Source organism: Arachis hypogaea, chromosome 17 (genome assembly GCF_003086295.3).
Source record: "Arachis hypogaea cultivar Tifrunner chromosome 17, arahy.Tifrunner.gnm2.J5K5, whole genome shotgun sequence".
Classification (NCBI taxonomy): Eukaryota; Viridiplantae; Streptophyta; class Magnoliopsida; order Fabales; family Fabaceae; genus Arachis; species Arachis hypogaea.
Genome location: NC_092052.1, coordinates 131,485,339 through 131,557,230, shown reverse-complemented (window position 1 = coordinate 131,557,230; position 71,892 = coordinate 131,485,339). Strand labels below are relative to the sequence as shown.

General features: G+C 36.8%; 6 protein-coding genes and 1 long non-coding RNA gene across 7 annotated transcripts; 4 read left to right on the top strand and 3 right to left on the bottom strand.

The window, feature by feature from the left end:
• Positions 1-7,378: 7,378 nt before the first annotated feature.
• Positions 7,379-8,120, bottom strand: LOC140181074 (uncharacterized). The gene is made up of 2 exons (XR_011875708.1): positions 7,977-8,120; positions 7,379-7,895 (listed from the first exon to the last, which is right to left on the bottom strand). It is a non-coding gene; the product is annotated as an uncharacterized lncRNA (long non-coding RNA).
• On the top strand, positions 7,563-10,288 carry LOC112767100 (E3 ubiquitin-protein ligase WAV3). Its single transcript, XM_025812978.3, has 2 exons — positions 7,563-7,922; positions 8,017-10,288. Exons 1-2 carry the CDS (start codon positions 7,563-7,565, stop codon positions 9,931-9,933), a joined length of 2,277 nt encoding a protein of 758 aa, XP_025668763.1. The 3' UTR covers positions 9,934-10,288.
• Positions 10,289-26,085: 15,797 nt separating this feature from the next.
• On the bottom strand, positions 26,086-29,459 carry LOC112764488 (glutamyl-tRNA reductase 1, chloroplastic). The gene is made up of 3 exons (XM_025810125.2): positions 28,926-29,459; positions 27,663-27,904; positions 26,086-27,586 (listed from the first exon to the last, which is right to left on the bottom strand). Exons 1-3 carry the CDS (start codon positions 29,188-29,190, stop codon positions 26,456-26,458), a joined length of 1,638 nt encoding a protein of 545 aa, XP_025665910.1. The 5' UTR covers positions 29,191-29,459; the 3' UTR covers positions 26,086-26,455.
• A 967-nt stretch (positions 29,460-30,426) lies between these two features.
• LOC112763979 (uncharacterized) lies at positions 30,427-32,184 on the top strand. The gene is made up of 2 exons (XM_025809507.1): positions 30,427-31,217; positions 31,299-32,184. The coding sequence occupies exons 1-2, from the start codon at positions 30,427-30,429 to the stop codon at positions 32,182-32,184; spliced, it is 1,677 nt and encodes a 558-aa protein (XP_025665292.1).
• A 2,274-nt stretch (positions 32,185-34,458) lies between these two features.
• Positions 34,459-35,469, top strand: LOC140180776 (uncharacterized). Its single transcript, XM_072222070.1, has 2 exons — positions 34,459-34,716; positions 34,996-35,469. The coding sequence occupies exons 1-2, from the start codon at positions 34,459-34,461 to the stop codon at positions 35,467-35,469; spliced, it is 732 nt and encodes a 243-aa protein (XP_072078171.1).
• Positions 35,470-51,327: 15,858 nt separating this feature from the next.
• LOC112765975 (phosphoenolpyruvate carboxykinase (ATP) 1) lies at positions 51,328-57,498 on the top strand. Its single transcript, XM_025811834.3, has 12 exons — positions 51,328-51,804; positions 52,071-52,243; positions 52,664-52,817; positions 52,927-53,011; positions 54,934-55,034; positions 55,165-55,463; positions 55,574-55,747; positions 55,824-55,889; positions 56,207-56,385; positions 56,598-56,767; positions 56,851-57,019; positions 57,107-57,498. Exons 1-12 carry the CDS (start codon positions 51,518-51,520, stop codon positions 57,248-57,250), a joined length of 2,001 nt encoding a protein of 666 aa, XP_025667619.1. The 5' UTR covers positions 51,328-51,517; the 3' UTR covers positions 57,251-57,498.
• Positions 57,499-59,110: 1,612 nt separating this feature from the next.
• On the bottom strand, positions 59,111-61,586 carry LOC112765976 (ubiquitin-fold modifier-conjugating enzyme 1). Its single transcript, XM_025811836.2, has 3 exons — positions 61,008-61,586; positions 60,860-60,921; positions 59,111-59,468 (listed from the first exon to the last, which is right to left on the bottom strand). Exons 1-3 carry the CDS (start codon positions 61,338-61,340, stop codon positions 59,339-59,341), a joined length of 525 nt encoding a protein of 174 aa, XP_025667621.1. The 5' UTR covers positions 61,341-61,586; the 3' UTR covers positions 59,111-59,338.
• Positions 61,587-71,892: the final 10,306 nt, after the last annotated feature.

Sequence of the window (71,892 nt, the reverse complement as noted above, 5' to 3'; positions counted from 1 at the left end):
CACCTTATTCCCCTTCTTCACCATTAAACAGCTTTCCCCTTCCGCCATACCTCCGACGACTAGGCCCAACACAACCAATGTCTGCTTTCTCAACTTCAAGCATATTTTTTTAATTGACATTCATTCCCTTTGGACATCACTTATTTTTATTACTATCTCCGCAATAAAAGAGAAATCAGTCATCCTTCTTAATCTCTTAATCAAAGCTTAATCAAACTATTTCGCATTCCATTTGTCAGTTTTTCATTTGATAGTTAGCTATTATTAACCATCAAAACTGTTCCGTCCTGGTTAGCCGAGGTATATGACCCTTCGGGCAGTTGTAATTCCTGAACCGAGTCAAACGTCGTCCGGGAGTGGCGTCACAAATACACCTTGGTACTTTGAAACACGGCGGCGAGAGCACCTGTAAAAGGGACTCCGACGCTCAAGTAAGTACATGAGTAATGAAATACGAGAGTAATAAAAATAGAGTGGATTCTGTGACCTGGTGTTTATGAATTACTCGGCTTGGTTTTATAGGCAAGTGGTGTGTTAGTTGTAGTTCGTTTGTTCCGATATTCTTGGTGAGTGCCGTTGCTGGCATCTTTGACTTGTGTAGAGCCGTGATTAAGTTTAGAAGGGAGACTGTACCATTAAGTCCAGATTCGTAGGTCGGTTATGATGATGGTAGGGTTGCCGAGTTTGTTGGGGGTACACGTCAAAAAACCATGGCCACCAGAGACGTGATCTATCTATAATTCTATATATATTAAAAGAGTTATATTGGGTAACCAATGATTTTTTTGAACAACATGAATAACTACTAATCAAATAAAAACACATTACACTTTTAAATTATTCACCTGAATCTTAATATTAGAATAACTATCCGCACACCTAATAAAATAAATATCTAATACATCTATTGTTCATATTTTTTAATATTTTTATTGTCTATCTATATTTTTTCATATTAAAAACATAAATTGTATCATGATATAATATTAATTTATATTAATATACGTGAAAAAGCAAAAATAACTCTATGATTAAGGAATAATAGCACTATTACTATAGTGTTTACGTGTGAATTTAATTTTGACTATCGAGCCACATGTCAATGATTGACACTGAATCATACCTTCTACTCTTATTACGATATATTTATATAAGCATCTCTTATTTGAGATTTGGAAAGGGAGAAATTAAAGAAAGTGATGATGAAGGGAGTATTAAACTAAAGAAGTTGGTGTTTTGGATACCAATGCCATGATATCCGAATATTTTATATATGTTACCTGCTCTATACTTAGTCAAAAAGTTATATGCTGTTTGGTCATGTTACTCTACCATTTAATAATAGCTAGTTATTCTCGTTAAGTTTTTTTTTTTTTCTTTTTTCTTTTTTTTTTTTTTGGAAAGAAAGTTGTTCTAATAGTTAAAACCACGGAATTGCCACTAATTATTGATTTATTGTGTATATATATAACGTTTTGAAGCCTGCTGACAACATATATGATGCATTGAAGTTATTTAAATATAAAGATGATCATTCAAAGTTATTATATAATAATTTAGTTATATATATATTAAATTATTGAATAGTTTTTTTTTTTTATCGTTTTTATATGAATACAGTGAATAATAATCACCTTTATATAATCATATATAACTCAAATAATAATTGGAGATAAAATATTTTATTTGCATTTATAAACACACACGTAATAGAGTACACTCGAAAAAGAACATTTTCGAAGAATATTATTTCGTCCTAGCATGTTCTAAAATACCCGTAATTGTTTCACATCGATATTTCAATAATCTTAATTGTTGATTTTAATTCATATATATTATAATTAAAATTATTAAAATATCGATGTTTCGAATACATTTAAAAAATTTTATATATAATGTATTGGAACTCTTGGATCGCTATCAAACTGTTGCGTATGCACATAGGAAAGATATTCATTATTTTTTTCAAGTACAAATATTGTATAATTACGCTATATATATATATTCTTAGTTAGCAAGATCGTCTTTTAAAATAGTCAGAGTTCTTCCTTTCTAACTATACATGCTTTAAACCGTATTAATTAAAGAATAAAATGCTTTAATATTGTAAGTAGTAGTAGTATCTATAGTTTATCAAAAGTAGGAGTAGAATTCACTCCTGTATATTCTTCTTCTCTATATATAAATCTCCTCCTTCTCTTGCTAGCATTATAGTAGTTAAAATTTAAATGAGTTTAATAGTGAAATTAATTCTTAAAAAATAAGTTATTTTTTAAATGTATTCATAAAAAATATTATTAATTAAATTAATATTTTAAAGATTATAATTTTTTTATAATTTTATTAATAATTTTTTATCAATAATTAATAATATATATTGTATTGTACCCCTAAGATCTCGGACGAAATCGAGTTATATTTCGGACGTAACGGCTCCATCTCAACAGAACGCTTCCCACAATCTCGGACCTAGATCGCTCACCAAAATTTCGAAAGAAACTGACTGTTGAGATACAAACCAAGTTATAAAACAAGATTGTGGCATCAATGAAAGCAGATAAGAAAAATACTTCTTCTCGAAAACAATCTCGGAATTATATCCGCAATCATATATATTCTTTACTTAGTTTATTTTTCTACTGACTTGGACGTCGGAGCCCTTTTTACAGGTACCACACTCGGGTCCAAGTTCAAGAGGATATCATTTAACCGGCCAAAGCTATCAGGCATACAAAATCGATGGAGAACCAACGTATAGCTCGGATAGAGTATCTTTACAAGAACATATATAATTTCTAATATATTTAATTAGATGTTGTTTATGAAATTTTATGAATTTATTTTATTTTTTAATTATATAAATCTTAATCCTAATATAACCTAATGAATAAATTGATATATTTTTATAAATGTGTTTGTTCAATATTTAATTGAACATACTAAATATCATATCATGTATGTTATTAATTAATATTTTATATAATCAATTATTAATAAAAATTATTAATAGAATGATAAAAAATAAAAATAACTTATCTTTAAAAAATTAATTTAATTATTAACACTTTAAAAATGTTAATAGATAATAAATTATTTTTTATTTTTAATATTAAATTAACAATAATATTTTTTTAGAATATAAATTATTGAAGTGTTAATTTTAAATATGATACCATTTAATTTAAAATAAAAAATTAGACTTTCCTACTTTTAAAAATTTTAGAAATTAGACTATTCGATTTCTAAATTCCGACCATCTAATTTCTATTTAAAAAAATTTAAAGTACAAAAATCACATCCCCCATTTATATAACTTCTATAATTTTAAAAATACTAAAATTACGATGTTTTAATATATTACTTATCTCACTTCCATGAACAAAAAAAATTAGCCACAATAAATCGCAAACTGGCAAATTCGTCACATACATTGAAAAACACATAACTACCTCGGTACTCACAATCATGTACTGATGTGCATGCATTAATTTTGTTGACCACATAATGCGTTTAAGTGCCCCTCGTGGGCCCTTGACGATATGCATATCTTTCATTTGAAATAAATGGCACACTGCTTTTGCTGGCTACACCATCAGCTACTACATGCTATGCTACTCCCATTTCCCTCTAAGCAAGCAAATAATCCTAGTAGTAATTAAATATAAGAGACGTAATATTAATTATTATTACTACTACTATCTTGTATGAAGAACTTTTCATTAAAAGAAAGTTCTCACACATTTAATAATAAGTTATTGTCATTATCAACTGTGCCACTATTTTTTTTTTTCCTTCATGATGAACTGTGTACTTGGTGGCACTAGAATAATTAGTAGAGTAGAAACTCATCAAGTTCTTTTAAGGAATAATAGATCTTAACTAACAATCTTAATTATTTTGTTGGAATAAATTGTCCTCGTTCCCTTCTAGGTTTTAAATTAAGCTGTTCTTTTATCATAGGGGGATCGAGTGATGTCTCCCCAAACAAAGGCAATAAGGCAAAAAATTGGTTTAAACACAAGCTAAACCCAGGTAGCCTTGAGACCATCCTTAAAGAAGAGAAGCAAATTTTTAAAGAGAGCATAAAGTGAAATTTTTATCCTACACGAAATCTTTTGTCTAGAAGAAATCGAATTACCGGTGAAATCCATTTATTTTTAATCCAAAGTGACTTTAGTTAGCTGCCTAACTTAGCTAGCTATATAGATAAAGAAAAACTGAAAAGCGTCGGCAATAATAAATTAAAAATAATGATTAGGTTAAAAGATGAATATTACAGCTGAGAATCTTAGATTGGTTTTTCTTGATTATCTTATTAGGTTCGCTGATTCAGGAAAGAAGCAAATTTGTGACACTTTGCAATATAACATTATCATCTAGAGTAGAGGGTTTGGTTAGAATACAATTCTTCTAGCTTTAATGGTTAAATTAGGGAAGACATTTCTTTTTTAACTAATAACTACCCAATAAAAAAATTGAACACAAAATTGACTAAATGTAGACTAAAAAAGTTTTTTCTTTTTTTAAAGAAACAAATTGTATGATCGTGAAATAAACTTAGTGAAAATTAAGAGCTTTTAATAAGTCTTTCAAACAAGGTGAAAATAATTTAAAAAATGGAGAATCATTTGTTCTTGATTTTCTTGTATTGTTTTTCTATATATCTTAGTAATATACACTCTTCTTTATTTATATACAAAAAAGAAAAGAAAAAAAAATTTGTTATGGTGTTTAAAATTTTGTGTCTAATTGTTAAAAATAATTAAATCATTAATATTTTATTAAAAATATAAAATTTAAAATTTACTATAAAAAATAAATTAAAATAAAGTTAAACATTAAATAAAAAATATAGTAGAATTGGCAAAAAAAGAAAAATATTAAAAAATTTTTAAAATTAATTATTTTTAATAATTAGTTAATTATTAATATTTAAAAATATAAAATAAAATATATTATTAAATTATTAGACTAAAAAATTAAATTAATAATTAAATAATAATAAAAAATAATAAATTATGATAGTTTATTATTTCTCAACAAAAATTATAAGTGAGAAAGTGAGAATGATAAGGCATAAAATATTACTAAATGGATATGGCATAGCATGCATACTGAATAGTGCATACTATATTCCCGGGGTGAGTTGACAATTGAGAGATTTGACAAACGCAGTTTTTATGAGTGGCGAGCGATGTTTTCTCCCTATGCTATGCAATGCACAATGCAATGCACGAGCTAAGCTTAAAGCTTTGTGAGTATGACCTCTCTGAAAACGTCAGCATCCTTTAGATGCCCAAACGCCGTTCGTGTCGAAATTATTGACTCTTTGATGACACTACACTGCCAGTCAAATCTCTCTCTCTCTCTAAATATATATAAGTTACTATGTCCTTTTGGGAAGGTACCAACCCCCCTCTGTGACTCCCTCTCTGCCTCGTTTTGCTGGTTTTAAGAAACCCACTCCTAGTGGTTGAATTTGGTGGCCTTGCACTTATCCAAGAACTTTCTCCATCCACCTTTTTTATTCGATTCTTTCTCCAACTCTAGTCTCTACTCTAGCTACATGTAACAATTGTTTATTTTACTAACTATTGTACGCTCATACAAGTGGTTAAAATAATACACTTTTTGAATTTTGAAGAAAGAAAAGTGGAAAAACAAAGAGGACCCCTCTTGTTATGGCTTTGGGTGAATAATCAAATTCATTCATTATTAATAGTATTAGACTTGGCTAACTAGGCCAAGCAGGTGGGGGCATAAAGCATGTTAATGTGATGCTGTTTATGCCATAAGGGTAATAATGGCTTTAAATTAATAGTTTAAACTTTATGGAGAAGGATAGTGGATGTATAATGAGGTTTTATTACCAAAGGATAATAAGAGTGTGTTTGGTTGGGTCTCCAAACTACTGACAGACCAAGAAGGGACGGGTCATGTGAATGTGTGATCAGTGAGTCTTTTGTATAAATTCTGAATCTTTTTATGGCAATTGATGTATTAACCTTTCTGTACTCCAATCTGCGCCAATTAATACAACGGCCCAAGACAGTGAGACATGCATGGAACAGTGTACTACACTACTACTCTACTTCCTAAACCTGTCCCTGCCCTCACACACTGACATCTAGGTTTTTACTGTGTCCACTCCCCTCTTTTTACTGCAGTGAAAATTACTACACTGTAATCCGAGGTTCAAGCTCAGGGTAAAATTTTTGGGGTTGTACATGTATATACTCAATAGGCATGTAAACTTGTGAAGTCGCAGTCTGTAGTAAAAATTTGGAATTTGTTAGAAGAGTGGGTCTCCCTAGTGGTCCATTTCTCTCAGTCTGTTGCACACAGGCTCCACAGTTTTTTGTGTGTTACTGTCACTCTCAGCCTCACGGATGGGATATTCATCACGATGGTGATCACTGATCAGGATGTGACTAATCAGACGGCCATTCTAAGCGTTCAGCTTCAGCCGTGGGATTTCAAGTACACACATAACATTCACTATATACCATCAAATTCACTGCGAACAAGTTGATTTGAGTCCATGTAAATTAAATGATTCTAATCTATTATAAACTTAAAAACTAAAATGATTCATTCATGTATTTACAGGAACCAAAATAAGTATGAGGCCAATGTCGCATTAGTTCAATACTATTATTTTGGATCAAATTTGGAAGGTGAGAAGTGAAAGCTAAGGCACGTGTACCCTGTGGATGCGTCACAAGGTGATGTGCATGGATGGGAGCAGTAGATGGATAGATAGGCAGGCGTTATATATATTTTATCTTCTGTTTGGTTATGATCAACTTGTGGCCTCACAACAGGTCGGTGATGAACGATGATCAGTGTTTGGTGAGACAGAATACAATGGCAAAAAAATAAATAAATTTAATAGGTAGTTGGGTTTGACCGGTTAATTCAAGATAACCAACCAACAAGTGGCGGTTAAGGTGGGTGAAACATGTGTATTAGGGTATTAATCCTGGTAATTCTTTGATGAACTCAGTTTAATTAATAATTAGGCCTGTGTATTATATAATACTATACTATATAAATTATTTAAAGGACGAGGGGCCTTCCCTTTTTGTACAAGTTAAAAGGGGGGAGAGAGAAAGGGGGTAAGACAGATCTCTCTCAAGGCGTTTAATTGCAGAGATCTTTTTGCGTTTCTCAATATAAGAGAGAGAGAGAGAGAGAGAGAGAGAGAGGAACAGAATAGCCTAGGCTGGACAATTGAGTGTATATCTTTATCATTTTTATCTTATTAGTGCGGGTTTGAGTTTGTCTCTTTGTTTTATTTTCCGTTTGATCCCATGCTCTACTCACTGAATTCGTTTGTCTTCTGTGCCACCTCCAGATCCATTAAAACAAAACAAACAAAACTATTCCTTTCTTTTCCTTCTCCTTCTCATTCCAGCAAAAGCAATACTATTATATAGTAATAATAAAAAGCGATAGAAAGGGATAGAAGCTAAGGAAGAAGGCACCTGCTATTCTCATTGTGGATTAGTTCTGTCTTTTCTTTTTTTTCTCCTCATCTCACACCTTTTGGTCTTTGAAAAATGGGAACTGGTTGGAGAAGAGCCTTTTGCACACGCGACCCAGAATCCACCCTATCCGATAACAAGCATCGTAGAAGCTCAAGCCCAAGCCCAAGCCCGAGAAGCTGTGGCAGACTCGGTTTCCTCAGCAATCCTTCCACTCCAAGGTTGCATCAACAGCAATCTCAATCCGTTTCAAGCCCAAGCCTGCGTTGCCGTACAATCGCCGAAGCAGCTGCATCAAATGAGAGCCCCAGAGTTGCAAGCAAATTAAGCACGCCAAGAGCAAACAAGTCCCCCAAGACGCTTGCAGCTTCAAATCCATCTTCACCTCGTTCCCCTCTCAAATTGTCCCTATTCAAGAACAGCTTCAAATTCAGGGTGTGTACTGTGTACAATGCAAAGTTAAAAATTCAAAACTCAAAATTATTGTACCGTTTGGTTCTTAATTCTGGCTGTTTTTCACGTTTAACAGAGTAGCTGCGGAATATGCTTGAACAGCGTGAAGACGGGACAAGGCACTGCGATATACACTGCAGAATGTGCCCACGCTTTCCACTTTCCTTGCATAGCTTCACATGTTCGCAAGCAAGGTAGCCTTGTGTGCCCAGTTTGCAACGCTACGTGGAAAGACGTGCCACTTCTTGCTGCGCACAAGAACCTCCCTTCAGAGTCTCAGAATGCCAGCGACATGAAGAATCCCACAGAAAATAACAATTCCTCAGTTTTCAACACAAACCCTGTGGAGCCACCTCAGCAACAGAAGCATTCAGAGTCGATTAGGTTCTACGACGATGATGAACCTCTCCTTTCTCCGACCTCCGGCGGCAGGATTATTCCGATTCCTGAAGCTGATGAAAAAGCGGAAGACGAAGACGACGAAGACGATGCCGGTGAATTTCAAGGATTCTTCGTTAATCCAAAATCTTCTGCTTCCTCAGTCAAATCCTACTCTGACGAGTTTCAAAATATTGAGGCAGATTCCAGGACCGTTCAGGTGAAGCTCATGCCGGAGTGTGCCGTCATTTCCGTCTCAAGAACTCACGAGACCTACGCTTTGGTGCTCAAAGTGAAGGCTCCGCCACCACCGCCGCTTACTCCGGTGCGGAACATGTCGCAACAGCGAGCACCGATAGATCTTGTGACGGTTCTTGACGTTGGAGGAACCATGACCGGCGCGAAGCTGCTCATGCTGAAGAGAGCGATGCGTTTGGTTATCTCATCACTCGGCCCCGCAGATAGGCTCTCGATCGTGGCCTTCTCCGCGTCGCCCAAACGGCTCTTACCGTTGCGGAGAATGACACCTCAGGGACAGCGCATGGCTCGCCGCATCCTCGACCGCCTTGTCGCTGGCCAAGGCGGAAACGGCAACGCCGGCGAGGCACTCCGCAAAGCGACGAAAGTCTTGGAAGATCGGAGAGAGAGAAATCCTGTAGCGAGCGTGATGCTCCTGTCGGACGGCCAAGACGAGAGAGTCCAAGCAAGCAACAAATCCAATCAACGAAAACCATCAAGCCACGTGTCATCGACTCGGTTCGCACACATCGAGATCCCGGTTCACTCATCCGGTTTCGGCACAAAAAGCGGTTACAGCAACGAACCTTCAGAGGACGCGTTCGCGAAGCGCGTGGGCGGCTTATTAAGCGTGGTGGTTCAAGATCTTAGAGTCCAGCTCGGCGTGCAGTGCGACTCCGCTGAAATCAGTGCTATATACTCTTGCGGCGGAAGGCCAACGCTTCTGAGCTGCGGCGCCGTGAGGCTCGGCGATCTTTACGCGGAGGAAGAGAGGGAGCTCCTTGTTGAGCTTCGAGTTCCCGTTCCCGCTTTCACCACTCGCCACGTCATCACCGTACGGTGCCTATACAAGGACCCTGCCAGCCAAGAGATTGTGTACGGTCGGGAGCAGGGACTCGTGGTGCCACCACCGCAGAGCACGCGTTGTTCTTCCGGCGCAAGAGTCGAGAAGCTGAGGAACTTGTTCATCACGACGCGCGCCGTAGCTGAGTCTAGAAGACTGGTGGATCACGGTAACGATTTCACCAGCGCGCACCATTTGCTTGCTTCGGCTCGCGCGCTTATTTTGCAATCTGGTTCGGGTTCGGAATATGTTCGAGGTTTGGAGGCTGAGCTGGCAGAGATTCATTGGCTGAAGCATCAGAAGGTTCAGATGGAGCAGGTTCAGGTCCAGCAGCAGCATATGATAGCGATGCAGTCGCGGCGGAGAGGGGGAGATCATAGGGATAAGGAAACGAGTTTTGTGGATGAGAACGGCGAGCCGCTTACGCCGACATCGGCTTGGCAAGCCGCCGAGAAGCTGGCTAAGATGGCCATGATCAAGAAGTCATTGAATAGAGTCAGCGACTTGCACGGCTTTGAAAATGCTAGGTTTTAGTTTTTTCTTTTTCTTTTTTAATTTTTATTTGTAATTTTAATTATATATTAAAAAAAAGGGGGAAATTAGAACATTTGGTGATGGCTCTTTCTGATATAGAAGATGGCTACAGAGGGGAAAGGGAGTTATATAATTAGGGGTATGCCCCATTGTATAATTTGAGATATTGATTGGTTAGTTAGTTGTTTGTTGTTTTGTGCTTTTTTAATTTTTGGTTTTTAGAATGTTCAATCATTTGCTTTTGAGTATTCAGAGCTCAGGAGATGATGTGTAGTACTTTACTTCTTGAATTCCATCATGTATACACACACACTTTTGTGATGATAAAAACAAACAAGACACTACTCGAAACTTATATGTGACGGTGCTTCTATGGAAGGCATGGAAAAGTTGTATATGCTGTTATGCTATGTTTGTAGAATTACTTTTCTTTTTTCGTTCTTTTTTCGGTTATTGGCTTTTTGGATATGATAGATGTTGGGATAGTTTGAGATTCTGGTTGTCGTTTGGATGAAGTGGGTTTGTGCTGCTAATTATTAGGGAACGGACTCTCAAAGGGGCTAAAATAATCTTTATGGGTGAAAAACATGGTAGAGGACACAACTTTAATGATGAAGAAATGATTACATCTCATATGGCAATGTGAAGCTTTTTTCGCCATACGTTAATCATACTCAGATGAAAAAAGAAGGGACCAAAAGTATTAATATTCAATCATAAGTGAAAGAGATATACTACGCATTAGACACCCAAAAAAGAAAAGATATATACTATGCATTGCGCAATGCTACATGGGAAATCTCACTTCCCAGCAAAAACATTAATAGGTGGAAACTACAAACAAGAAAATTATTAAAACAGCTTTTTTGTAAAATATTAGTTGAAACATAATTAGATGATTTTACATATTTTAGAAAATTGTCCGATATAATACTAATTCACATTTTAACTATTATCTTTGTCTAAAAATTATTCTAATGTGTATTTCATACTATGAATATAATTATGGCGAGTGTTAAGAGGCTAATATTTTTAGTAAAAAAAATAGAGTTAATTATTATTGGTTCACATATAAAACAAATACAAAAAAAATTAGTCATCTAACATTTTTCTATAATTATATATTGAAAAGCAGAAGACACTTTCCATATACCCAAGTAAACCAACTCTCTAATTTCATTACATTAACTATTGTATTTTGTTGTCATCTACCTCAAACTATAAATAGCAGCAAAGTTATACAAATCATAAGCTTTTTTTTTTTTTTTTGGTCTTGAATCATAAGCTCTTTATATACACACAATGCTCTGCTGGTGCTAACAGCACTGCCAATCGGCAACATAAGATGGTGTTGATCATTAATGGGGAGAGGGCCATTTTCGTTAATCACAAGAATAGGATGATGTTAATCACAGAAATGTTTGTATGTGGAGCCCAAATAAGTGCCTGAATTTTCCAATCCATCACTATCTCATTCATGTTTTATTGGCCCTCTTACTTTGCTTCGCTCTTTGTAGTCTTACTAGGAGGCCCACATTTACTCATTTAGCTACCTCTTATTTAACTTTGTGAAATACTTCTTTCTCTCGCAACGAGAGCATATATCTCTAGATAGCTAGAGCAACTACTTCGACAAAAAGCTGGTTCATTTTCGGTAGTGGAGCTTTCGCAAAGAAAAACAGGGAAGGGAGTTCATAATAACACTAACCAAAACAATCACAAGTGTCCGAGATTAGTTCTCAGCTTTTCTTAGTCTCTCTCCCTGAAAGATACGGACAACAAAAAAATTAAGCTAAAGCCATATTTTCTCCCTTCCAATTATAGCTCATGTGATTTGATGGAGAAAACACGTAGTATTTAATGTTGAGAAAGAGAAAATAATTAAAAAAGAAAACAAAATTGTTTGGACAATGATTTTTCAAATAATTAAAAAGTTAATACTTTTTTGGATGGTCATTGGTTTCGCTCAAACTGTCTTTTGACCTCTTTAAAAGTTAAAAATTATTTTATATATGAAAAAAATATTAGTATTTTTGCTTAATATTGATGTTTGTGGTGCTTGACAGAAATGTGGACGTACCAAAAACATTGGCACAACATGCAGGGTACGCGTTATTTTTTCAGAAAATTGAGACAGCTTTATCAGAGATTTCAAGCAGAGATTTGCCACGTGTTGTCTCCCGATACAACACGCAGGGTGCGTGTTACTTTAGCAAGGATTCCACACAGATTTTCGAGGCAACTTTATCAGAGATTCTTTACGTGGCTGCTCTGGTACAACACGCAGGGTGCGTGTTACTTTAGCAGGAATTTCGTACAGATTTTCAAAGCAACTTTATCAAAAATTTTCAGTAGAGAATCGCCACATGGCAGCTCCAGGACAATAAGCAAGTTGCGTGCTACCTTTAGTAGAGATTTTTCACAAGTTCTCAAGGTGCCTTGATCAGTGACACCAAGCACGGAAACGCCACGTATCGTCACCCTGCAGCACGCAGGGTTTGTGTTGACCAGTCTAGCCACGTGTCTTCACTGCAGCAGCATGCAGAGTGCGTGTTGACCAGTGTCTCCATGTAGGAAACAAGCCTTGCTCTGAAAAAAGGCATCAATAATATTTAATGTTTGCTTCATCGTTTGCTACTTTGTTCCGAGTGTATAAAAGGAGAAGGGTGGGGCTTCATCTTCATTTCATTTCATGCATAGCTCGTCTGCAGCAACATTTCATTTCATTCACTATGTGGAGAATGAAGATGTAAGTTTTGTATATCTGAGCATATCGGCCATTTCCGGAGAACAACAAATGGTTATATCTTTTTATGGTGGATCGGTAAATTATTGGGCCGAACTGGATTTGAACCAGCGTAGACATATTGCCAACGAATTTACAGTCCGTCCCCATTAACCACTCGGGCATCGACCCAGGAAGAATCAATTTGATTCTTTTTAGATGATCCATGATCAACTTCCTTTCGTAGTACCCTACCCCCAGGGGAAGTCGAATCCCCGTTGCCTCCTTGAAAGAGAGATGTCCTGGACCACTAGACGATGGGGGCCCACTTTCCCGACCGCCGTTATGCTATGTTCTTAGTATAAACAGTTTTTTTTTTTAATTGTCAATAGATTGGAATGATATGATTCGCTCAGAAGGATCCCCCCCCCTTTTTTCAAAACTCCATACCATATATTTGGGGAGTTCATCATCACGATTTCTAAATCGTTCATTCCAATCGCCAATCTATAATTCCAAAAAAAGTAGGATCTTTCGGGGAGTGGTTGGTTTGCTAGAAAAGGCGTAGCGTGGGTTAAAACTTCATTTCTTTTATTCATTTTATAAAAATAAATAGATGTAATTGAGAGTAAATTAGTTTTAGTTGAGAGTGAAATTAAAACACTTAAAATGATACGTGATTATACATTTGCAGAAGATTATGTTATCAATTATTTGGAAGGGCAATTTACTTATTTAAATAAAATGGCAGAATCCTTTACCTAAATGTGCAAAATGAATTGTTGTTACCTGCATGTGCAAAAACCCATTTCTATGTAATCCGTGGCAACCCACCACGGTTTCCAAACGTGCATAAACCGTGGCAGGTCCCAGCGGTTTAGGGGCAAAAACTATTGAGTGTAAACCGTGGTAAGTCACCACAGTTTACGAAGGAGGCATGGCATGCATAAACCGTGGTAAGTCACCACGGTTTATGAGGAAAATGTGCTGGTCATAAACCCTTGTGGGTTACAACGGTTTATGTAGGATAAATAATGGCCAGAAAACCTTGTAGGTTCCCACGGTTTACAATGACGGGTACTCTATATATATGTGGGTGATTCAAGATCCATAAGAGATCATTTTCACAATGGCTAGTGAGGAAGAGAGTTTTCTTGCCTTAGTGCATTGCTCTGGGAAAATAAAAAAAAGCCAAAGCCATGGTGTGAAGTTTACCGACAGAGAACCACTGAGTATTTTTATCCGTTCGTCGATGAGTTTGTCAGATTTGAAGAACAGCATCTTGGAGAAGCTTGGCGTGTTGGGTAGCAAGTGGGTGAAGAAACTATTCTACAAGATTTCCATGGCGGTTGTCTCGACCGGTGTTCATTTTGAAACCTTTGCGGTTAAGGCTGATGAAGATATTAGGGTTTTGTTCTACTTTGTAAGGAGTTTTCCGGAGATCAGAATCCATGAGTTGTTCGCGAAGTTGGAGGTTGGTGTCGATAGTTCTGGGGCATCCGCTCCAGTTCCTAGCCCAACTGTCGCGGGTGGTGCATCTAGTTCGATGCCTGCGGTCAGACCGTATCTTCCACCGGTTCAATCACCTTCGTTTGCGGCTGATTTAGACCGAACGGAGGTTGTTGGTTTTGTACCTTTGGAGAATGCAGCAATCATTGAGCCTCCCCACGTTGTGGGCACCGGTGGTGGCCTGGTACCTTATATCGAAGACTTTGGTGGACCTGATCAAGTAGAGAATGCAATGCGTGACGATGAGTCTGACCAGGAGCCTGTTGATATTGTAGGTGACAGCGACGATGACACAGGTGGCAATCCACATGCGCAGCATCGGCCTTCAAGTTCTGGTTCTCATCAGTACCCTCCACACTTCTCCACACTAAACTTGGATGCTCTTGGTCAACAGGAAGACGGTGGTAACACAGTGAGGGGATCTTCTACAGAATTTTAGATTGGGCAATCATTCCAGAGTAAAGATGAAGCTGTGCTGAGTGTCAAGGACTATAGCATCCGGCGAGGTGTTGAGTACAGAGTCATCGAATCAGATCATTTGAAGTATCATGGAAAATGCAAGGAATTCGGCAAGGGTTGTAGTTGGTTGATTCGTGTAGCGCTTCGTGCACGAAAGGGCACTTGGGAGGTTAGGAGGTACAACGGGCCACACACATGCCTCGCAACTTCTATTTCAAGTGATCACCGTCAGCTGGATTACCACGTTATCTGTTCGAGGATTCTTCCTATGGTTAGGGCAGATGCTGCGGTTACGATAAAGGTACTTCAACAAGCGACAGAAGCCGATTATGGTTTCAGGCCTAGTTACAGGAAGGTTTGGATGGCTAAGCAGAAGGCAGTGGCACAAATATATGGAGATTGGGAGGAGTCTTACGCGGAGTTGCCACGTTGGATGCTAGGGGTCCAGGTGACAATGCCGGGAACAATCACGGTGCTGAAGACGTCTCCTGTTCGGATTGGTGGTGGGGTTGATGAGTCGACGGTGTACTTTCACCGGCTTTTCTAGACATTTCCACCCTGTATCGAGGCATTCCGGCATTGCAAGCCTCTCGTCAGTATTGATGGTACCCACTTGTATGGGAAGTATAGAGGGACGCTGCTGTTGGCGATATCTCAGGACGGGAACTCGAACATCCTCCCGATAGCATTTGCCCGTGTGGAGGGCGAAAATGCAGAGTCGTGGTCATTCTTCTTGTCCAATCTCCGAGAGCATGTGACTCCTCAGGAGGGTATCCTTGTTATCTCTGACAGGCATAATGGGATCAAGGCAGCGCTTGAGGCACCTGAGACTGGGTGGCTGCCTCCTCGGGCTTTCCGGGCCTACTGTATTCGGCATGTGGCTGCGAATTTCGCCCTAACGTTCAAAGGTAAGGACTCAAGGAGGATGTTGGTGAATGCTGCGTACGCAAAGACTGAGGCTGAGTTTTACTACTGGTTTGATATCATGCGGACTGAGAATCCAGCAATGTGTGACTGGGCCAACCGGATGGAGTATGACAAATGGACCCAACATGAGGATGCTGGTCGACGGTTCGGGCACATGACCACAAACATCAGTGAATGTGTGAACTCCGTGCTAAAGGGGACTCGCAACCTGCCGGTCACATCGTTGGTTAAGTCAACCTACGGGAGGCTTACTCAGCTATTTGTGCTACGGGGACAGACAGCAGAGGCACAACTCAGATCTGGGCATGAATTCTGTCAGGCATTGGTCAAGGCTATTGATCGGAACCTAAGAGACTCTAGGTGCTTCATTGTGACATTATACGACAGGCATCAGTCCGAGTACACCGTCGCGGAGACAACACCAACCGGGAGCTTCTCGCTGGGTAGCTATAGAGTTTCCCTTAAAGATCACCGATGCGACTGTGGCCACTTTCAGGCGCTGCATTATCCTTGTTGCCACGCCATTGCGTGTTGCGCCTACTCCCGGCTTAACTGGGCGTCATATGTTCACGAGGTGTATCGTATGAGTGAGGTGTTCAACGTTTACAAGCAGGAGTTTCTCCCACCTATCCCTGAAGGACTATGGCCTCCATATGCTGGGCCTACCATCATTCCTGACCCCAATATGCGGCTTGCAAAGGAAGGTCGTCCAAAGGCCACCAGGATCCGTGGAAGTATGGATCAGTCTCAGTCGAACCAGCCGAAGCGTTGTGGGCTATGCCGTCAGCCTGGGCATACGCGGAGGAACTGTCACCAGCAAAGACAAAGTGGTGGAGGGGATGCGTAGATCTCATGTCGTGTAAAATTCCGTCTATGCTGTTTTAGTTGTTTCAGGGTCTAGATAATCTTAGTAACGTATGGTTGGTTAAGTCTGTGACTGTCAACATGTTTCTTTAATGCAAAAATTTCTGATGAATAAATTCCTGCTATTTTACCTGTTTGATTAAACCACTTTGGTATCGTTCATATTGTGCATTATAACATAAACCGTAGAACTACATATAAAAAAAGCTGAAACCGGTTAAACTGCTTGGTCAAAAGAAAAATAACATTTAACGTAAGTCTGAAAGCCATAAGTACATACTAGCATGCTAAATACATGAACTAACAAAGGTCCTACCGGACGGGAACATATAACAAAACTAATCAGAATCCTCAATGGTGTCACTGTCATCATCGTCGAACTGGCCAAGCAGGTGACCTCCGGTGCCACACAAAGGAGGACGCCTCACCCGCCTCGGTCTGTGATCTGCCGCTGGTGCTGAGGGCTGTGCGAGAACCGCGCTGAAAGCAGAGGCAGGTGTCCCTCCTAACACAAACCATGGGTCAGACGGAGATACTGTAGGCTCGTTGAGGTCAACTGGCAACTGAGCCTGAACATCGTCACTCGGTGGCTGCTGATCAGCAAACTGGGCATGCTCCTCAGGCATCTGTGGCCTATAATGGGTATCATCATCATCCCTAAGCATGTCTGCTATGTCCCTGTAGAACTCGGACTCAGTAACAGGATCATCAATGTCCATCCCGACAGCCGCGGTAGTAAACTCAGCGAAAGCATGTGGGGTCACGTTCCCAAACAGCTGAGAGCTAGTACCCACGTCGAACGTCGGCTGATCCATAGCTGATGCTGATCCAACTACCTCCTCAACGGGCACGTGATGAGTGCCGTCACCCTGCTCGGATGGTCCTCCGTCACGCGCACCTCGACGGTTAGGCCGCGCAGGTGGCCGTCTGCCTCTACGTCGAGGAACACGGTAGTCCACTGGATCCCCAGGCTCAGCTGCAGGAACGTCCTCCTCCAAACGGTCGGCAAACTCCCTCCACTCGCGATCGGTGGTCCGGGTCCCTATACGGCGACGCCGATCGACTCGTCTGTTATCTGGTCTGTCATAAACGTGCTCTCTAGGAGGTGCCTGGGACGACCCTCTGTGACGCGCCTCCTCAGTCAAGACAATCGGCCTCGGATCCTGAAATGCTACATCTGGGGATAGGAACCTGTGCGCCACATGGCACCACCACTCCAGGTACTCTGCTGATGGTCCGGGGTCGAGGACTCGATCGACCCATATGACTGACTGAAGCCTGTTCTCCCAATGCTGGTGCCACTCCTGATAATACGTGGGAAACCACCGGTCCCCACCCCTACCATCCTTCGCATGTAGCCAATCTATGTTCAGAGCTGGCTGTGGGAGATGCTGAACACCGCCGAACTGGGGTAGAACCCTATCGACCTGGTGCCACTCGATCGCAGCAAAATATATCAGGCTAGTGACGGCCGTCCATAGCCTTCGGTGCTCGTCAGCTAGTATCTCCGGATGAATAACAGCAGCAACATCAACAGAAGAATAAGGCTCCCACACAAACTGTATCGAAACAGTAAGAGTTTCATGAGACAATGACATTTAAGAAAAACTAGTTCTAGTATCAGCAATAAATAAATGACTCACATCGTGGACACGCAGTCGATTCAGTGCAACGCGTGCGGAAACTAATCTCTGTGCCCCTGCATCGTTCCTCGGCACAAACTCAGCCCACCTACAATTTTAATTGAAATGATGTCAAAACAAAGAATAACAGATGCTGTTTTTACAATTTATGAACGGAAAATACTAAACCCTACCTGGAAGCAAGAGGAAACCCGAACCGGTCAAAACCAGTGGGCCTGAGAGTGGGAAACCTCCAGAAAATCCAAGACTGTAGTAGCTGTAGCGGCCCAGCCAAGTTAACGACGTTCCTGTTTGTACCACGACAAAGACACCTATACAACCAGGCCAGTGCAGCCGAGCCCCAGCTATATCTGCCCAAGTCGTCCAATGATGCCAAATAAGGCAACCAGCGAAGGTGGACCCGGTTTGCGTTCTTGTCCGCAAACAGCTGAGACGACAACAGCATCAGGATATAAGCACATGCGTATACACGCACGGTCTCATCAGTAGCATCTGCAGGGAGAACCCGGAACCTCTCGTGGAACCATGTGTAGCACACTATCATCTGCTTGACTTTACTCTGTGGAGGTAACTCCCCGAACAACTCCTGGAACCACACCCATGCTGGTCTACCGTGTTCCATCAGATTCTCAAACTCAGTCAAGCACCCACTAACGGGCGCACCATCAATCGGCAAACCCAGCTGATACGCGACATCCTGTAAAGTAATGGTGCACTCACCAAACGGCATGTGGAACGTGTGCGTCTCCGGACGCCACCGCTCAATAAATGCGCTAAGGAGAGACTCATCAACCCAGAACCACTGACTATTTAGCCTAGCCAGATGATACAAGCCCGCAGTCTCCAGATACAGTATAATCCGGTCATGTAAGGGCATATTTTGTTGCCTCCTAACGGCGCTAATAACCCTACTAGGCTGCAAAACGTGGGTAACAAAATCCCTTAACATACAACCATTACAAACAACACCAAACATAATTTTGGTAAAAATTAGTAGAATGGTCACATTAAATTCATTGATTCTCTTATTGTGTAATAAACAATGAAGCTACGAATACTATGCACTCATGATAACAATATAAATAAAGAAAAAAAATATTTCTCAATAAAATATTAACATTTATAATAAAATATTTTACAAAAATACTATTAACCAGAATAACAAAATAAATAAGCATAATAAAATATGCATTACTATCAATACCGATAATAATATTAACATTTACGTAGACAATATTAATAAACGCCTCACATTTTGATTGACAGTAACCATAATAATATCAACATTTATATAAATAACATTAATCAGAATAACAATACAAATAAACATAATAAAATATTTTTACTAACAATATTCCTAATAATATCAATTGTTATATTAGTATGAATCTTAATAACAATAATAATAACAATAATAGTAACTAACCTCTTCGTCGATATATCCTGCCACGTGAGCAACGCCATTTAGTCGGTACAAGCGATCCTCACCCTCCATTGACTCCACCACCCACTCCTCCTTCACACCTCCAAAGTTTTCCCAAATCCTCTCAACACAACAACACCTTTCTTTTTTTTGTGCTGTCCCAAATGATCCGTCCCAGCCTTCAGCGGATTACTTATATAGCTACACACATAAACCGCGGTGGGTTATCAGGTTTTATGTGCAATCCACTTTCCTCATAAACCGTGGTGACTTACCACGGTTTATGCATGCCATGCCTCCTTCGTAAACCGTGGTGACTTACCACGGTTTACACTCAATAGTTTTTGCCCCTAAACCGTTGGGACCTGCCACGGTTTATGCACATTTAGAAACCGTGGTGGGTTGCCACGGATTACATAGAAATGAATTTTTGCACATACAGGTAACAACAATCAGTTTTGCACATTTAGGTAAAGGATTCTGCTATTCTATTTATTTAAGTAAACTGCCCTATTTGGGATATCCTAACTATGTAAATTTTTTATTTTCAATTAATTTATTAGTTTTTGTTTGATTAATATTAGTTTTGTAGTTTGTTACTGTCTATTTGGTTATAATTGTACTATTATTTCTGTTAACATGAATAAATAATATAATTAATAATATTTTTTATTTTTTGAAAATAATTTTATTCTATTTTATTTTACTATTTTTCTGTTGTTAGTATTTATAATTTTTTATAATATTATTCTCTTTTATTTTTTGTTATAATATGATATTTTATATTTATGTTAATTATTAAAATTAATAAATAATAAACATATCATATTTCTGTTAATTATTAAGTTAATAAATAATACACATATTTTTTTATTTTTCTGTTATAATATTGTTATGTTATTTTAATTTTAATTATTAAATTGAAAAAAACAAAAATATTTATACATAAAAATTCAAATTTTATGTAATTATTATTTATTTTATTTTCTGTTTCAATATTATTATTTCATACTAATTCGTATTTATTAAAATTAATAATCAATAAAATTATAAAAATATACTTTGTTATTGCATAATATATAATTATATTTTATTTTGTGTTTTAACATTATTTTTACTTTATTTTATCTTATAATTACTAAGATGATGTAATTACTGAAATTAATAAAAAATATAAATATGAATAAATTAAAATTCAAATTTTTTATAATTATTAATTATTTTATTTTCTGTTGCAATAAGTTATTAATTTATTCTTTTTGGTATTTACTAAATTAATCAGTAAAATAAAAATAAATATAATTATTCTTTTCTGGTATTTCGATTGAACTGTACCAGGTTGATAGGAATCTTCTATCCCATAAGTTTGATCCATCGAAGATGTGGCATCTGATAGTTGATCAGGCCTTACCAACAACGAGATTCTACCATATCTCGGGAGTTGGAGAGATCAGAGGGCATTCCACATTGCTATCTGCTCTTGTGGAAATGTGGAGGTTGAAGACTCATTCCTTCGTATTGCCAACCGGTAAGGTTACAGTAACACTCGAGGATGTGTTGCACATACTTGGCCTACTGATTGATGGAGAGATTGTGACCGGTTAGACCGATAGCAGTCAGGACTTCTTGGTCAACTAGAACCTGGGGATTTTCAGCAACGAACTTGTTATGAGTAGTTCATTTAAAAGTTACATAAAGCTAGCCTGGATTTGCCATATCAAAGACACACAGCCATTAGACACTTGGGAGTCTGTTCAGTGATACGTGAGGTGTCACATCTTCTGTCTGCTGGGTACCACCCTTTTCGCAGATAAGCCGACGACATATGCCCAAACGAAGGATCTACCATTACTCCAAAGTTTTGAGCAGATTGGTACATACAGTTGGGGGTTCGCAACTCTCGTGCATCTTTATAGGTCACTGTGTCATGCATCACTGTATGATTGCAAGGAAATGGATGGCTCGCTTGATTTGTTGTTTGTTTGGGCTTGGGAGTGAATGTCGTTTCTTGCACCCATTCTAAGACAGCAGCTTGCACCAGCTGATATACCAGTTGTACGTAGATAATAGTACATAATTTATTAGAATTTGACTCATATTTTATTTATGTTTAACTGACAATACGTAATTTAAACTCTGTTATAATGTTGTGTATTGCAGGTGGAGTCATCATCCACGAATCAGAGCGTAAATGTCGAGGAGCACGGCGTATATTAGGCATGGCATAGACTATATGGATGAGGTTAATATCGGTATTAATTTATAAGAATAAATTATGGTATTAATAATCTAATGACCCATGCAATATTTTGCAGTTTGTCTAATGATCATACATCGGCATCATCATACCTGCCAAACTACATGCACACTTTGATGTGTGTGACTCGGTAGGTCTGTTGCTTTCATTCGAGTGTGTCGAATGGCATCCTACGGACCGAGTGGTTTGCCAATACGGGTATGCATAGCCTTTCCTTTCTCTGCACAAGCTATTCCAGTCAACCAGCATTGCTACACTCTTCGGGGAGTATAGTGCCATGACTAGAGCACAATACATGACGAATGGACACAGCAATGGGAGAACCACCGCAACAATCGATTGCGAGAGAGGCATCTACAACCAATCGCCAACTTTAGCCCGTCCGCCGATTATCGGCGTTGGTTCCTTGGAAGTCGATCCACCTGAAAATTTTCACAGTCGCACTCCACCACGCAAGATCAACTATTAACACTCTTTCACTAGACATTTTGCGCACCTCAAACACCTCGTTTCTTCTATCAAACCGGTGAACAACGATGTTTCCTGCAGGCTGCATATTTGCCTTTATCCGTTGAGTGGCAAACTCAAAGTAAGTAAATCCAGCATGCTTGCGCTAGTGAGCCTTAGTACTCTTCAACATAAATAGCTCGTTCAATCGATAATATTTTGCTCAGACGAGCGCCAAGACAGGAAGATTTCGGTCACCCTTTAACAATGAATTAATGCACTCGGCACGGTTTGTCATCATGTGACCCCATCGATGTCCCTCGTCAAATTTCAATACCCACTGGAGACGTTCGATGTTATTGCACCAACGAGCATATACCTCACCTCGTTCTTGCAACCTCTTGTAGTTGACATTGTACCACTCCACTGTCCTTGAATACCCAATGTTGACTACAAGCTTTTTCAAATACGGGATCTTGAATTCCCTTAAGAAATTACTACCAATGTGCTGAATACAAAAACATCCACCATGCTCTTGGAGGTTTTCAATCACCTTCGTTACGATTTACTGCTGTCTAGATAGACTCATGACGATCGGAGATTATACCTATGCCGTCTCTTCTTATAACATGCCTTCTTAAATTACTGAGAAAAAAATGCCATGCATTAGCGGTCTCATCCTCCACGATGGTAAAAACAATCGGTACAATATTTTGATTCCTATCTTACGCAACTGCAACCAAAAAGAAACCTTTATATTTTTCGTATAGGTAGGTGCCGTCAACCTAAACCAGCGACTTGCAATATTTGAAAGCTTTTATGCATGGATTGAAACTCCATAATACCCAATGAAGTATCGTAACACCGTTCACCTCTTCACTCCCGTTATACAGGGGTCATGTTTCTATTTGAACTTGTGAACCAGGCATCTTTTAAACTATTGTCGAGAACCACAACGGCAAAACCTGGTAAGATTCTTTCCATCCACTAAAAATTTTGGCTATCGACTTCTGCTTTGCTAACCAAAATTTTCGGTAACTAATAATGTAGTTAAATTTTTCCTGGACTTTCACAATTATAAATTTCACCTTTATGGATGGATCGGATTCAACTAAGGATTCATAGCGTCAGCAATCGTGTTCGAATCCAATTTGGAGTGATCCTATGAGATCGTTCCATGGAACACATGTGCCTCCCATTGTATCTCTAAATCTCCCAATAAGCTTTCTTCTGTATCAAGCTGGCTTGGATAAGCCAATCGTACTTACATCCATATGTCTTGCATTTTGCATAGAACGTCTCTGGCTCGGATTCATAAACAACGTAATCGACTCCTCTAGGGATAGTGTAATTCCAAATTACCGCAATGACTATTTTTATAGAACTATATTCTATTCCGATCGTGAACTCCCCATTCTTAGGATAAGCAACACCTATAAAAAAAATTCAATTGTCGCTCATCGATCCGTCAAAACAAAATTAAGGAAACATACTACCCACTCCTCACATACCTATGTTCGCATATTCGGGGCACTCTGGTGCATGCATGGCATCAAGATCCAAGCTACGCATAAAAGGTAGAACGACCATCGGTTGATTGACTGCGAGTGGAACCATTAAAGTTTTCGCGACTGCCTCACCTCCCTCATCGCCGTCCTCGTCCTTGTCATTGGCTTTGTACGTATCTTCGAACTCGTCGTTGCTATCATTGTTCATTCCTTCCTACGCTTCAGCTCTGTCATCTTGCACATCTGGGTTATCTTGAATCTTATCCACAACTATGTGTTCAAACTCAACATACAACTCAATCCTTAGGTGTTGCGCCTGAGTTTGCTGGTGAATATGAAACATCCACTGAATATTTGTTTTGTCAACAATCAGCATAACCTCAAACTGTATCAGGCCACCAAATACGACAACCGGAGTCCTGTAGAGAATGTTGCTCTCCCTTTTTAAAAGATCACTCTCTATGCTCTGAAAGAGCCCGCACTGTAATTTCGTGAATGTTATAGTGAACGAAACCACAAACAAAAATGTATTCTCACACGCAAAACTCATCCCCTCATATGTGTTTCGTATAATCTCACCGTTGTGGTAAACCACTATTTGCAGTGCCCTCCATTACACCAATAGTGCAGTAAAACACCTCTCTCGCATTGAAGTAAAATGGTAACGAGCTTTGATTTTTATAGGCAAAGGACTCACCTCGCAGATTACGTGTTGTAATGCCATCCAACCTGCGTTTGATACGTGTCCAACACGCAGAGTGTGTGTTGCCTGGATGGTTGCCACGTGGACAACACGCATGGTGCATGTTGCTTCTGATTTGGACACGTGTCCATCACGCTGCATGTGTGCTGAGTTAGCACATGACCTGCGTGTTGCATCTGCTATATCTGCAACATCCACCCACCTATATATACACTAAAAAGCTCCATTTTCAATAAAAATTCATATTTTTTTCATACTAAAATTTTTTAGCCTTCAAAAGTTCGATTGACATTTGTGTATAAATATGTGTTATTTAATTTATTTTTAATATATACTTTGTATTTAAACATGTATTTTATATTAATGACTAATTTTAATATATAAATAGTATTTTTTTTCTATTCCAAAAAATAGATTTATTTTTTGATAAAAAAATATCTAACCAAAGCAAAAATTTCTTGCTTCTCCGTTAATATATTTTCGTTGAAACTTTAGCTATCCATTTTAACCATAAAAATTGATTGTTTTGCAAAAGTTTAAAAAATATCATAAATAATTTTTTTTTCTAAAAGATTCTTAAATCCAATATATTAGTTAAAAATTTTAAATATTTATCAACTTAATTAGTTTTATACTTGTTATTCTTAAACATATTGAATAAAAAAATAACAGTTTAAAAATATGAAGTAATGTGAAAAATATTTAAATAATTCATTTAATCATAAATAATAGTTATATACTTGCTATACGAATGATGCATAATTGTATCTTCCATAAATTCATTTCGTGATCTCTGACAAATTTGTAACAGGATAAATTTGGGCAGGAATTTATAATGATGAACCAGAGGAACAAGAAAATACAAGGGGGAAAAAAAATTATAAATTGGTGTACTTAATGGCTGAATTCATGTGAATGTTGCCATGTTGGGGTCCATTGTATCTCTTTGTACAATAACAATGCACACAATGTAGACGGGATAGTAGGGCTGGAAGTGAGTCAAGACAGCTCATGAGCCAGCTCGAGCTCGACTCGTTAACGGCTCGATAAGCTAAACTCGTGAGCTGGTGAACCAAGTTTGAACCTGAAATTGAGCTCATAAATTAAATGAGACGAGTTTGAGCTTGGATAAGCTCAGCTCATTAGCTCGTGAACTATATATATATATATATATATATATATATATATATAACAATCTTAATTATTTAATATTTATATTTATTTTTTACATATAATTTTAATATAGGACATAAATAAAAAATTTACAATTTATTGATACATAAACAATATATAAAATTGATCTTTTCAAATATTTTTTAAAATATATAAGTTATAATTTATTGATATAAAATTATAGATTATGTATTTATGTTTCTCTTATTTGAGCCAGCTCGTGAGCTCGAGCCAGCTCGTGAGCTTTGGATGAGCCGAGCTTGAGCTTAAGAAATAAGCTCGATTGTTAATGAGTCGAGCCATGAGCCAAGCTCAATTTTCGTGAGCCGAGCTTGAGCTTGGTCTAGCTCGCAGCTCGGCTCACTTCCAGCCCCACCGGAGAGTACAGCAACGCTTCTGAATTCTTGTGGGAAGTTTTAAGGCCACGTGATTCAAACTATTCACACTCAAAACAAAAGGAGAGGGGAATTCCCTAAAATGAGGCTGAGAAAAGAAAATTCTTGTAGATAAATTATTGATCATCAGTTTGAAATATTTTTATAAAATCTCCATAAACATGAGTACCTATACAACACATTTTAGGCATACATTGTTCATTGTAAATACATAGCTTACAATAAATGCTCTATTTCTATAGTACAAAGCCGAATGGCTGTGGAAGAATATGTAGTGTAAACAACTAAACACATGACCCAACAATTAATAGAAAGCCCAATCCTCAATGAATATCAACGCTGTCATGGTGAATATTACACTCTTTTCAACTATGCAACAACTGAATATTACACAATCCTCAATGCTATCATGGTGAGGATGTTTCTCCTCTTATTCTTGTTGAGGAAATAAATGAGTGTCATCAACGAAATTTATGTTAAATATCAATCTCACTTCTGGTTTTGTTCCATCTTTATTCGAATTTTTTGCTCCAAAACAGAAATTTCAGTGTCCAGATCAAACATTCTGTTCAAGGCATGCATGTTCTCCAGGGTTTCACTTAGAGTCCGGTTGTCAGTCCCATCACACCTCAAGTGCTGCATTGGACCATGAAGCAACTTATTCACTATGCCTCGGCTAAGATCGTCGACAGCTCTCCGTGTCTTCTTTGGGATGTCATCACCCAACTTACCTAAGCATTTCTCAAGCTCGGCAAGCCTGATTCTTTCGGCGTAAGCCCTCAATTTCTTAATGGTGGGGACAGTTTCTAGTGAGTCCAACCAGGCCTCGAATTGTTTTGATTCTTCTGCAATGATTGTCTGAGCTTCCATTGCTTTTTTTATTCTATCCTCCTTATTGGCAGCCACAACCTCTTTGAGGTCATCGACGTTATAAACTCGTACAGACTCAAGATCTGAGACACATGGACCCACATTTCTAGGAACAGAAATATCTATGAAAAGGCGTCGGCCTCCAACATCTTTACTTGCTGGAGGAAGGTCCACAACATGATCTTTTAAGAATAATGGGTTTTCTGATGATGTGCTGGTGAAAACAACATCTGCTTCGCCAGCAGAGGTGAGCATTTCAGATAGGGATTTGTATATTATCTCAACACCATCCAATTCTTCACGTATTGCAGCCACCCTCTCCTCAGTTCTATTGACAACAACCATCTTTGTGCAACCTTTCGAAACCAAATGTTTTATTACAAGCTTTCCCATCTTACCAGCACCAATAACCAACATCCTTGCATTAGCATGTGAGGCCTGTGGTAGCTTCAAAAATGCTAGTTCAACAGCAGCCGAGCTTACAGAAACGGCTCCAGCAGCAATATTGGTCTCAGTTCTAACCCTCTTTCCAACAGCAATTGCATGTTTGAATAGCCCACTAATATTTCTCCCAAAGCCATTAACTCCTTGTCCAACTTTGACAACTTGCTTAACCTGAGCAAGGATTTGACCTTCTCCCAATACAAGAGAGTCAAGACCAGCTGAAACTTCAAAAAGATGTTGTGTCGCATCTTTGTTGTAAAGCAAAAACCTATGTTGGCGAAGCTCTGAAACAGGAATCGAGCTTTTCTGCAAGAAAGAACAGTGATGTTAAACATTAGTAATTCAACACAAATGTCATCAAAGAAAGAAACTTCACACCTACTTTAGACATCCATTCCATGACTTCTTTGACACCTCGGTGTTGGGACAAAGCAACAACATATATCTCCATTCGATTGCAGGTGCTCAAAATAGCTGCTTCTTCAATATGATTTAGACTACATAGCTCTGTGATGGCTCTAGGCCATTCTGCTTCTGGAATGGCAAGTTTTTCACGCATTTCCACGGGTGCAGTGTGCACACTGAGCCCAATAACCACAATGCTGCTCCTTTCCTTTGTATACCCTGTGAAAGTTTGGTTATTTAAAAATTGCAAGTTCCAGATAACCAACAAGCAGAAATAAACCAATGAAAGCAGGTAATCATCTATTCTTTCTTTTCATTGATGGATAACAAGATGGACTTCACTTTACACAAATCTTGAAAGGCTCAATTTCTATGAATTGTATCATTAAAGTGGTGGTTCTTAAAACTCTATCAATGATGTATTTCATTAGATCATTGTTAAAAGCTTTTGACATAACAAGGGAATATCTTGAATGCTAATAAAATAATAATCATATGTTTCATGGTAAATTGCACTATGAAAACTTTCACAGAGGATTTTTCTTTTTTTGAAAACAACAGAACGAATATCATTGATTAATGCATGAAAGTTTACTCACTCTGAAACTGGTGGTCACAAAACATGAGATACAAAGGTAACAAAATGCAGCAGAACTTCACACTCATACGGGCAAAATGTGGCATGCCAAATCAAAATTAGTGTGTTTGGAAAATCATTTGGGGGTTTGCAGAACCAATCCTAAGGGGTAGAATTGGTTTTGTTTTGGCTATGTAATATCATGTTTGGGTTGTTGACTTGTTGCACAACTTTTTTTTTATTTCCCTCGGTATCCCCCAACAAGTCAAAGACTAATTCGTCGCGGATCAGAGCTTCATTTAAGGGTTTGCAGCTGACCAATAAGTTGCTGTATGCATAAGGCGGGATTCGATCGCCAACACTTGCTTAAGTGGACTAATGAGCTAACCACTAAACCAACCCAACTTGGTTACTTGTTGCACAACTTAGAATTAATTCTACCTTCGATAATTGGTCATGGGAGAAATGAAATTCTTATACTTTCTGTCGTAATCACTGTTAGAGAATCTCAATCTACCAAACATAGATCTCTTTACTCCAAAAATCAATGCCAATAATATCAACGATGACAGAATTAGTTCTCCCTAGAATCAAGTTCTCAAAAGCAGAAACAAACACACAATTAACTACATGATCAAAATTCAGCTAAGTTTCAGGACTTACTATCAACAGAAGAAGTCTTGAGCTGCTCGAGAGCAGAGAGGGTGCCACTGCTACTGCCAGCATCGCTCGCACCATTATTGATCTTCACAAATGCATCAGGTGCGACCGCGTCGCAGCGAATCACTCCTCTCTGAAGAGAGGTACTTCTGTTCTTGCAAATTACCGATAAATTGGTGGTAGAAATCGATGAGAATGATGATGGTGATGGCATTGAAGGCAGTAAAGTCTCCAACTTGGAGGCTGAGAGAGCTGTTGAAGCAGACATTGTGGCAGCTACGACGAGAACCCTAACCCTAATCCTAGAGGGTCAAATGGGAATCAAATTGGAGAAGGAATCAAAGGGAATTGGGAAAATTTGGTAAGTGAAGGAGAGAGGGAAGGGTGGAATTGGTGCCAAGAAGAAGAAGGAAAAGAACAAGACCCTCCTCCTCCCTCTCACATAATTCGTCGAGGCCTTTGTCGCATAAAGCCATTAATGCATAGCTCGGAATAAGAATTTAAAGTTAGACCACTCTTCATATAACATGTGTTAATGTTGCCATTAGCTACTGTTATATAGTTAATTAGTTGTTCCTAAAATATCATCTGAGGATCAATTTAATTTTTAAAGATGTCTCAAATTAGTTTTTTAAAGTATAATATTAAGTGATATTTTAGGTTAAAATTCAGTTCCAATTGACTTATTATTAACTTCATGTGAAGTCGACTGCACTTGAGTTTTTACCACCGATATTTTATTATTTTATTCGTTAGACAATCACGTACCACGTCAAAAACTTGAAAATGTTAAAAACTTAAGCTCTAAGAATTTGATAAAAGTATTTAAATAAAAATTCTAACTACAAAAAATTAAAATGTGCAAATGTTAAAATTTAAAATTTTGAATAAAAAGGTGCTTTTGTAATAATTTAATTATTGATTACTTTAATAAATAAGAATAATGTTAGTGATGTGTACCCCATAAACTCGGAGATAAGATCAGCATTGAAACCGACCACAAAATCCGAAAACCAACGCTCACAATCGAAGCAACCACCTGACCGAAATCACACCAGTCAAACGCTATCCCCTAGCCATTATTAACAGTAACGGGACTCACTATCCAAGCCCTTAATATCGGAACAAACAGGCAGAACACGGCACTACATTCATCTATAAAACCAAACACCAACAGCCCAGGAAGGACAGGTTACTGATACTCGCTCTAACTTATTTCGTTTATTCTCTCATAATTCCTAGTTTTATTTGAGCGTCGGAGTACTTTTTGCAAGTGCTCCCGCCACCGTGTTTCAAGAGGCCGAGGTTTCCTTGTCACACCACTCCCTGGACGAGATATAGATCTTCCTGGAAGTTAAGCAGTCAACTTAGGCGTTGTATACCTCGGCTTACTCTGGACGGAACATTTGGCGCCCACCGTGGGGCCCGAAAGTTAATTTAACCCCACTTCTCTTTTACTGTATTTTGCATTCTTTTTCTACACATGGTTTCTCAACCTTCGGACATGGCCGATAATGGAGTCCACCAACTCATTCAGGCCGAACTCATAGCCCAGATGGCTGAGCTGCAAACTGAAGTCAAAAGACTGGCGGAATTATCAACCCAAAACAACGCTAGTAAATGCGAGGAGAATGGTTCCAAAGGAAAAGGCAACGCAGACCTACTAAGTGTCAACCCACCAAAGGAGAAACTGACCTTGGATAACCCATTCTTCGAGGAAATTACCAGTTACCAGATGCCAAAAAATTTCAGACTACCTTCCTCGCTCGAGCCATATAAGGGGATTGGTGACCCCCGGGCTCATATTAAAAAATTCCAATCTATGATGTTCTTTAATGGCCCTAATAATGAACCTGTTCTTTGCAGAGCTTTCCCTACTTATCTTGACGGCGCTGCGCTACTTTGGTTTTCAAAGCTACATGCAGGTTCAATCTCTTCTTTTGAAGAACTGGCAAAATCCTTCATAGACTACTTCGCTGCAGCACGGATATATGTACATGGATTAAACTACCTCGGCACCATCCGCCAAGGTCCCCAAGAGAGCTTAAAAAACTATCTGACCAGATTTGCAGAAGCAACAATGGAGATACCCGATCTAGATCCCGCCGTACACCTGCATGCCCTGAAGGCCGGACTCCGACCCGGAAAATTCAGAGAGACAATCGCGGTAACTAAGCCGAAAACATTAGAGGAATTCCGAGAAAGGGCGGCAGAACAGATGGAGATTGAAGAGCTCCGCGAAGCCGAAAGAACGGAGAGAAAACAACCAAAGAAAAAAGAGGACAGAACCACAAGGTAGGCAAATACCAAAGACCCCAGAAAGCCCTTCAGACTGACCCCAAAATTCGACAACTACACCAAATTCAACACAAAGAGGGAAAAGATAATTAAAGAGATCCGCAACACCAAAATCATAAAACCACCAGCAAGGGCAGAAAGCTACCAGGACCAACGATTCGTCGACAAAAGCAAACACTGCGCTTTCCATCAGAAGTATGGACATACAACTGACGAGTGCGTGATAGCTAAGGATCTGCTAGAAAGACTAGCTCGACAAGGCCTCCTGGACAAATATATTGAAGGAAGAAGATACAAAGAAGGCAACAAGGACCGAGAAGAGCATAATCAAACTACAGGGCACAAGGAGGATAACAAATGGTCAAACAACACTCCACCCAAAAGCATCATAAACTGTATATCCGGAGGATTCGCCGGGGGAGGTGAAACAACTTCGGCGCGAAAACGAAGCTACCGCGCAATGCTAGCAATCGAAGCAGCAACACCACAAAACAATAAAGTCGCGACCGACCTCAACATCACTTTCAGCCAGACAGATATATGCTCGGCGGCACCCAACTTGGACGATCCAGTGGTAATTTCCATCCAAACAGGCGAGTTACTGGTAAGAAAAGTCATTTTGGACTCAGGTAGCAGTGCATATGTTCTTTTTTACTCCACTTTCTTAAAAATGAAATTATCTGAAAAACTAATGAAACCCTCATCTGGAGAACTAGTAGGATTCTCCGAAGAAAGGGTCCCAATTAAAGGTTACATATGGTTAAAAACTATGATGGGAGAAAGCTCATTGTCACGAACTATCGACATACAATATCTAATAGTCGACTGCCCGAGCCCTTATAATATTATTCTCGAAAGACCTGTGTTCAGGGCAGTAGTATCTACTTTTCATCTATGTGTTAAATTTCAGGCACAGGACGGCAGGATAGCTACACTACACTCAGACCGCCAACAAGCTCGGTAATGCTATAACGCAAGTCTAAAAAGATCGGCCACAAAACAAGAGCTTCAACAAGAGGTCAAAGCAATTCACAGCACAAACGAGGTATTATCCCTAGCGGAGCTTAACCCCAGAGAAGACATCCGAGAAAGACCTCAGCCAGCGGACGAGCTCCAGAAGATCCTACTGACGTCTAAAGCAGAGCATGTCACATACATCGGCCAAGCCCTCCAGGGACAAGAAAAGATAGAACTTATAAGGGTGTTACAAGCCAACGCCGACCTCTTCGCTTGGACTCCGGCAGATATGCCAGTGATAGATCCAAACATCATCTGCCACAAACTCGCCACTAACAAAGCAGTCCGGCCTATAGCTCAGAAGAAGAGGAATCTCGGAACGGAAAAATCAAAGGCAGCCTTAGAAGAGACTAGAAAGCTTCTCAGCGCAAACTTCATTAAGGAAATCAGATTCACCACATGGCTATCTAACGTGGTAATGGTAAGAAAAAACTCAGGTAAATGGCGTATGTGCGTCGACTTTACAGATCTGAACAAAGCATGTCCTAAAGATGCATACCCTTTGCAAAGCATTGACAAGCTTGTGGACAATGCATCGGGCTTCAAAAGCTTAAGCTTCATGGATGCATATTTTGGTTACAACCAAATTCTCATGCACCCAGAAGACCAAAGCAAAACAGCCTTCATAACTGAACATGGAAATTTTTGTTACAAAGTAATGCCATTTGGTCTAAAGAACGCAGGTGCAACATACCAACGCTTAATGGATAAGGTCTTTCGTGACCAAATAGGTCGGAACATAGAGATCTACGTTGATGATATGGTTCACCAAAACTACCCCAGAAAGATCCCACTGCGACGACCTCAGAGAAATATTTAAGCAGATCCGAGCATACAACATGAGACTAAACCTAGAGAAATGCGCCTTTGGGTGCAAGGAGGAAAATTCCTCGAATTCATGTTAACATCACGGGGAATCGAGGAAAATCCTGAAAAATGTGACGCAATACTCAACATGGCAAGCCCTAGAACAATAATGGAGGTGCAACAGTTAGCAGGAAGGGTAGCGGCTCTGTCCCGATTCTTACCAACAGCGTCAAACCGATCTTATCATTTCTTCCAGACGATATCAAAGAATAAAAAATTCGAGTGGACAAAAGAGTGTGAGACAGCGTTCACCGAACTCAAAGCCTTCTTATCATCACCACCAGTACTGCAAAGACCAGAGGCCGGTAAACCTTTATACTTATATTTGTCTGCTTCCAATTACTCTATGAGCTCGGCTCTTGTCATTGAGACAGGAAAAATACAACGGCCGGTATACTTCGTCAGCAGAGTTATGCAACAGACTGAACGAAGATATCCGAGGATAGAGCAGCTGGCCTTAGCACTAGTAATAACAGCAAGAAGGCTCAGGCACTACTTCTAAAGCCACACAATAATTGTAAGAACAAACCAACCACTAAGGCAGATACTGACCAAGCCAGAACTGGCCGGACGACTGACCAAATGGTCTGTTGAGCTCTCTGAGTTTGATGTCCAATTCCAGTCAAGACCAGCCCTAAAGGCACAAATCCTAGCAAATTTCATTTCCGAGTTAACACCTGACGAACACCACCACAACAAACCATGGGAACTTCACGTCGATGGGGCGTCAAGCCGAGGAGGAAGCGGAGCCTGGATAGTCCTTAAAGAAGGAGATAAGGTGATAGCCGAGCAATCCCTACAGTTCAACTTCTCGGCAAGCAACAATCAGGCCGAGTACGAGGCACTCATAGCAGGGCTAAAGCTCGCCCTCAATCTCTAGGTGCATAGCTTGACAGCATATTGCGATTCCCTCTTGGTGGTTCAACAAATCTGAGGAGAATTCCAGGTAAAAGATCCCTTGCTTGAGAAGTACTGGCTCAAAGCAACGGATCTCATTTAAAAGTTCAATTCATTCACAATATTACATGTGCATAGAGAAAAGAACATTAGAGCAGACATATTATCTAAACTTGCTGCCACAAGAACAGACACACACACATCAGCTTTATCACAACTCACACTCAAAAAACCTAGCATTGAAATACTATCTATAACAAGCATTGATCATCTCCACGATTGGAGAACACCCTTCCTTGAATACATCAATGCAGGTATCATACCGAAAGACGAACTCAACCCACAACACTTCAAATGAAAAGCAAGTCTCTACACAAACATAGCGGGGAAACTATACAGGCGCGGCTTCTCACAACCATTACTAAAATGCCTGGACAACGACGAAGCAAAAGAGGTAATGGACGAAGTTCATGAGGGCATGTGTGGAAACCACATCGGAGGACGAGCCCTCGCAGCAAAGATCGTCCGAACAGGATACTACTGGCCGACCATAAAAAGAGATTGCATAACAAAAGTAAAGACATGTGACAAATGCCAGAAGCACGCCGCCATCTCTACGAAGCCCGCCGAAGTATTACACAGCATGGAGGTAAGCTGGCCCTTTTACAGATGGGGGCTCGACATTCTCGGCCCATTTCCAGTAGCATCAGGCCAGGTAAAATTTCTCCTAGTATTAATAGACTATTTCTCCAAGTGGATAGAGGCACAACTATTAGCAAGAATAACGATCGAAAAGGTACGATCTTTCATTTGGAAAAATACCATATGCCGATTCGAAATACCAAAGAAAATAATATTAGACAATGGTAGACAATTCAAAGATAACAAGCTTGGATCATTTTTAACTAATTTTAATATACAGCATCATTTTAGCTCGGTCGAACACCCATAAACCAATGGGCAAGCCGAAGCTGCTAACCGAGTTATACTGCAGGCAATAAAGAAAAGCCTCGATAATGCGAAAGGAGAATGGGCAGAGCTAATTCCAGAAGTATTGTGGAGTTACAACACCACAGTACAAACCACCACGGGCGAAACACCTTTCAAACTAGTCTATGGGTCGGAGGCGTTAATCCCGGTAGAGGTCGAAATTTCCACATTGAGAGCCGAACTATACGACGAACAACATAACACAAACGCAAAACATGCCGAGCTTGACCTCGCAGACGAAGACGGGAAAATCGCCGCCATTAAGCAAAGAGCCCAGAAACAGCTGGCAGAAAGAAAACATAATAAGAAAGTGGTGCCGAGGACATTCGAGGAGGGCAATCTAGTTCTTAGATGGACAGAAGAAGCCAGACGACCTCCTTCCCATGGAAAGCTGGCCGCGAATTGGGAGGGACCATTCCGAGTATCAAAAGTGCTCAGAATGGGGGCTTACCAGCTGCAAACACTACACGGCAATTAAGTTTCAGGAAATTGGAACATTTCTTCACTAAAGATGTATAGATCATAAATTGTACATCCCGCGGATGAAGGTATTCTTCCCCCCCCCCCCCACTTAGAGGTTTTTTCCCAAAAAAGGGTTTTACCTAAGGAGGGTTTTAATGAGGCCGGACGTCCAAAAATCAAACAAACACAACAGATTATCTATCTATCTATCTTAATCTACTATTTGATTGCAAAAAATATCTAAACCATACACCATTTCTTAAAAAGTCGACCTAACCACGGTCAACGCATAACTTAAGTAAAAACAGCACCAAGTGTTCACAAAAGGATCAAACCGACTATAGCTCGGTAAAACAAAAGTTAGCATTACAAACAAAAAACAAAACATGTCTAAAAAGACAAGCATATCAGGTAGGAGGGACGTTCTCGTCATGATCCTCCACCGTACCGTCCACCACCAACTTCCCATCAATTACGACTTTTGTCACGTCTAGCCGAGAACAATCAAACTCAGGTGCCAAGGCCACAATCTGACTAACGGCCCGGTCAAAACCAGAAGCAAACATTTCTATGCCCAACTCTTCTAATTCATGAACTCGGGAAGTCAACTGCCCTTTAGCCAAATCACTATCCTTAATCTCAGACTGCAGGAGTCGGATCTGGTTTCTGAGACGGGTAACCTCGTCTTCAGACAACTTCATCTTCGTTATCACATCATCCTTCTCCTTCAGAACTTTCTCCATAGCAACATCCTTTTCCTTCAATAGCTTCTCTAATTCAGCAACCCTCCCCACAGTAACCTGATGCTCGGCCCCAACCAATTCCGTAGTGCGGCTGACACACATAAGACGCGAGGCAACGATTTACAAGAACACGAAAGATATGAACAAAAGTGAAAATAAAAGTCAAGGAAAAGAAGCCAACCATAACACAAAAAATGAACCTGAATAAATTTTTCCATGCCCTCCATACCAATACGGCGAGTCATGAGCATATCACTTGGGAAACCCTATCTGAGAGCTCAGCAATGGGAAATTGATCACTCCACAAAGAGTGAGTGTTCGTCCCAAGAATGAATCCATGTAGCCGTCTCTGGCGATCAAACACAGACTTGCCGCTACCAGCGAAGGAGAAGCGCATTAATCACAGCGCGCCAAGCAAGGAAGAAAACCCCTTGACTCCCTTTGACCTTTTTCCATAAAGATAGGCCCAACAACCAAAGCCCAAACTTCAAACAAGAAATCAACAAAACAATCGCAGAAAAGCTTGCCTGCCACTTAAGACACAGAGACAGACAAGTTTGGGGGCTATGATGTGTACCCCATAAACTCGAAGATAAGATCAGCATTGAAACCGACCATAAAATCCGGAAACCAACGCTCACAATCGAAGCAACCACCTGACCGAAATCACACCAGTCAAACGCTATCCCCTAGCCGTTATTAACAGCAACGAGACTCACTATTCAAGCCCTTAATATCGGAACAAACAGGCAGAACACGGCACTACATTCATCTATAAAACCAAACACCAACAGCCCAAGAAGGACAAGTTACTGATACTCGCTCTAACTTATTTCGTTTATTCTCTCATAATTCCTAATCTTACTTGAGCGTTGGAGTGCTTTTTGCAGGTGCTCCGGCCACCGTGTTTCAAGAGGCCGAGGTTTCCTTGTCACACCACTCCCTGGACGAGATATAGATCTTCCTGGAAGTTAAGCAGTCAACTTAGATGTTGTATACCTCGGCTTACTCTGGACGGAACAGTTAGGTAATCAATAATATAATAGTCAATTTCTATCAAGTATATAAAAATCATTTTCTTTTTTTCTTTCACTGTCTAAATGTCTTTGATCCCTTCACTACCGCTGCTTCACCTCTTCGGTGCCGCCACCATTATTTTTTCTTTTGGTGTTGGCATCTCTGCCTCTTCCCTTGCACTTGCACCCACATTTCCCTCCTCTAACAACCACCCATTTCTGTCTTTTGCTCACACTCACATCCATACCCCAAATCTTATCACTTCTACTTTCCAATGCCATTCACTTTTAAAAAACTCAACGTCTTGAATTTAAAATTATTTTAAATTTGATCCTAAACTTAACAACGATCATCCTGAAATACTTTTCGATGACGAAATAATTACGTAATTGGATGGAGGCTACGGATAAAATATCGTTGTTTTATTTTTTGCGCCTAAATAAAATATAAATGACGTCTTTTAGGTACTCTTAAAATACTCTAAACGATGTAAAAAAATCGCACAAAATATCCTAAAAGACGTCGTTTATGTTCTATTTGGGCACCAAAATTAAAACGGCGACATTTTACCAGTGCAGCATAACTTTCATTGTGCCTCCGTCCAACTACATCATTACTCCGTCACCGAAAAATATCTGAGGGACAACCGTTGTTAATTTCAAAAATAAATTTAGAATAATTTTAAGTTAAAGAACGATATTGAGACTCGACTGCAAATTTAGGACCACTTTGAGTATTAACTCTGAGATTTGTAGTGGAAGTAACAGTGAAAATAGGCTAGCTTATATCAAGCTTCACTCTTAATAGATTAGACTTGCAAAAGAGTATATTAAGTTATTAACTTAAGTTTGGTATATAGTTTAGTATAGACTTTTTAATGAGTATTAAGTCTGACCTGTTCTCAAGTTTGGTCTATCCTAAAATTTTTCAATAGTACTAATTTTTTAATAAATAAATAAATAAATAATGCCAATATACAATATTAAATTTAAGTAATGTTGATATACAATATTAGATAAATAATGTACATATATAATTAAAGAGATAAATAGCTTAGTAAATAAAGGTATTCAAATATTATAAAAGATTCAAGTTCAAATCCTTGCTATTATATTTTTATTAGTATAATAAAATTCTATATATTTTCACAGCTCTAAACCGACCTAACAGGCCCAATTAACTATTTCGTAAGTCAAGACTTAGTTTATTAAAGAACTTAGATTTTTAAAATAGTCCGAGCCTAAATCTATTTTCTATCAGACCAGGCATTTGATTCGATGGTCCCAAAACGTTTGGACCATTAAATGGTTCCATAACAAAACATGTTTTTTAAGTTTTTCAATAACGATTAAATAGTCTATTTCTAATTTTAATTACAAATTAACCTCATATATTTTATTTAATTATAAAAATTATTTTTTATTTTATAAATTATTATTTTATCATTCATCTATTATGTTTATTAATAATAAAAAATAAAAACAATAACGAATTAGATCTTCCATTAATTGGAATAGCCAAAAAGTTTATTAAAATCAATGGACGATCTAATTCGTTATTGTTTTTGTTTTTTATTATTAATAAACATAATAGATTAATGATAAAATAATAATTTATAAAATAAAAAATAATTTTTATGATTAAATAAAATATATAGAGTTAATTTGTAATTAAAATTAGATAAAAACTATTTATCAATTATTAAAAAATTTAAAAAATATGTTTTGTTATAGGACCATCAAATCTAATACCCTTCTAAGTAGAGGTGATGGATAAAAAAATGAGACTAAACTCTAAAATTTAACGGTAGTATTGAGAGACTGATTAAAAAAGAAAAGGGTAAACTTATAAAAAAATAAATATGTAATTGTTATCTATAACTTATTTAGTTATGCTATAAATAGCACTATGATATAGTAGCATGAATACGTATAATGTAATTGAAAATTATGGTTTCTTTCTTTTGTCCTAATTCTAAAGATTTTTATTTAATTTTCTCTAATTATTTCTCATTCTTCATATCTCTTGATACAATATCATATCAATTATGCATAAATTATCAAATTAGATAGAATTTAATTAAAATATAAAATATATATTAAAATAAATTAAATAACATATATTTATACATAAATATATATAATAATATATAGTTAATTTTATAACTAATTTTTAATATATATTATTTTTGTGTGAAAAATTCTTCAAAAACATGTAAAGTTTAAGGTGAATGCTATACATTTGAAAAAAAAAAAATAGAAAATAGTCAAAATACAGCACTCTTAAAAAAAATACGGTTAGAAATAACAAGTAAATTAACTAGTTTTGGACTTTTGGGTTTTTATTTTTTATAATCTATTAAAAAATAGTTAATCTAATTAAAAGGTTATCCTTTTAAATCTGAATTATTTATATAACATATAATAAATAAAAATTTTAAAATTTGTCTATTAATATGAAATGCAACACTTCTTACTTCACAAAGAATATTTAAGAATAGAAAACATCTGAAGATAAAAAAAATTAAGTTAAAGCAAACATAATATTCAACATCCACATACGGTTAATAAAAGAAAAATATTGTTACATAAGTGTCAAATCATATATTAATCTAGTTAAAAAGTATTAAACTTTCATATTTTTTTTTTATTTTGTACTAAATAAATAATTGAAGAATAGTTGTGTCAACTTTTTCTCTTTTTTTATTATCTCTCTTTTTTCTTCTTTTTATATTACTACTAATTAAATGTTTTAGCATGTTCATATTTGATAATTCGAAAAATCAACAATCTACAACAATAATAACAATAAAGTCTTGTCCCATTAAATAAAATTGACTACATAAATTATTGAGCTCTATCATATATCATGTCTATAGAAAAACCGTTTACACCACAAAATTACAATTAATTAAACAAACTTTCAAGGAAATGTTAAAAAGGCATATATATCATAGAAATTACAAATCGACCAAATTAAAGCTTGGTTTGGTAAAGCTTTTCGAAGAGGTGCTTGTGCTTTTTACAAGCTCAAGCTCCTCATTTTGTGTTTGGTAAATAAAAAATATCATGTGCTTGTACTTGCATCTTTTAAAAGATTGGGGTACTTTTAAAAGTGTCTAAGATAGAGCTTTTCAAAGTTGGCTTGTGCTTTTCAAAATTTAAAAGTCTAATATAACTTCATATGTTAATTAATTTTCAAATTTAATGCTTGCATTTATGTCTATTATAGTATTTTTAAATTTTAAAAGCTATTTTACCAAATGCAATTGTTGTTGCTTGTGTTTATTAAAAATAATTTTTAATTTAATTTATCAAACATAAATGTTACAACTTTTAAGAAGTTATCTTCTAAAAGTTAGCTTTTATAAGCTACTCTTAAAAAGTAAAAGCTTTACCAAATTAAGCCTAAGTGAACCTAAGATGTTTGGTAAGAACATATTGCTTAGAGAGACCACCATTACTTGATGTGCAAAATCATGATGCAAACAAAACATAGTTTCATTTCCAATCCCAAGCAAACATTGTTTCAGAGATATTTTGCTACCTGTGCCCAACATCTGTAAATAGCTCCGACAACCTTAACTTGGTTCACACTATAGTTTCTTGTTACAATTACATTTTCTCCTCCAACCTTATGGTTTAAGCATTTGCAGCTATGTTCTTACACACACGTCTTGCTGAGGCATTGACTAGTACAATGAGTGCTTCTCAAATTTGTTTCATAAATAATCAATGTTTTATGCATTCCAACTAATTGTGATTTTTATTGAGTTGTCTTTGGCTTGAAATAACTTTCTTTCCATTTATACAGGAATCATGGTTTGTGTCCTAAGGTATACTTTGGACTACTCTTCTCCAAGTGTCACTCATATAATTCCAAAAAATAGAATGATATGAATTACTTTGTGATTTCAGCATATGAATTACCCAGCCAGATGCTTTCCAATTATGAATGATATAGAATTTGATGGAGTAATTAGAACCTTAAAGTAATATAAAATAAGAGAAAAGAAACTCAGTTTCTTCTCCAAAGACAAAGGCAGTATTTGCTTAGTAGAAGACCACTTTGATAAAGATACTAAAAATGTCTTTTTTTTTTTTAAGATATTTACATATGTCATGATATTATTGGACTTTTTTATTAAACTGGTTAATAATTTATTTTTTAATAAATCATAACAAAATCGGTTTATTATAGCAACAATAATAAATTTAATTATCCGCATTATAATTATTAGACCTGATTTGATTCGATCGATTTACACAATCTGAACCGAATCATGTTTAAATTTTTTGATAAAAAGACAAATATATTCCTAATTTTTGTTTCGAAAAAAACAAGAAAAAAACATAGTCCAGTAAGTTTTGTAAATTAGTCAATTCGACTGAATCTGATAAAAATTGGTTTTATTCTGATTTGTTAAGAAATTTAAAAATAACCAATTCATTAATACGTTCAATAATAATACGACACATAACTGTCTTTACAAAAAGACATTTTATGCGTCTTTGTGAAAGCATCCTCCTTGGTTAGTATCTATGTCTATCACAAATATAGATATAATGACACATGTTTATCATTTGATTAGTTAAAACACAAATTATTGGTAAATCCAGAAGGATACAAAAATATGTTGGGTTTTTGGGCTCCCTTCCTATGTGGAGAAAAAGCCCAAATGCTAATATCCAAGCCCATGAATAGTTGAAGTGGCTGAGGTGAGTTAGGGTTAGATGAGAAAGAGGTCATTTTGCAAGAGAACACCAAACACTAGAGAGAAGAGAAGAGAGAAAGTTATTTTCGCACATACACAAAGCTATCTCTGTAAATTGGTCACTGCAGATTTGTTAACCGTTGGATCGAGCTCAAATTTGAACAGAGTGTTCTACACATCTGGTTCTTTGATTTCACCGTTCGGATCTTCAATTTGACATCTGTAAATAGAGATATTGGCCACGCACAATAGCTCTATTTTTGTGGTATTTTCATCTTCTTGTTCTTGTTTTGAAAGCTTTGAAGCTTGGGTTGTTTGGCTTGTTGTATACACGTTTTGTGCAGTAATTTGTGACTCTCTTGTACCCTATTTTTCATCATAGTGAAGCTATATCCTGGTCTTGGGAACTCGTGGTTTTTACTTCTCTCATTGAGGAGGTTTTCCACGTTAAAAATCTTGGTGTGTTAGCTTGTTTCTAATTTTTGGTTTATGTGATTTTTCCGCTGCTATTGGGTATTATTGTGCTAGTGTTAATACTTGTTGTGAGTGGATATTGTTGCTCCTCTAATTCTTGCAAGTAGGAAATTGTGTTTTATTTCTATCAATTGGCATCAGAGCTCAGTTTTGGGTATTTGGTTATAACTTGCTTGAAAGATGGAGGCAAATAATTCTAATAGGATAATAAGTTTGAATGACACTAATTACCATCTATGGAAGAGAAAAATGAAAGATTTGTTATTTGTCAAAAATCTACATTTACCCGTATTTTCTACACAAAAACCAGAATCTAAAACAGATGAAGAATGGGAGTTTGAACACCAACAAGTTTGTGGTTTATTAGGCAATGGGTGGATGATAATGTTTATAATCACATTGCTAATGAGACTCATGCTAGAACTTTGTGGAATCAAATTGAATCCTTGTATGCTTCCAAGTCTGGCAATAATAAATTGTACTTGTTGAATATGTTGATGAATTTGAGATACAAGGAGGGGTCACAAGTATTAGATCACTTGAATGAATTTCAAGGGGTTCTGGATCAGTTGTCAAGCATGGGAATCAAGTTTGAAGATGAGGTTCAAGGACTGTGGTTGCTAAATACTCTACCAGATTCTTGGGAGACATTTCGTATCTCTCTTACTAATTCTGCTCCAAATGGTAAAGTGAGCATGCAACTTGTTAAAGGTGGCATTTTAAATGAAGAGATGAGAAGGAAGACGCAGAATTCTTCGTCACACTCTGAAATGTTAGTCACTGAAACCAGGGGGAGAAATTAGAATAGAGTTCAAAAGGGTAGAGGTAAAAGCAGGAGCAAATCCAAGGGAAGATACAAGAATGTTGAGTGTCACTACTGTCACAAAATGGGTCACGTTCAAAAATATTGCTATCTTTGGAAAAAGAAAAACAAAGGTAAGCAAGAAAAGAAGGATGATAGTGGTAATGATCGTGTATCTTCTATTTCAAATGATCTTTTTACTGTTGATATTGCTGATTACGAGTACAAGGTCAATCTTGTTTCTGATGATGAGTTCAGCTGGGTAATTGATAGTGGCGCCTCAATACATGTTACACCAAAGAAGGAGTTCTTCACTTCTTATACTCCAGGTAATTTTGGAGTACTTAAGATGGGTAATGATGGCTTGGCCAAGGTCATTGGTGTAGGAGATGTTTGTCTTGAGACCAATATGGGAATGAAGCTACTACTTAAAGATGTTAGACACGCTCCAAATGTTCGCTTGAATTTGGTTTCAGTTAAAAGGCTTGATAATGAAGGTTTTGTAAACACTTTTGGCTTTGGACAATGGAAGCTTACTAAAGGCAACTTAGTGGTGGCTCGAGAAAAAGGTACTTCAAGTTTGTATGTGATGCATGCCATGATTGCAAAAGGTAGTGTGAATGCGATTGAAAGTAAGGAAGTTTGTAGCTTGTGGCACAGAAAACTTGGTCATATTAGTGAAAAAGGACTTAGCTATTTGGCTCGAAAGGATGCTCTTTCAGGTTTGAAGAATGCAGAGTTGGAGAAATGTTCTCGTTGCATGGCTGGCAAACAAAGAAGATTATCCTTCAAGAAGCATCAACCTTCAAGAAAATCAGACTTCTTGAAATTGGTGCACTCCGATATTTGTGGTCCTTTGAAGGTACGGTCCTTTAGCGGAGCTATTAACTTTATTAATTTTATTGATGATCATTCAAGAAAGCTTTGGACTTATGCTTTGAAAACAAAGAACCAAGCTTTGGAAAAGTTCAAACAATTCCAAGCTTTGGTTGAGAGGCAAACAGGTAAAAAGTTTAAATGTATTTGCACTGATAATGGTGGTGAGTATTGTGGACCATTTGATGTGTATTGCAAGAAGCAAGGCATTAGGCATGAAAAGACACCTCCTAAAACACCTCAGTTGAATGGTTTGGCAGAAAAGGATGAATAGAACATTGATTGAAAGAGTTAGGTGTATGCTTACTGAAGCTAAGCTACCTAAAGTCTTTTGGGGTGAAGCGCTACTTACAGCGGCTCATGTGATTAATCTGAGTCCTACAATTGCTTTGGACAATGATGTTCCGGATCATGTTTGGTCAGGCAAAGATGTCTCGTATGGTCACTTGAGAGTCTTTGGATGCAAAGCATTTGTTCATGTTCCAAAGGATGAGAGGTCCAAGTTGGATGTGAAGACAAGGTAGTGCATTTTTATTGGGTATGGTCAAGATGAGTTTGGTTACAGGCTTTATGATCCAGTTGAAAAGAAGCTTGTAAGAAGTCGTGATGTAGAGTTTGTTGAAGACCAGACCATTGAAGACATTGATAAGGCAGAGAAGAGTCAATCACAAGAGAGCAGTGACTTGACTGATGTAGATCCAGTTCAGCCGCCTCCTTCGTCAGAACAAACAGAGAATCAAGATCAGGAGCATATGCAGCAAAATGAGCCTTTGGTTCCTAATGACCAGGAGATGGGAGATCCAATTGATGCTCCAGTTGATGATGATGCTGATAATCAACATGAGTTACCTGAAGATCCACCAGGTTTCCATCCTAGGAGGTCTACTAGAGAGCGACGAGTGACGACCTTCAACGAGGTATCCTTCTAGTGAGTATGTAATATTTACTGATGGATATGTGACCTTGACTGATGGGGGAGAACCTGAATGTTATGCGGAAGCTATGGAAGGTGACGACAATAAGAAATGGTTTGATGCAATGCAAGATTAAATGAAATCCTTGCATGATAATCAAACATTTGAGCTTGTGAAGTTGCCAAAAGGGAAGAAAGCTTTGCAGAACAGGTGGGTTTATAGGTTGAAGCATGAAGAAAATTCTCAGTATCCAAGGTACAAGGCTAGATTGGTGGTCAAGGGCTACAGGCAGAAAAAGGGAGTTGACTATAATGAAATTTTTTCACCGGTTGTGAGAAGATCTTCTATTAGGACTGTTTTGAGTTTGGCTGCAAATCTTGATTTAGAGATAGAGCAGATGGATGTGAAAACTGCTTTTCTTCATGGTGATCTTAAAGATGAAATTTACATAGAACAACCTGAAGGTTTCATGGTAAAAGGCAAAGAGGATCATGTTTGCAAACTGAAGAAGAGCTTGTATGGCTTGAAGCAAGCTCCAAGACAATGGTACAAGAAGTTCGAGTCTGTTATGGCAGAACAAGGCTACAAGAAGACTACTTCTGATCATTGTGTATTTGTTAAACAGTTTGCTAGTAATGATTTTATTATCCTTTTGATATATGTTGATGACATGCTTATTGTTGGTTAGAATGCTTCTAGGATTGATATGTTGAAGAAGCAACTTGCAATGTCATTTGCAATGAAGGACCTTGGGCCAGCAAAGGAGATTCTTGGCATAAGAATCGAGCGTGATAGAAAGGAGAAGAAACTTTGGTTGTCACAGGAGAAATACATAGAGACAATGTTGCACAGGTTTCAAATGGAGAAAGCAAAGGCCGTTAGTACTCCTCTTGCTACACATTTCAAATTGAGTTGCAAGCAAAGTTCATCAAGTGATGAAGAGAAGAAAGACATGGAAAAAGTTCCATATGCATCAGCCGTGGGTAGTTTAATGTATGCTATGGTGTGCACAAGACCGGATATAGCTCATGCTGTTGGTTGTGTTAGCCGTTTTGTTTCAAACCCAGGAAGAGAGCATTGGAATGCTGTAAAATGGATAATGAGATATCTTCGTGGTACTTCTAACATGAAGTTGTGTTATGGAAGTGATAAGCCTATTCTAGTTGGTTACACTGACTCAGACATGGCAGGAGATATTGACTCTAGAAGGTCCATTTCAGGCTTCTTGATCAACTTTGTGGGTGGAGCTGTGTCTTGGCAATCAAGATTACAAAAATGTGTTGCTTTGTCTACTACTGAGGCCGAGTTTATTGCCATTACCGAAGCGTGCAAGGAGATGCTTTGGATGAAGAAATTCTTAAAGGAACTCGGGTCTACTCAAGAGAGGTATGTGTTATTTTGTGATAGTCAAAGTGCTATACATCTTGGTAAAAACTCTACCTTTCATTCTCGATCCAAACATATTGATGTGAGGTATCATTGGATACGTGATGTTTTGGATGCTGAGTTGTTAGAACTTGAAAAGGTTCATACTGATGAGAATGGTTCTGATATGATGACCAAGGCATTACCAAGATGGAAGTTTGAAGTTTGTTGCTTAATCGCCGGATTGGCGGTTACCTCCACATAGTCGTGAGGGGGAGATTTGTTGGGTTTTTGGGCTCCCTTCCTATGTGAAGAAAAATCCCAAATGCTAGTATCCAAGCCCATGAATAGTTGAAGTGGCTGAGGTGAGTTAGGGTTAGATGAGAGAGAGGTCATTTTGCAAGAGAACACCAAACACTAGAGAGAAGAGAAGAGAGAAAGTTATTTTCGCACATACACAAAGCTGTCTCTGTAAATTGGTCACTGCAGATTTGTTAACCGTTGGATCGAGCTCAAATTTGGACAGAGTGTTCTACACATCTGGTTCTTTGATTTCACCGTTCGGATCTTCAATTCGACATCTGTAGATAGAGATATTGGCCATGCACAATAGCTCTGTTTTTGTGGTATTTTCATCTTCTTGTTCTTGTTTTGAAAGCTTTGAAGTTTTGGTTGTTTGGCTTGTTGTATGCACATTTTGTGCAGTAATTTGTGACTCTCTTGTACCCTATTTTTCATCATAGTGAAGTTATATCCTGGTCTTGGGAACTCGTGGTTTTTACTTCTCTCATTGAGGAGGTTTTCCACGTTAAAAATCTTGGTGTGTTAGCTTGTTTCTAATTTCTGGTTTATGTGATTTTTTCACTGCTATTGGGTATTATTGTGCTGGTGTTAATACTTGTTGTGAGTGGATATTGTTGCTCCTCTAATTTTTGCAAGTAGGGAATTGTGTTTTATTCCTATCAAAATATACAAAGACAAAAAATTTGTATACTACATAGAAGAATGAAATACTAATTTTGAGATATTAACACTATTTATATATATATATATATATATCCTCATTTTAAATTCATAAATCCTTCTCATATTTCTCTTCTTATTATCTTTTTTTTCTCTCTTTCTGTTTATCTCTCTCTTAATTTCTCACTCTCTCGTTGTCTTTTTCCTCCCTCCCTCCTACGTAGTATACCAAAAGTCTCTCTCTATACCATGTTTGTTTTTGGATCTCTGTTTTCTTTTATTTGTATATTTTTTTATTTATTTGAATTTTGATTTCAATTTTGAAAAAGTGATTTTGTGTTGATTGGTTGGATTGAATTTGTTTTTAGATTAAAATTTATATTTAACGATGGTAGTTTAATTGAGATGTGGTGATGAAATTTGTGACGGAAATAATATTAAATTTTTAATAAGATGATGATTTATATGTTATGTCTTAATAAAAAAATTATGTATTATTATGTCCATATTTTTATGTTTATGCCTTAAAGAGATACACAAACTAAATGCAGCTTAAGATAACATTAGACAAGCTTATATTTTTCTCAAAAAGATTATTTTATTCTATTGTATCAAAAGAGGAGAAAAAGAGTTGCATGAAATATTTTTAAAATACTTCTAAATTTTATTTTGTTTCAATTTTGTCTCAAAATTTTTCAATTTGTATTAAATATATTCTTAATGGTTAATTTTTTAATAAATTTAAGACCAATTCAACAACAATTTCATAAGAATAACCTTAAACACAATCAAATCAAGCATAATTTTCATACATTATTGTTTGATTGGTCTTAAATTTTATTAAAATTTAGCCATTGAAGATATATTTGATGCAAATCAAAAAATTTTAGAACAAAATTAAAATAAAATAAAACTTAAAAATATTTTTAAAACTTTTGCCAAACTTTAAGAATAAAAAATATACTTTACCCTTAAATTTTGGACCTGAATCAATGTCATTCTTCAATGATCAATGCGATCCCTATTGAAGTTTTTGGTTTCTGGGTATGTCGTAGGGGTGTTATCGGTTCGGTTTGGTTCGGTTTTGGACCAAAATCCAACCGAACCGATATGTTCAGTTCCTACAGACACACAATCGTTCGGTTTGCTGCTTTTACAATAATCGAATCGAACCAACAGCGGTTTGGTTCGGTTGGTTTTTTCGATTTTTAATTTCTAATGAGCAAAATATGAATCACAATAATTAGAAGTTTAAAATAGTCAATAAACTGAAATAATAAGAGTAAAACATTAAAATGGTTAGGGGTTGGAGATTGTTGTTGTTAGGTTAAAAATTAAAATGGTTAAAACATTGAAATGGATGCATATCTTCGGTTCGATTCGGTTTCTATCGAGCCAACCAAAAACCGAACCGAACCGATCGATTTTGTTAGGAAAAAAAACCGATTTTTTTTATTTTTAAATCGATTGTTATAATTTTCGGTTCGATTTGCAGTAATTTTCGGTCTGATTTCGTAACTTACGCCCCTAGTATGTCGTGTGGGGAATAATTTCTATTGGGACTTTAAATTGGACCTTTTAAATTGGGCCCAATGCAAGGATAATTACTTCCTTTAGTCCAAAAAAGACACTTCATATAAGCCCAAATCCATAGTGCCCCGCTAACAAAGATTCTACTCCTGTAAACCAAAAAAAAAAAAGATTCTACTCCTGTGGCCCTGTCCAAAAAACGAAACCAAGATTCTCCTCCAATAAAAAACAATCCAAATCAATTTGGGTTGGTCAAATAGTCAGCTCACTCGTCCGCTTAAATAAGTGTCGGGAGTTTGAATCCTATCTTGTGCATGCAGCTCGCCAGTGACAGACCCTTAAATGAAACTCAGATCTACAATGAATTAGTTCTTAATCTATCGGGTTGAAGAATACCGTAAAAACAAAACAAAAAGTCTGAATGTATATCTAGAAATATAAAAACGATTATTATCCAATATATGGTCCACATGCATGTCATTCTTAGGAAGATACTGACTTTCAACCGTCCAAAAATTTGAAACAGCGAAGAAGATGACGAGGCCGATGAATCAAGATTCAAGACAATAATAATATGCATTGATAAAGTTCAAGATTGTGACTAAATATGAAATTATTTGCTGTACATTAAAATTTATTATTAAAATTAATCAATAGTATAAAATATATTAAAATATAAAATATATATTAAAAATTAAATTAAATTATAAATATTTTTATACACCAATATGTGATAATTAAACTAATAACTAATTTTATATTTGCATATATCATTTTTTATAAATATAATTATTTCTATTTATCAATTTTGGTGGGTATGAGTTGTAAAGAGGTGTAGTACACTTTTCAAAATATCATAATATATAATCATTTCAAATTTTCTAATTAAAAAAGTTATCCACATACTGTTAAGTAGTTTTCAATAAAAAATATATTTGTTTACTACTAAGTTTAAATTTAATATATTGTTTCGATTTATATAATTATTATCGGACTTACTTATAAGTAACTTTTATTCTTTGTTGAAAGGAAAAAAAAAAAAGTAGTTCTATACTTCTATCTAAAGTGCTAACATTTGTATTTACAATTATAACTACATAAGGTAATGTTATGATATTACCGTTTTTTTTAGCTTATATATTTACATATACAGTTTTTTTTTTTTTTTTGTAAATTAAATTTAACTAAGATAATTTAACATCAATAAAAACTATTTTTCTCATTTTCACTCATCCGTTTATTTAATTTTTATTGTTCAGTTTGATTAGATTTTATTTATGAAAAAAACTTGTTAATTTCTTTTTAATTTGCATTCATTTACCACCGTAATGAGGGACAAAACTGTAAAAATAAAATCGCGATAAAATAGACTGATTTTTTAAAAGATGGAACAACATTGTGTATAATACTTTGTGATGATAATTTAGTGTATTTTTTTATATGAATATTAATAAATAATTTAAAAGTCAGATTTGAGGAATAATATAATTATTAAAAAAAATTGATCTTCAGATTTTACAAAGGCTGAAACTTTAAAATTTAATGGAACACAAATAGAGGAATGGAACATAAATTTAAAGGTCAAATTTGTGTATTTATAAAAAAAATAAAAATCTACAAATCTAAGAGTTATATTTGTGTATTTTGAATCTAATCTGATTTATTGATATACATCATAGTAAAACACACCAAGTTTTAATAATAATAAAAAAAATACTAAAAAACTATCATAATTTATTATTTTTTATTATTATTTAATTATTAATTTAATTTAATAATTTAATAATATATTTTATCTCATATTTTTACATTTGAATAATAAATTTTAATGATATTCTAATATTTTTTATAATAAAAAACACTTTTGTTTGTCTAATATTAAAATAAATAGAATAATGTTATGTGTATATTAAAATCATCTATCAAAATCAGTCATCAATATAAAATATATGTTAAAATATAAATATATATTAAAAATAAATTAAATTATACATATATTTATACATTAATATATTGATAGCTGATTTTAGTATACAAATAATATTTTTGAAATAAAAAAGTGAGTAAGATGAGGATGCTATATATCTATGATGCATGGACAGGACACGGGACACGACACGACACGGGACACGCCGACACGTGAATTTTAAAATCTTACATGACACGGGGACACGCATATATATAAAATATAAATTAGTTTTTAAATAAATTGTAATGATATTTTGATATTTTATTGATATTAAAATATAAATTAAAAATTTTAATTATTTTTAATGTCTTATTTTAATTATATCAAGTATTTAAAATATTTTTTATTTTAATAAATAATAATATATACTATATATAAATTTATTTTAAAAGTATATGTTAAGAATAAGATTGGACACGCGAACACGTGATAGTATTTAGGTGTGTCCAGACGTATCGGAGAAAAATTTTTTTTTTTTATTAAAACACGATTAGACATAACAAATACACGTATCGGACGAATGTCGATGAGTGTCGTGTCGAAAATGTGTCCGACACGCGGACATGAGCGAAGTGTCCGTAGCTATATATAAAGGAAAAAGGAGAGAGTTAAATTGCATAACTTAAACTTAAAATTAGTTGTGGCGTTCAAGAGAAACAAATCTGACACGTGGTTTAGCAGAAAAGAGTGTGAAAAAATGGCGAAGAAGGAAGCATCAACAGAGAACGGTTTCAGCTTCACGAGAAGCGCAAGCAGCAATGCCCGTAACGGCCTCGCTAGGATCCAAACCCATACCAACACGCCGGAGGTCTGCCACGACGACAGCACCCCTCCGGTGAGAGCCCAAACCATTCACGACCTTCACTCTCTCCAGAAGAAGAAATCATCTGCCCCCTCCACTCCCATCACTTCTTCTTCAGCCACCTCTCCCTTTTCCACCATTCTTGAAGAGGAACGCCAGCGCCTTCAACTTCAATCCATCAGGTACACTTTCAACTGGAATGGATCCTCTCAATTTTTTTTAACAATTGAGAGAATAGAGTGTGATTTTTTATTATTAATTTTATAAGTAATACTAAAAATAAATATGAGAGAGAAAACAATAAAAGATTAAAGATTATATTTTACATTCTCAATTTTTTTTTATCAATTGAGAGGATTCTGTTCCCCACCTTCATCAGCTTTGAGTACTACTTCGCGATTATCATGACCGATAGCCGATAGATAATTTAATATGTTTGACTGAATAGCGCGTCATTAGCGTCGTTGACTCGGGAGACAGGGCCTAAGGTGGTGAGAGGAGACCCTGCTAGCAAGGTTGTGACTCATCATCACCATGATCATCATTATATTACTCCTACCTTTGATGCTAGTGACAGTGCTCTCAAATTCACCCACGTTCTCTACAATCTCTCTCCTGCTGGTAAATCGATTAACCCTCTTCTCAGATTTTCAAGATCTCAATTGCACCAATTACATATTTGAGATTGACAAAAGTGCATCATATCAGGACTAACATGGTGCATTTTTGTTAATTTCAAAGACATAGTTATGTTAGATTACCGTGCGAAATTCTCGATCATCATAGAGATTTCGGGAGGAATCAAACAGAGAGAACATGAGATAAAAAAAACGTTAAGGTCTTTTCATCTTATGTTCTCTCTCAGTTGATTTTTCCTTGAAATCTGTCTAATGGTCGAGAGTTTCCCACGGTGGCCGACTAGTATAATCATAATTTCGGAGACTATTTTAGGGAAAGCGACTGAATCATTTTGTTACTAATCTTAATTTTTAGAGACTTTTGTTACTAATTGACGCTTGTGTGTGTTTTGGTTTGGTGCAGAGTTGTATGAACAAGCGATTAAGTATGAGAAAGGATCGTTTATTACGGCAACGGGAGCATTAGCCACACTTTCGGGTGCAAAGACTGGACGGTCTCCCAGAGACAAAAGGGTTGTGAAAGATGAGTCCACTGAGCATGATCTTTGGTGGGGCAAGTAAGTGTTAGTTAGTTACTGATCTTATTCTTGAGCTGCTTGGTGATTAAAATCGATGATTAATCTTGTGTTTTGTAAACCCAATATTCATTAATCCATTCCATTTCAGGGGCTCACCTAATATTGAAATGGATGAGCACACTTTCTTAATCAACAGAGAAAGAGCAGTTGATTACTTGAATTCCCTTGAAAAGGTGAGAATACAATGTTTGATTGATCCGGTTTTTCTAGAAGAATTAATAAATAGACTCAGTGTTACTCGTATTTTAATTAAACCATTTTTTTTTTTATTTTTCAAACTTGAACCGTGTCAAAAACACATCAGAACCGTGAAATAAGGAAATTATATTAGATTGATAGATAGTAGTATATAGTTACGGCTTTATCTATGCCTGGATCTTTGGGATTGGTAGCTTCCCACTCTTTTTCTTAGTGATCATGACTCATGAAGTATTTAACAATTTTGCTGAGCGTAATGTTCTTTTGAGTGTTAATAAAAAAAATAATGTTCTTTTGAGTTTATAGTAGATCCGCCAATGAGTAATAGCTCAAATGACATAGTCTCTCCATACTCATTTAAGAGGTTGCGGGTTCGAGTCTCCTATCTTTAGACAAAAAAAAAATTTAGTGGATCCAATCGGAACCGAGTAAATTTGTGATTCAATTCACACTTAAAAAAAGATAAGAAAAATATAAAATCATCGGAAAACTTGCACAAACCACAAAGCAAAAAATAGAAAATAAAAAAATTGCTAATCGAACGGATCAAATTCATTTTTATACACCATTAGTAATACAAATGTCAGCATCTTAAATTAAAACAAAAGGAGATATTTGTTGTGAGCTGTGAGGTGTTGCCTTTCTTTATTTCATTGCATTGACGGGGTTTGACAGAGATAGATTTTTCCAATTTTTTTTAAGGTGTAATTTTTTGTTATTGAACATTTTTTTCGTAATCCCAGAAAAACTATAATAAAAAATTATACTTTACAAAAAAAATTAAGAAAATTTATTTTCCTGTAATCATGATACATAACACGGGGAACATGATTTGTGACCTTTTCCATGAAGTTGACTTTGATGGTGAACGTGTCACTGAGTAATCAGATAAGTTGAGAGAATTAGGATAAGGTACAAGTCACAATTTCTATCTTTCTATCTGCTTTCCCCAATGCATGTGACTTGGGATTCGATTTTGCGTGTGAGTCCCACCACCTCATTAGATAGCAACAGTTTTTCCCTAATTTGAGTTACCACTATTATATCATATAGTAGTGCGAAGTAATTTATTGTGTAATTAATTATGTAAACTTTTTATTAGAAATAAATAGTGTGTATGTATATCAATTTACGAATATAGAATTGTATTAGCAGGAAGGTACATCCTTTATATTCGTATTATTTTATTAGAAAACTTTTAAGTGTATTGGTACACTGATAATTAAGATCAACGATTAAAATTCACTAAAATATCAGTATACAGATATACTTAAAAACTTTCCTATTTTATTTATAAATTACATAATCCTCTGATACGTCAGAACTAGAAAGTCACCAAGAATAATGTTACTTTTGAAATAAAATATTCATTGAGTGAGACCCATCACAATCCATGTGACTAAATTTAATATCTAGTTGGCCATCTTCAAGTTTGTTAACTCGCTTTAGAAGTTTCTTTTAAAAAAATTGGTTCTAAATAAAAGTGATTTAGCTAAGGTTTCTTGAGGAACAAGTAGGATTTTAGGATATGTAGTTACACTATAAAGACCTTAAAGTAACCAACTTGGGTTAGTCAAATAGTTAGCTTACTCGATAGTATAAGTAAGTCTCCGAAATCTTCTTATGTATGCAATAACTCATTGATCAGGTAAATAAATAGAGTTTAGATTTGTGGCGGATTAGTCATTGATCTATTAGACCAGGAGATACTGTGAGATATCAAAAATAAATAAATAAAGACCTTAAAGTTCAAATGGATTGTCTGATTAATTGGAAAATACAATGTAAATTTCCATTACTGTTTTATCAATAGTAGAAATCTGATATGATCAAGTAGGTCGTGATAATGATTATCTATGACTAGTTCTTTTAACTTTGTAAATTGATCTGAGTTCAGGTTTTTGTGAATGATCAATTTCTGAATTGGGACCCAGAACATAGAATCAAGGTCCGAATTGTATCAGCAAGAGCTTATCATTCCTTGTTTATGCATAATATGTGAGTAATGAAGCTGAGCTTTTGAGCATTAGCATATATTTCTATACAATCTTCAAAACAAAAGTTGAGTAGACAATGAAGAATGCTAGATCTATAAGAAGAACAATTTTAAGAGATTTTTTTTTGGCAGGTGCATTCGACCAACTCCTGAAGAGCTAGAGGAATTTGGGACCCCGGATTTCACTATATACAATGCCGGACAGTTCCCTTGTAATCGGTACACGCATCACATGACTTCATCGACCAGCATTGACATCAACATAGCAAGGAAAGAAATGGTCATCCTAGGCACACAATATGCTGGTGAAATGAAGAAAGGTCTTTTTAGTGTTATGCACTACCTCATGCCGAAGCGCAACATTCTCTCGCTTCACTCGGGCTGCAACATGGGAAAAAATGGCGATGTTGCGCTCTTTTTTGGATTATCAGGTGTAGTTGAATGAGTACCTTGTTGCTGTAGAGTCATCTCTTGCATATCCATCAATGTTGTAACCTATGTTGAGTTTTCTTTAACCCCTTTGATGTTGTGATCCTCATAGGTACTGGAAAGACAACTCTTTCTACTGATCATAACCGGTATCTAATCGGAGATGATGAGCACTGCTGGAGCGAAAATGGGGTGTCGAATATTGAAGGAGGTTGCTATGCAAAGTGTGTTGATCTTTCAAGGGAAAAGGAGCCAGATATCTGGAATGCTATCAAGTTTGGGACTGGTAACAATATTGTTATATTTTGGCAAAATATGCTTACCTTACACTTCACCTGATAGATGCTTGCCTCGTTGTGCAGTGGTTGAAAATGTTGTTTTCGATGAGCATACTCGGGAAGTAGATTTCTCAGACAAATCCGTAACCGGTAAGTATTAATAGATCCATGTCGAAGTAAAAAATGTTTAAGGATGTCAATCAAACTAACTGAATCTTATAGCAAGTGAGATCATAGCTGAACTTGTGAACTACTACTTTGTAAAACCAATAACAAAGTTATCATTGGAATTTTGTACATAATTTTTTAAGCAAAAGTTCCATGTCTAAAATTGCGGAAAATATGAAATTTTACAGATTACTGTGAATGATGAAATAACTATAATTGAAATAATTTATATACAAAGTAATGATTCAAAAATCTAGGATTTATACTATAATATTAGTTTGAATCTTTTGGTTTTGCAGAGAACACTCGTGCAGCTTATCCTATTGAGTACATACCTAATGCTAAGATACCATGTGTTGCTCCACATCCAAAGAATGTTATCCTTCTAGCTTGTGATGCATTTGGGGTTCTCCCACCAGTAAGCAAGTTGAGCTTGGCACAAACAATGTACCATTTCATCAGTGGCTACACGGCACTGGTAATTTGTGATACCTTTCATTTCTAAGAGCATTTACAGATACTCATGTTTGATTTACAATGTTTGAAAGCTATATATAAAAACAGAAAATATGTATGGCAGATGCTCATAGAACACACACTATTTGAGTATTTGTGCTTCAGAATCATGCAAGAATTAGTTAGTTGTTCGAAGAGTTGCTGTTGTAGTTAACTAAGTGCATTGTGAAACAGGTTGCTGGGACTGAGGATGGTATAAAGGAGCCACAAGCGACCTTCTCTGCTTGTTTTGGGGCAGCATTCATAATGATGCATCCTACCAAATATGCAGCTATGCTAGCCGAGAAGATGCAAAAGCACGGTGCTACCGGATGGCTTGTCAACACCGGCTGGTCAGGAGGAAGGTGCGGAATCAAAGACAATGCATATCAGTTTTTCATCTTTTGTAACACTGAATTTTCTTTTATCTTTCTCTATAAATTGGCAGATATGGAGTAGGCAATAGGATAAAGTTAGCATACACAAGGAAAATCATAGATGCCATTCACTCCGGGAGCCTCTTGAATTCAGAGTACACTAAGACTGAGGTATTTGGACTTGAGATCCCAACAGCAATTGAGGGTGTCCCTTCTGAAATATTGGACCCTGTGAACACTGTAAGTTGATATATTCAATGTTACTATTTTCTTTTTTAACCATCTTTTTTCTCTTGTCAAGTGTTATATTTTGGTTTTATTTTGCAGTGGGCTGATAAGAAGGCATACCAAGATACTCTTCTGAAATTAGCGAGTCTTTTCAAGAAGAACTTTAACGGATTCATAAGCTACAAGATAGGGACAGATCAGAGTTTGACAGAAGAGATTCTGGCAGCTGGTCCTACTTTGTGATTGCATTTGGAACACTTTAGACTAAGAAATGGACACAAGTTTCTGAATATTCCATCCATTATATGTTTGAGTTTCACTGAAAGATGATCATTTACATTTTATGTACCCTTTCATGCATCTGTCTGTATATTTGTTATTCTGAGCGAGTGTTATTACATATTTAGAATTTTGCATTATGAGGCTACGGTCTCTTCTCTTGGCTATATTTGAATTGAAGTGTGGTATTAAAAATACATCAATGTTCTGCAGATAGTTGGCTATAGCTATATTCATGGTTGTAGTAGTAACAACTTGAAACTAAGTCACCAATATCTCCAACACACTAACAATGCATGACAATGGACAGTGTTATTTGACGAGGGAAGTTTGGATAATTTTTTAAGCATGGTGGAGATGCCATATATGGAGGCCAAACATCAGGAATTAATTAAGCTCAACGGTTGATACCCACTTGAAAAAAAAAAATTAAAAAAGAAGAAACAACCCCTTAACAATTTAACTCGCCATTTTAATGAAGCGTAAGCATTGGAGTTTTTTTCCCTTTGACCAAGTGTTGAAAATTCGGAACTTGTTTGGGTGAGTTTTTAAAAAATAAAAATTTTTGGGTTATCTTTTGTTAAAAATCTTTTAAAAAGGTAAAAATAATTTTATGTTTAGATATTTTATATAAAAAGATCTTTTTACCTATCAATTATGTTTGGATTACAATATGATAACAATATTTTTTTGTTTATTTATTATGTTAACAATTTTTTTTTTTAGCCGATGAGTAATAGTTCAAATGGCATAGTCTCTCCATACTCAATTAAGATGTTGCGGGTTCGAGTCTCCTATCTTTGGTAAAAAAAAAAAAAACATTTTTTTAAAAAAACTTTTAAAAAATATATCAATTGTAACTTTTTAATAAAATATATATTTTTTAATTTTTCTAGTACTTTACTTTTAGGGTTTGTTTGAGTGAGTTTCTAAGAAAAGATCTTTTTTCGAGTTATTTTCTTTTAAAAGATCTTATGAAAAAGTAAGTAATTTTATGTTTAGGTATCTCATGCAAAAAGATCTTTTTTTTTATCAATTATGGGCTTGTTTGGGTGAGCTTTTAAGAAAAGATCTTTTTTCGAATTATCTTTTTTTTAAAAATCTTATGGAAAAGTAAAAGTAATTTTATGTTTGGATATCTCATACAAAAAGATTTTTTTATCTATCAAATATATTTAGATATAACGATATAAAAGTACTTATTTATTTATTTATTACATGAAAAATATCTTTTTTTAAGGAAAAAATATCTTTTAAAAAAAGATGTAAATTACAGCTTCTCAAAAAAAGTATTTTTTTTATTTTTCTAGTGCTTTTACTTTTATTACTAAAAATTTGCCAAATACGCTAAAAAATTAAAAAATATATTTTTTCATTAAAAAAAATCTTTTTTAATCAAAATAATGGCGCCCAAACAAGCACTATGTTTAGGTATAACAATATAAAAGTACTTTTCTGTTTATTTACTACATGAAAAACAAAGATATTAATTCCAGCTTCTCAAAAAAGATATTTTTTTATTTTTCTAGTACTTTTACTTTTACTACTTGAAATTTGCCAAACACACTAAAAAATAATAAAAAAGACGAAAAAAGATCTTTTTTTATCAAAATAATGACGCTCAAACAAGCACTTACTATTAAACATTTGCTAAACACACTAGAAAATAAAAAAAAAAACTTTTTTCATTGAAAAAAAATCTTTTTCTATGAATTTAATAACGGTCAAACAAGCACTTTATACTCACATTCAACATGAATAATTTTAAAATTTTGGATCAACTGTCTCATCTATTAAGGTGCCTACAAGTAATGAAGCGTCTCATTTTCCAAACCATTCGGTGATTAAGAATCATGTAGAGATATGTTGCATCAGAATAAATTATCCTTTGACAGAGTTTACAAGGGTCAAACTTTAAATATCAGAAGATACATGTATATAAGGAAGATCCTGTAAAATTGCTGTCACACAGCTAGTTTTATTTCCTTGGATCAATCCAGTAACATTAAAACTTGAGCTCTACTGTTACAGCTTTTACAAGAAATAGATTAACTAAGATTCAGTTGATGTGGTTGCATCGTCTTTGTGCTTGATCATACCAGAATCCACAAGAATGGGAACCTCTGCTGCAAGCCATGGGGCAAGGCCTAAGCAAAGTGCATGAGCTATGCCAAATCTGGGGCTGCAAAAGGTAGTCAAAAATAAAAAGAATATAACCATTTAGAATTCAGCATAACACGAGACCTCAGAATTCAGTATAACAGCGAGAGGTGCTCAAGCAAAATCTTCTATGAAAACCGAACTCAATTCATCAACAAAAATAGGTCATTTATATGGAGATTATGCAGGTTTTGATCTTTGCTATGCCACTATGAACAAAGAATGTAATTGCATTCCCAGGCAGAACAGGAAATATTTCAAATCACCAATCTTGAGATTGAAATAGAAAGCTCTACTCAATAATCTGCTTGTCACAAATCAAGCAATCTTATTGTGCCCAAGCAGTATAAATTCTGGATATTCAAGGTATTATGCAGGGTGGATATGATAATTAAGGACCACCGGGTATTCAGATCAAGGGTCTACTACTTTACTTTGGTGAATTGTACTGTGACCAGTTCAGGCAGTAAGCACAATCTGTTTCCATCTATTTTCTACAAAAGTACAAAATAATAGGGGTTTGTAGCGGAGGGAGTGGCAAGGAGTGGCCTGGCTAGATTTAAATGAACAATGTGCCGTAAAAGAAATTACCCTTCATTGTCATTCTATTACAGGTCACTCCCTCCCATTACTATGAAATCTTTCAAACATGGCCCAAAGTTGAAAGGAAAAAAACCACTTCAGCTATGTCACTCAATTCCTATGCGGTAAATCTTAAAAAATTTTCATATAACTCAGCATTTTCGTAACCATGTGTATCTATCTTTTCTGCAACAGGTAGCTAATCTAGTGTGAAACCTATTCTTTCGCAATCCATAGGAGCATCAACAAACAACAAGGGAACAGTACCTAGTTTCCTTTCCAGTAACGAAAACCATGCACAAACCGCCACATGCAGGGACACGGCCATACAACCATAGCCGCCATTATGCACAGGAAATAACAGTATCCCGTGGCAACAACCAAGTCTTTCTTTCCAAACTTAGTGAGCTCAAAAACATGAAATATAAAAAAAAAACCATTGTATCTAAAAAACAAGCATCCACATTGGTACGGGGCCAATTTCCCATCATTTTTTTGGGTCAGAACAACAGAGGCATACAACCCCAAACCACCATTATGCTTATGCACATAAAATAACAGCACCAATAATGGATCTCCTCCTCACTATCAATTTTTACATATAAGGTCAAGAGCGATCCTTCACCATACACAATCCATATACACTCAATTTCCAACAACCAAAGTTTTCCGCACTTGTAGCCATTGTAGCCACACCATAAATCATTGCTATAAACAAATCCACTCGAACATTCACTCTCTCTTTTTTTTCCTAATAGTTTCTTCTACATGTATACATTCCCAACAAAATAAATAAATAAATAAACAAACAAAAACGAAAAAAAAAAGTACCAGTTTTTGGCCCAAAGTGGCTTGAAGTGCACAGTCAAGCAAATCTTTCCACCTCTATACATCTGCAAGAAAAATAAATAAATAAATAAACACAAATCCCTAAATTCCCAAAAGAATTAAAATAATTAAGAGAGAAAAGAAAGAACACCTTCTGTGTCTTGCCGTCCAATTGAGGAAGCTCGAGCTCGGGGGCGGTGGAAGGGTAAGTGACGGGAATGTCGAATTGGAGGTCGAACTCGTACTTGAGGAGGTTGTGGACGTACCAGCACTTGCCGGTCCACCGTGTACCCTCGGGGTTTGCGGCGGAGATCCGGAACCAGTCGTTGTCGTTGGACTTGTTCATCTGAGTGTATGCGATGAGAGCCTTGTACTCTTCCTTCAGCCTCTGCGTCCATGCGGCGCCGTCGCGTGGCCCCGCCTTTGTTCCTAGCAGAGGGATCTTCGTCAGCGTCGACTTCGTGTTCGGGTCCCAACCTTCCATTCTCTCTCTTCCTTCTTAGCTTCAAAACCTCCTTCTCCTCCTGATTTGCGCTTCTTCTGCGTGCTAAAACGTTTGATACGTGATGTGATTCTATGCTTCGCTTTTTCCATTTTATATTTTCGGATCTTCCAAATCCCAAAAATATTCGGTTTCATCTTTTTGGAAAGAAATTTTAAATGAGAGAAGAATTAATTAAGGTTCATGAAACCGAATTAGCCATCCAACAGTTTTAGTGATTAGTTTATTAATTTATTAATTTAATTATGGTTCAACTAAAATAATCATTTTATAATAAAATAATAAATAAAATATAATTATAATTTATTATAAATTTTAAAATATTATTTAAATTAAAAATACTACATTCAAATTAAACACAGTAAAACGGATATCAAAATTTATATCTATAATTCATGATATTATATATTATATGTTATACAATAATAATTAATGAATTTGTTTAGTTATATCTTAATTTCTAAGTTTTTTAATTTAAAAAATAAGTATATTCTATTTTTTATTTTTAATATATATTCAGTTTAAATTAAATCTATAATATTAATATTTAAAAATAAATATAATTTATTATATGACCAAAATATAAATTATTAATATTTATTGGTTTAACAATATAAATGTAAAAAAAAAGGTTTAATTACTCTGTTAATCCCTATAGTTTCGCAAAATTTTTAATTAGATCCCTATATTTTTTTTCCTTTCAATTGGGTTCCTATACGTTAATTTTTTTTCAATTTAGTCCTTACCGTCATAAAACCGTTTGAAATAACAGAATATTCCATTAAAAAATCTCTATTTTTTGAAATACCAAAAATACCCTTTATATTTTGTCCCCCAAAATCAGAGAACTCTAACTACCCCTAAGTTATTCTCCTAAGTTCCCAATTGGATTTCTCCTCCGTCGCACTCTGCTGCCGTCTTCCATGGCGTCGTCGTCGTCCGTCGCTGGGTGGTCGTCGTCCCTTTGCGTCGCCCACGGGTGCTCTGTTCTGCTCCGCTCGTCCGCCTTGCCTATTGCATCCCCTCGTCCCGCCTTGCCTCACCGCACCTCGGGTGCCTTGTCTCGAATTGCTGCTCCTCGACTCCGTTTTGTTGTCTGGAATGGTTCTGCAACAATAGGTGATGATTGAATTTTGTTTTAGTTTTTCAACTATTGGATCGGAGGAGATGAAGGGACCAGGTGGCATGTGGGAAGGAAACCAGTCAGATGGCTTTCATTTGTTTGAATTGCAAAGATTGGGAGTAGAATGAACATGTGGATTTCTGTCAGCATTGGGTAATAATTCTTCTCAATAATGTCTTCCTCCCACTACACTAAGAACGGGAGAAATGTTATGCTTAAAACAACTAGTAGTCAAACGGCATCCTCTCCCGATTCTAATGCTTCAGGTACAATGTTGAGAAATCTTGATTATTAAATACCTCTAATTTTGCTTATGCTTATTTTTTGTTGCTACTTGTATGTAATTTGATTTTATTTGATTAGGTAACCAGCATCCTAAATGACAAGGAGAACCAATTGATCTAGTTGTGAAGCTTAGTTTGCTAAAATTAGTTTTGATTGTGTTAAAAAATTTTGATTATGAGTTCTGATTATGTATTTTATCTGTAATTAATTGATTATGTTAGAAATAAGAAAAGAGGTGAGATTGGAGATAAGGTGTTTGATTAAATGCCTTTAAGAGAGTTGAATTGATTATGAGTTCTGATTATGTATTTTATCTATTATTAATTGATTATGAGTTTAATTGATCATTGTCATAGAGGCATACAGGACTCTCAGAGATCGTGGTCCCTATCCTGCTGCCTAGGTCGTGAGAGATTTCCAAGGCAAATTTGTGGTTTATTCCGTTTGACAGTGGTTCTAAAACTGCATTTTATTGCTGCAGTGAGTAATCCTTGGTCTATCTATTTCCAAGGCAAACTTGCGGCTGCAGTGGCTTGTTCCGATTGACTTGTTGCAATTGAAGGGAATTTTGGATTCGGATTTGGTGCCATTGAAGTTGAGGTATATACTGCTGAACCCATGCTTATGTTTATCTATTTAATTGCCCTTCCATTGTGTTATGTGAATTGATGTCCTTATCTTTAGTTATATTTTCATCATCATATAATAGAATGGTTTTTATTTTAGTCTATACATTATTGTTAACTAACAACCAGAATTAAAATCTTATATGAGTGTCTTGCCATGTCGGAGTGTTCTTTCACTATGAGTGTCTTGCCAGGATCCATCTAAAGGAGGTGGAACTTGTGGATTTGATATATAGAGAGAGTTTCATGTGCCTTTATGAGAATGGAAATTCCACTACTCATTGCAAAGTTTCGATTGACTTGTTGCAGTTGAAGGGAATTTTGGATTCAGATTTAGTGCCATTGAAGTTGAGGTATATACTGTTGAACCCATGCTTATGTTTATCTATTTAATTGCCCTTCCATTGTGTTATGTGGATTGATGTCCTTATCTTTAGTTATATTTTCATCATCATATAATAGAATAATTTTTATTTTAGTCTATACATTATTGTTAACTAACAACTAGAATTAAGATCTTATATGAGTATTTTGCCATGCCAGAGTGTTCTTTTACTATGAGTATCTTGCTAGGATCCATCCAAAGGAGGTGGAACTTGTGGATTTGATATATAGAGAGAGAATTTCATGTGCCTTTGTGAGAATGGAAATTTCATTACTCATTGCAAAGGTATCTTACAACCTCAATAATATAATTCTGCCCTTTTAGTAATGATCATGAATTGAATTTTGTATGTTATTTTACAGATTATAATGTTGCACAGCACAATACGAGGGCACATGTAATTGCAGGTTGTTACTGCCAATTGAAGTGGTGTATTGATTATTATTCATAGCAAACTTTTTCAAGTTGAAAATGAGGGTAATGTGTTGTGTCCGCAGGAACAATAATTGGCATTTCGGTTGCTGGGGCATTTGGAATTGGAGCAGGTATCTGGTACTTGAAGAAAGTGAGAGCTAAAGCATCAGTAACATGTGGAGTCCAAAGCAATGAGAACATACTCTTCTGTCTGATATATAATTCTTTCTTTAGAATAAGTTACGTTAATAAATTTTTTATCTTGTTGTACTGTATAAAATTTGATTTGTTATACCTTTGGGGATAATTTTGACAATTCATTTTATATATATTTATTACTATTATTTCTGTTTCATTTTATCCAATCCCTTTTTTTTAGTATGTTCTTAAGATAAGATATTTTGAAAGTTAAAAAAAAAAGAGAAAGTATTTTTGGTATAATTTATATATAAATAAGCAAAAGAATGATAGTGACAACATAAAAAAGATTATAGGAATATCTTTTTTGTTGTAGAATCATTGAATAGGGATTATAGGAATATCTTTCATTGAATATTTATAGTTTTATCGAATTTTCAATTAGGTCCCTATACTTTTTTTCTTTTCAATTGGGTCCCTAAGGGTATACATGTAATTTCACAATTCACTAACATTTTTTTGACGTTTAACGTTATTAAGGACTAAATTGAAAAAAAAATTAACGTATAGGGACCCAATTGAAAGGAAAAAAAAGTATAGGGACCTAATTGAAAATTTCGCGAAACTATAGGGACCAATAGAGTAATTAAACCTAAAAAAAATTAAGAACATAAAAATAAAAGAACAAAAATTCTTTGGCAAACAAAAGACTAGTTGGTGCACGAAATTGTGATGTCCAGGCTCGAACAATCCCTGGTAATGGCTCCAAAGCTTGGTGCTTTGATCTTAATTCATAATTTTCACAACTTCGATACAACTAACCAGCAAGTGCACTGGGTCGTCCAAGTAATACCTTACGTGAGTAAGGGTCGAATCCCACGGAGATTGTTGGTATGAAGCAAGCTATGGTCACCTTGTAAATCTCAGTCAGGCAGATATAAAGTGATAATAGAGTTTTCGAAATTAAATAATAAAATAGGGATAGAGATACTTATGTAAATCATTGGTAGGAATTTCAGATAAGCGAATGGAGAGGCTTTTCGTTCCTCTGAACCTCTGCTTTCCTGCTATCTTCATTCAATCAGTCTTACTCCTTTCCATGGCTGGCTTTATGCAAGGGCATCACCGTTGTCAGTGGCTACATCCCCTCCTCTCAGTGAAAGATATGCTCACATGCTCTGTCACAGCACGGCCATTCATCTGTCGGTTCTCGATCATGCTGGAATAGGATTCACCCTCCTTTTGCGTCTGTCACTAACGCCCAACAATCGCGAGTTTGAAGCTCGTCACAGTCATTCAATCATTGAATCCTACTCGGAATACCACAGACAAGGTTTAGACTTTCCGGATTCTCTTGAATGCCGCCATCATTCTAGCTTACGCCACGAAGATTCTGGTTAGGAGATCTAAGAGATACTCATTCTAGCTTAATTCATGTAGAACAGAAGTGTTTGTCAGGCACGCGTTTATAAGGGAGAAGGATGATGAGCGTCACACATAATCATCACCTTTATCACGTTCTTGGGTGCGAATGGATATCTTAGAAGCGAAATAAGATGAATTGAATAGAAAACAGAAGTACTTTGCATTAATCTTTGAGGAACAGCAGAGCTCCACACCTTAATCTATGGAGTGTAGAAACTCTACCGTATGAAAATACATAAGTGAAGGTCCAGGCATGGCCGAGATGGCCAGCCCCCTATTGTGATCTAAGATAGCATACAACTGATCAAAGACGGTCAAAAAGACTAGTAAAAGGTCCTATTTATAATAAACTAGTCACTAGGGTTTACATGAGTAAGTAATTGATGCATAAATCCACTTCCGGGGCCCACTTGGTGTGTGTTTGGGCTGAGCTTAAGTGTAGCACATGCAGAGGCTATTTGTGGAGTTGAACGCCAGTTTCTGTGCCAGTTTGGGCGTTCAACTCTGGTTTTGGATCCTTTTCTGGCGCTGGACGCCTGATTTGGGCAGAAGGCTGGCGTTGAACGCCAGTTTACGTCATCTATTCTTGGCCAAAGTATGGACTATTATATATTGCTGGAAAGCCCTGGATGTCTACTTTCCAACGCAATTGGAAGCGCGCCATTTCGAGTTCTGTAACTCCAGAAAATCCACTTTGAGTGCAGGGAGATCAGAATCCAACAGCATCAGCAGTCCTTCTTCAACCTCTGAATCTGATTTTTGCTCAAGTCCCTCAATTTCAGCCAGAAAATACCTGAAATTACAGAAAAACACACAAACTCATAGTAAAGTCCAGAAATGTGAATTTAACATAAAAACTAATGAAAACATCCCTAAAAGTAACTAGATCATACTAAAAACATACTAAAAACAATGTCAAAAAGCGTATAAATTATCCGCTCATCACAACACCAAACTTAAATTGTTGCTTGTCCCCAAGCAACTGAAAATCAAATAGGATAAAAAGAAGAGAATATACTATAAATCCCAAACTATCAATGAAACAGAGCTTCAATCATATGAGCGGGACTTATAGCTTTTTGCCTCTTGAATAGTTTTGGCATCTCACTTTATCCATTGAAGTTTAGAATGATTGGCATCTATAGGAACTTCAGATTTCGAATAGTGTATTGACTCTCCTAGTTCAGTATGATGATTCTTGAACACAGCTTCTTTATGAGTCTTGGCCGTGGCCCTAAGCACTTTGTTTTCCAGTATTACCACCGGATACATAAATGCCACAGACACATAATTGGGTGAACCTTTTCAGATTGTGACTCAGCTTTGCTAAAGTCCCCAATTAGAGGTGTCCAGGGTTCTTAAGCACACTCTTTTTTTTGCTTTGGACCTTGACGTTAACCGCTCAGTCTCAAGTTTTCACTTGACACCTACACGCCACAAGCACATGGTTAGGGACAGCTTGGTTTAGCCGCTTAGACCAGGATTTTATTCCTTTAGGCCCTCCTATCCACTGATGCTCAAAGCCTTGGGATCCTTTTTATTTGCCCTTGCCTTTTGGTTTTAAGGGTTATTGGCTTTTTCTGCTTGCTTTTTCATTTTTCTTTCTATATTTTTTTTTCGCCTATTTATTTATTTATTTTTTTTCTGCAAGCTTTGTTCTTTGCTGCTTTTTCTTGCTTCAAGAATCATTTTTATGATTTTTCAGATTATCAAATAACATGTCTCTTAGTCATCATTCTTTCAAGAGCCAACATATTTAACATTCTTAAACAACAACTTCAAAAGACATATGCACTGTTCAAGCATACATTCAGAAAACAAGAAGCATTGTCACCACATCAATATAATTAAGCTAAGTTCAAGGATAAATTCGAAACTCATGTACTTCTTGTTCTTTTGAATTAAAACATTTTTCATTTAAGAGAGGTGATGGATTCATAGGACATTCATATCTTTAGGACAAAGTTACTAACTACTAATGATCATGTAATGAAGGCACAAACATGGATAAGCACATAATACAAAAAACGAAAAACAGAGAAAGCAAGAACAAGGAATGAATCCACCTTAGTGATGGTGGCGTTTCCTTCTTGAGGAACCAATGATGTCCTTGAGCTCTTCTATGTCTCTTCCTTGTCTTTGTTGCTCCTCCCTCATTACTTTTTGATCTTCTCTTATTTCATGGAGCATGATGGAGTGCTCTTGATGTTCCACCCTTAGTTGTCCCATATTGGAACTCAATTCTCCTAGGGAGGTGTTGATTTGCTCCCAATAGTTTTGTGGAGGAAAGTGCATTTGAGGCATTTCCGGAATCTCATGGTGATGAGCTTCTTGCGCCTCTTGAGCTCCATGACTGGGCTCTCTTGCTTGCTCCATCTTTTTCTTAGTGATGGGCTTGTCCTCTTTGATGAGGCTATCTCCCTCTATGTCAATCCCAGCTGAATTGCATAGGTGGCAAATGAGGTGGGGAAAGGCTAACCTTGCCATAGTGGAGGACTTGTCAGCCACCTTGTAGAGTTCTTGAGGTATAATCTCATGAACTTCCACCTCTTCTCCAATCATGATGCTATGGATCATGATGGCCCGGTCTATAGTAACTTCAGACTGGTTGCTAGTGGGAATGATTGAGCATTGAATAAACTCCAATCATCCTCTAGCTATAGGCTTGAGGTCCAATCTTCTTAGTTGAACCGGCTTGCCTTTGGAGTCAATCTTCCATTGAGCTCCTTCTACACATATGTCCATAAGGACTTGGTCCAACCTTTGATCAAAGTTGACTCTCCTTGTGTAGGGGCGTGCGTTCTCTTCCATGTATGGCAAGTTGAACGCCAACCTCACATTTTCCGGACTAAAATCTAAGTATTTCCCCCGAACCATTGTAACATAGTTCTTTGGATCCGGGTTCTTACTTTGATCATGGTTCTTGGTGATCCATGCATTGGCATAGAACTCTTGAACCATTAGGATGCCGACTTGTTGGATGGGATTTGTTAGAACTTCCCAACCTCTTCTTTGAATTTCATGTCGGATCTCCGGATACTCATTTCTTTTGAGTTTAAAAGGGACCTCAGGGATCACCTTCTTCTTGGCCACAACATCATAGAAGTGGTCTTGATGGGTTTTGGAGATGAATCTTTCCATCTCCCATGACTCGGATGTGGAAGCTTTTGTCTTCCCTTTCCCTCTTCTAGAGGATTCTCCGGTCTTAGATGCCATCAATGGTAATGGAAAAACAAAAAAGCTATGCTTTTACCACACCAAACTTAGAATATTGCTCGCCCTCGAGCAATAAACAAAAGAATAGATGAAGAAGAGGAAAAAATATGGAGAGGGAGAGGGAGATGTGGTTTCGGCCAAGAGGAGTGTAGAGGGGTGTGTTGTGTGAATTTGATGAAGAATGGAGGTCTTTATATAGGGAAGGGAGGGGGGTTAAGGTTCGGCCATATGGGTGGGTTTGGGTGGGAAATTGGTTTTGAATTTTGAAGGTATGTGGAGTTTATGAGGTAGGTTTATGGGGAAGAGTGGATGGATGTGAGTGGTGAAGAGGTGATGGGGAAGAGAGTTTGAGGTGATTGGTGAAGGGTTTTTGGGGAAGAGTGTTTATGGGGTTGTGTGAAAGAGAGTGGTGAGAAGAAGTGAGTGGAGGTAGGTGGGGATCCTGTGGGGTCCACAGATCCTGAGGTGTTCAAGGATTTACATCCTTGCACCCATTAGGCATGTAAAAATGCCTTTGTACCCAACTCTGGGCGTTCAACGCCAGGTTGGTGGCCATTTTGGGCGTTCAACGCCCATTTGTGTGCCATTTCTGGCGTTGAACGCCAGAACCATGCCTGTTCTGGCGTTCAGCGCCCAGAAGCTGCCCATTTTGGGCGTTCAGCGCCAGAACCATGCTCTGTTCTGGCGCTGAACGCCAGACAGATGCTCCTCCAGGGTGTGATTTTTCTTCTGCTGTTTTTGATTCCGTTTTCAATTTTTCTATTTATTTTGTGACTCCACATGATCATGAACCTAAGAAAACATGAAAAACAATAAAAATAAGAATTAGATAAACATTGGGTTGCCTCCCAACAAGCGCTTCTTTAATGTCAATAGCTTGACAGTGGGCTCTCATGGAGCCTCACAGATGTGCAGAGCTTTGTTGAGACTCTCCAACACCAAACTTAGAGTTTGGATATGGGAGTTCAACACCAAACTTAGAGTTTGGTTGTGGCCTCCCAACACCAAACTTAGAGTTTGACTGTGGGGGCTCTGGTTGACTCTGCTTGGAGAGAAGCTTTTTCTGCTTCCTCTCCATGGTTGCAGAGGGAGATCCTTGAGTTTTGAATACAAGGGAGTTCTCATTCCATTGAAGGATTATTTCACCTCTGTCAACATCAATCACAGCTCTTGCTGTGGCCAGGAAAGGTCTTCCTAGGATGATGAATTCATCCTCTTCCTTTCCAGTATCCAGGACTATGAAATCAGTAGGTATGTAAAGGCCCTCAACCTTTACTAACACGTCCTCTACTTGTCCATAAGCCTGTCTTCTTGAGCTGTCTGCCATCTCTAGTGAGATTTTAGCAGCTTGCACCCCATAGATTCCCAGTTTCTCTATTACAGAGAGAGGAATGAGGTTTATACCTGAACCAAGGTCACACAGAGCCTTAAAGATCATGGTGCCTATGGTACAGGGTATTATGAACTTTCCAAGATCCTGTCTCTTCTGAGGCAATGTCAGTTGATCCAGATCACTTAGTTCATTGATGAACAAGGGAGGTTCAACTTCCCAAGCATCAATGCCAAACAATTTGGCATTCAGCTTCATGATTGCACCAAGAAACTTGGCAGTTTGCTCTTCAGTGACATCCTCATTCTCTTCAGAAGAGGGATACTCATCAGAGCTCATGAAGGGCATAAGGAGGTTCAATGGAGTCTCTATGGTCTCTAAATGAGCCTCAGAGTCCTTTGGTTCCTCAGAGGGAAGCTCCTTATTGATCACTGGACGTCCCAGGAGGTCCTCCTCCTTGGGATTCACGTCCTCTCCTCTCCTCAGAGGTTCGGCCATGGCGCTTATGTCAATGGCCTTGCACTCTCCTTTTGGGTTCTCTTCTGTATTGCTTGGGAGAGTACTAGGAGGGATTTCAGTGATCCTTTTACTCAGCTGGCCCACTTGTGCTTCCAGATTTCTAATGGAAGACCTTGTTTCATTCATGAAACTTACAGTGGCCTTAGATAGATCAGAGACTAGATTTGCTAAATTGGAAGCATTTTGTTCAGAGTTCTCTGTCTGTTGCCGAGTTGATGATGGAAAAGGCTTGCTATTGCTAAACCTGTTTCTTCCACCATTATTGAAGCCTTGTTGAGGCTTTTGATCCTTCCATGAGAAATTTGGATGATTTCTCCATGTTGAGTTATAGGTGTTTCCATAAGGTTCACCTAAGTAATTTACCTCTGCTATTGCAGGGTTCTCAGGATCATAAGTTTCTTCTTCAGAAGAAGCCTCTTGAGTACTGTTGGATGCATCTTGCATTCCATGCAGACTCTGAGAGATCATATTGACTTGCTGAGTCAATATTTTATTCTGAGCCAATATGGCATTCAGAGTATCAACTTCAAGAACTCCCTTCTTCATAGGCGTCCCATTACTCACAGGATTCCTTTCAGAAGTGTACATGAACTGGTTATTAGCAACCATGTCAATGAGTTCTTAAGCTTCTGCAGGCGTTTTCTTGAGGTGAATGGATCCACCTGCAGAGGTGTCCAGTGACATCTTTGATAGCTCAGATAAACCATCATAGAATATATCCAGGATGGTCCATTCTGAAAGCATGTCAGAAGGACACTTTTTGGTCAACTGTTTGTATCTTTCCCAAGTTTCATAGAGAGATTCACCTTCTTTCTGTCTGAAGGTTTGAACATCAGCTCTAAGCTTGCTCAACTTTTGAGGAGGAAAGTACTTGGCTAAGAAAGCCGTGGCCAGCTTATCCCAAGAGTTCAGGCTGTCTTTAGGTTGAGAATCCAACCATAATCTAGCTCTGTCTCTTATAGCAAAAGGGAAAAGCATGAGCCTGTAGACTTCAGGATCTACTCCATTAGTCTTAACAGTATCACATATCTGCAAGAATTCAGTTAAGAACTGAAAAGGATCTTCAGATGGAA

Bases quoted from the DNA above. Each gene is read 5' to 3' on its own strand.
- LOC140180776 (XM_072222070.1), top strand. From the start codon at position 34,459: ATGGACGAAGTTCATGAGGGCATGTGTGGAAACCACATCGGAGGACGA. The intron at 34,717-34,995 runs GTAAAATTTCTC...GTTATACTGCAG, and splicing joins TTCCAGTAGCATCAGGCCAG to GCAATAAAGAAAAGCCTCGA.
- LOC112765975 (XM_025811834.3), top strand. From the start codon at position 51,518: ATGGCGAAGAAGGAAGCATCAACAGAGAACGGTTTCAGCTTCACGAGA. The intron at 51,805-52,070 runs GTACACTTTCAA...TTGACTGAATAG, and splicing joins CTTCAACTTCAATCCATCAG to CGCGTCATTAGCGTCGTTGA. The intron at 57,020-57,106 runs GTAAGTTGATAT...TTTATTTTGCAG, and splicing joins TATTGGACCCTGTGAACACT to TGGGCTGATAAGAAGGCATA.
- LOC112765976 (XM_025811836.2), bottom strand. From the start codon at position 61,340: ATGGAAGGTTGGGACCCGAACACGAAGTCGACGCTGACGAAGATCCCT. The intron at 60,922-61,007 runs GTGTTCTTTCTT...TTTTTCTTGCAG, and splicing joins TGGACGGCAAGACACAGAAG to ATGTATAGAGGTGGAAAGAT. The intron at 59,469-60,859 runs GTACTTTTTTTT...TACCTTTTGCAG, and splicing joins CCACTTTGGGCCAAAAACTG to CCCCAGATTTGGCATAGCTC.
- LOC112764488 (XM_025810125.2), bottom strand. From the start codon at position 29,190: ATGTCTGCTTCAACAGCTCTCTCAGCCTCCAAGTTGGAGACTTTACTG. The intron at 27,905-28,925 runs GTAAGTCCTGAA...AAACTTTCACAG, and splicing joins CAAGACTTCTTCTGTTGATA to GGTATACAAAGGAAAGGAGC. The intron at 27,587-27,662 runs GTAGGTGTGAAG...TCTTTCTTGCAG, and splicing joins TCATGGAATGGATGTCTAAA to AAAAGCTCGATTCCTGTTTC.
- LOC112763979 (XM_025809507.1), top strand. From the start codon at position 30,427: ATGGCCGATAATGGAGTCCACCAACTCATTCAGGCCGAACTCATAGCC. The intron at 31,218-31,298 runs GTAGGCAAATAC...CAACACAAAGAG, and splicing joins AAAGAGGACAGAACCACAAG to GGAAAAGATAATTAAAGAGA.
- LOC112767100 (XM_025812978.3), top strand. From the start codon at position 7,563: ATGGGAACTGGTTGGAGAAGAGCCTTTTGCACACGCGACCCAGAATCC. The intron at 7,923-8,016 runs GTGTGTACTGTG...CACGTTTAACAG, and splicing joins AGAACAGCTTCAAATTCAGG to AGTAGCTGCGGAATATGCTT.